Source organism: Pleurodeles waltl, chromosome 5 (genome assembly GCF_031143425.1).
Source record: "Pleurodeles waltl isolate 20211129_DDA chromosome 5, aPleWal1.hap1.20221129, whole genome shotgun sequence".
NCBI lineage: Eukaryota > Metazoa > Chordata > Amphibia > Caudata > Salamandridae > Pleurodeles > Pleurodeles waltl.
Window position 1 is genome coordinate 172120690 of NC_090444.1, and position 72089 is coordinate 172192778.

Sequence of the window (72089 nt, forward strand, 5' to 3'; positions counted from 1 at the left end):
ACACCCCCATCAGCCAGGCTAGCTTGAATCCAGTGGTGCAGCGAGCAAGGGACCCACGTCTGGGCATACCCTTGCCACTTAGGGGCAATTTTAGCAACACAAAAGGATGAAGGACACAGTGCTGCAACTTTTCAAACACTCACCCCCAGTCACAGATCTGGGTTACATCCATTGTTCTTTTGCTCACCATGCCACCCCAGGTGAACCCAGCCATATGCAAATCAGTCTTGACCATGCTCCCCATGGGAAGAACCCAGGCCGGACTTCCAGGCCAGGTCCTCCCTGGACTGGAACCAAGCATCCTGGGACCAGTTTCAGAGTATCAGCCAGACTAACTTGACGTCAGTGGCACAGTGAGGAAGGGACACACATCTGGGCATACCCCAGCCACTTAGGTTGACTTTAGCAACACAAAAGGATGATAGACGGAGTGCTGAAAAATTTCAAACACTCACCCTCAGCCACAGATCTGGGTTAAATACATCGTTCTTTTGCTCACCATGCCATCCTTGTTTGGACCCAGCCATTTGCAAATCAGTCTTGACCCTGTTCCCAATAGGAACAGTCCAGTCCGAACTGTCAGGCCAACTCCTAGCTGGACCGGAAACAAGCATCCTGGGACCGGTTTCGGCTTGTCAGTTTGGGCTGGACTGTTCCCATAGGGAGCAGGGTCAAGACTGATTTGCATATGGCTGGGTCCAAATGCATGCTTCCCTGTTAGCTAGTGGATAGTTAATGACTCAACAAAAGGGTGATGCATGCATGTTATAAGATAGGCAGAGGCATATAATGATCCAACCATGAATTGAGCAAGAAAGGGGCTGCATCTGGACCAAAATGAAGTATGGGCATTGGAAAGAAAACACTTCTTTTCAGAAAGGCAGACTATCCAAGACAGTTTTGACCATGTTGCTATTCATCTGGTTGAGTCCTGCAACAAGTCACGCCTACGTAAGCACAACAGCAAACAATGCACAGGGAAAGCAATAAGTCTTGTAGGCCTTGATTGTGCGCAGCTGTGAATGTACCTTATGAGGAAAAAAAACAAAAAAGAAAGAGGCATGTACACCAGATGGCTAGAAATTCAGGATATATTGTATGTATAAATTAATTTTTCATAGTGTCAGCAAACCCTATAGGAATATTAGCTCATTTGCATTAAAGAAAACATTGAAGTGAGGAAAAATATTTTATACACTGCACTGCCTGACTGGAATTATTTCTGAAATGTTTCATGGAATCTACGGAAAGACCAAGGCCAAGTGGTTGTTTTGACGTCCTGTCACTATTTTTAGTTTTGCATAACATATATATGTTAATCTGCACTACATACACACCTATATAAAGTACAATTTGCACGCTAAATTATCAATAGTTAATGTAGCTCTCAGTTTCAGTAACTTGTTAAATAAAATGTTCTGTATTTGCTCTGTATTTTTCCTTTCTTTTGCTCCAGGGGTTAATTTGTAGTAGTTAATTAGAATGTTACAAAATGTTTTGGTTGCTGTGAGAGTGGATTATCAGTGTGTGCTTCACAGACAGCTGAATATTGAATCTCTACACCTGTAACAAGAACAGGCTTACCACAGTGTGTCATCCTTCTACTAGCTATCTCTTGAAGGCCACACAGCAGAAAACTTCCAATGCACGATGTTTGGAAATAAGACTGAAAATGTTTTATTGTGAAAATTTTTGATCTGATGGGCTTCCTCATTTGAACCGTAGTAAGTTATTATTCACTGCTACAAATTGTATTATTTATTGTGCATTGCTGAGCTAGTTAGATTCAGATGCCCTGCCCACTCTCTAGAGACGAGACCTCACTACTCATGCTCAAAGAGATAAACGTGTGATCAAATCCATTCCAACTTACTGGACTAGGGGGTGTATTTAAGAGCCCCTAGCGCCACCAAAGCATCACTTTTTGTGATGCTCTGGTGGCGCAATGTCCTGTGTCATATTTACAAGGTGCCGTTAAGCCAATTTTGTAGCTTAACGCCACCTTGTAAATGCAACCCCTTCACATGCAGTACTTTGGGTGGAAGGGGCGTGCAATGGGTGTTGCGTTGGGCATGCCACAGCAACACCCATTGCATTTTGATGCTGTCTCAGATTTACAAGTTTTTGTAAACCTGAGGCAGCACCAAAATCTAATGCCACCCCAGGGGTGGCGTTAGCATGGCTCAACAAGCAGAAACGCTTTCATTTCTCTTTGTTTTTGCAGCACACATAGAAAGAGAAAATCACCATTTAAGATTGTTTTTGTGCAGGAAGATGTCTCCCCCTCCACGCAGCCATCCTTGCACTATGGTGCAAGGGTTGCTGCATGAGGCACACATCAGCAAATTTAGCGCCGGCGCAGGGTAAAATACAGGGGTGCACTGTATTCTAGTAAATACGGTGCATCTTTGCGTTTTGAAAGTGATGGTGCGTTATGCTGCCAAATTTGGCGCTGCGACGCACACTTTCATTTTCTGGTAAATCTGGCCCTAAATCTTTATTGGATTCTGCCTTTTAGGGGCTTCACTTGCTGACACCTTCTGCCTGACTTCTCTCAAGGATTTCACAATTTCCTTTGGTGTACAGGCCTCCACCTGCTCACAGATTTTATCAGTTCGAGCTAAATTTAGAACCTGCTCCAGCTGACAAAGAACAGGTGTTACGTGTTCTGCTCACTCTGAAAGTGAAGAAGCAATAAAATGCCTTTAAATCTTCTTTTTATCTTGTCACATTTTGTAACTAAACTGTCTGACCTGCTGTACAAAGAGTGTGAAATGAGAGGCTGCAAGGATCTTTCCTAACACACAACAATTAGATATCTAAGCCAACTGTACAAACATTTCCAAATATATTTCATTAGCTGAGAAAGCCCATTTTTTGTACTTCTATGGGATGAAAAAATATTTTAATCGGATGAAAAGAAATCAGAACACTTTACTTGGTGATGTGCAAAAGTTAAATGTTTTCTGAATGTTTTCACAGATTATTTTAATACACTATATAGTTTTATCAGTAAAGGTGCAAGTTTGTCGGAAGGTTTTTGGCTATTTCAATGGGAAATGTACTCTTTTTGAATGACAGTATGTTACCACATCATGCTTTAGTAATGTATTTATTAAAAGTGAGTGTTTAAACATGTATTGAGAAACACTCCTGTCCCTGCCCTGGTGGCAATGCTATTAGTAAACTAAGAGACAAGTCAGTGATCATGGGCACCCTATATGTGGGCTAAAGTCTTATACCTTGAGAAAACATTTAGGGCCCGATGTAGCAAAATCCGTTTTTGCGACTTGCAAATTGCGAGTCTGAGCGAAAACGGATGCAGAATGGTGTCTCAGACACCTTCTGCGACTCGCTATGGGGTCGCAAAGACCCACCTCATCAATATTCATGAGGTGGGTCGAATTTTGCGACCCCATAGCGAGTCCCTGCACTCACAGGGATGGTGGCCTGCTGTAGTCAGCAGACCTCCATGTCTGTGACTGCTTTGTAAATAAAGCAGTTTTCTTTTTCATTTCGCATCCCGTTTTCCTTAAAGGAAAACGAGTTGCAAAATGAAAAAAATACTGAAACCATTTGGTTCCGTTTTTTTCAGAGTAGGCAGTGGTCCATAGGACCACTGCCTCTTCTGAAAAAATATTTTTGTCTACATTCACAAAGGGGAAGGGGTCCCATGGGGACCCCTTCCCTTTTGCGAATGAGTTACCACCAGTGTGACACTGGTGGTAACTGCGAGTTGGTTTGCGACTGCATTCGCGGTCACAAAGCAACTCTGAATTGTGATGCGAGTCGCAAATAGGAAGGGAACACCCCTTCCTATTTGCGAGTCGCATTCACAAATTGCGAGTCGGTACCGACTCGCAATTTGTGAATGAGCATCGCAAAAGGCTTTTTGCATGGCGCAAACTGCGATTTTCGCAGTTTGCATCATGCAAAAAGCTTTCTACATCTGGCCCTTAGTCCATTTAATCAAGTGTTTTTTGTACAGCAGAAATGCTGAACTCACATATTTGAAGGTGCACTTCTATGTGAGAATGAAAAAAAAGGCACTCTGTAAAATAAAATATTTGCCTAACATTACACAATTAGAGACCAGTTTACGGGTCAAGTACATTTCAGTTAGGCAGAGCAGATTATTTAAGTTACTCGACCTGCAGATCTAGTAACAGTTGTATGATTTTTCGAGACCTGATGTAGCACATTAGAGAATCTTTCATTCAACAGAAACAGAATTTTGCTTGGTTTGCTGTATGACAGCTCTTAGCGTTTTGCTTTGTATTTGATAACGTTGGATTAGTTTGGGTTATATAACGAAGATGTGTGTAATTGATCACATATCTTCAAACATCTCTAATGATTTGAGTTTACTATGGTAAACTATGGTAATAAATCTTCATGGTTTGTAAGTCTACTACTCTTTGTCATTTTCTGGGGCCTAATGTGCTTCACTGTTATTAATATATTCTTGATTTGTTGATGTTATGCCTCAGCCCAGGACTAATGATCCATTCATTTGAGTGCACCTTGTCGTGAATTTGTACCAACGAACTGCACAGTGTAAATCCCATCCCGCTACAATAGTTGTATGTGGGCATTAAATTATGCTGAAGACGTGCAGGGGTCAATGAGAATTCCTCAAGTACCAGGGGAAAAATGCTATTTTCAGAAAAATCAACTGTGTTGTGCCTATTACAGAATGGGACACATCTTCCCTGATGTAGCCCCTTCTACCACCCAGCAATTCTAGCTATATTTTACAACAGCTATTTCCATGGTTTCTTGTAAAGCGTCCAATAGATACTTCACCTGTTGCCCATTTCTAATAGGCATTCCAGCTGTGTCATAAAACCTCGCTGAGACCATAATTGTCCATAGACATGGACAACACCAAACCCTCACTGGCTGTGTGTAAAAGTCATCAGTCTTTCTCCAATTGTTCGTCTGCAGGCTGTAGTGAGAGCAATCAATTCAGCAACTTGTGAAGATGTAATTCCCTGTAACCATGATGCTTCAACCACCTCTTGTATTGTACAGACGGCATGTGCTGCTCTCAAGCAACCCTCATTTGTTCTTAAACATGAACCGTCAACAAAGAGCACATAATCACGGTTAATCAAAGGCTCATTTTCTAGATTATTCTTTAAAATTTGATTAAAAAGTGATGGACTCTCTGTATACCCCTGTGGGACACGACACCATGTGATTACCTTCTCTTGGAACATGAAGGAAAATAGGAACTGGCTTTCCTCGTATAATGGTATGGAGAAAAAGGCTTTGCAAAGGTCAATCACAGTGAACCATTCAGCTGTGCATGGTATTTGGTAAAATATGGTGGCAGGATTCAGTACCACAGGACAACATGGGATTACAATTTCATTTATTTTTCTCAAATTTTGTACTACTATGTATTTGCCATTTGGTTTGCATAATCCCATGATTGGTTGGTTTCATGGACTCCCAATAAGTTATTTTAAGATTCTTTTCTCTAAAATCTCATTTATTAAAGGAGTAATCCCTGCTACTGTTTCTGGGGTAATTGGATATGATGGTGTTTTGGGGAATATTGCACCTGGTTTTACTTTTATTCGCACTGGATCAACTCCTTTTATTAACCCAATATCTGATCCTGCAGCTGTTTAGTATTAGAATAGAAAAAACCTCAGCATTTTCTCTCGAACCCGGATTTCTACATTTTCATCATCACAAATTTGAAAAATGACTCCATCTGGAGTACAACTAATGGTGCAATTCAATTTATACAGCAAGTCCCTTCCTAATAAATTAACAGGAGTTGAATCACACACGACAAACTTATGTTTGTCCATAAAAGTACCTATCCTTACAAGGTCTGCTTCAGAGATGGGGTTTGTGACCAATTTGTTTGCAACACCTACTACTTGTTTTATTTTTCCCGAGAGGGGTAGGTCTTGCTCTCACAGTGGAATGGTTAGCCCTAGTGTCAGCTAAAAATACTGACACTGGGGCTACACCACCTAAATATGGTCCATTCTGTTCTACAGAATGGACCATTCACAACACCATCTAAATATGGTCCATTCTGGTCTACAGCTAAGAATGCACCAAGCATGCAGTCTGCTTCCCCTCTCATGCACCGTCATTGTGATGTGCCAAAAATCGATACCTCATCTTCATCAAACATTGTGAACTGCGTTATTAGCTCAGGATTCTGGGTCATATTTCTGGTCACTCAGGGCATTTGATTCTGAATAAAGCAAGGTCAGTTCACATTAAGTTGTATCATAGGGGGCTGCAGCTTTGGAATTAACTGATTCTGATTTTGCCTTTGGGGTTCCATTTGTCTTGCAAGAACCATTGGTAATGGGGTCTGATTTGTTCCCTGCATTTGATTACCTTGATTCTCATCATTTTTATAATTCTTATCAGGTTTATTGCCCAATCTTGTTGCAAATATGACAGGCACTTGTTTTCTTTTAGGTCACCATTTCAGCACCAGCATTCATTTTATTTGGTTCTCCTCTTCCCCTCCTATCATTACTTGACGTCCTGTCTGCATCACACCTCTCATTCCTTGAATCGCTGTCATACTATCCACATTCTGAAACCCTCGCTGTGCCAATTTTTCTCTGTTTAATTTCTTGCTTATCTTTACAATACTGAGTGTATTTCAAAGTTTCATCTAGAGATTTAGTCTGCCAACAAATAACATTCTGCTGCATAACCTGACAAATCTCAGGTCACAAGCCAAGCACAAAAGATGTGATAAATAAACCCACATCTCTTGGATCCAAATACGTCTGTCCTGTATGTTGCTGAAATTCTTTCATTAGTCTCTCATAAAACTCATGCACAGTTTCCTTAATCGCTTGCTACATCCAGCTCAATTTCAAATAATTAAAATCTTTACTAGGTATTCTCTGCTTCTGACACTCAATCACCTCATTATACTTAGTCATTACTGAATGAGATGGTGAATTCGTACCAACTTCCGTCTGGGGTGCTATTGTTGCCCATTGAACAGCTCCTTTGCATTCAGCCCACAAGTTAGTCGGTACTACTGTATCAAAGTAAGTATCCAGATCAACCCACAAGACTTTTGACAGTTTCACAAACCTTTCAACCTGGGTATACCATTGCAGGGAACTGTCTCTCAGCTTTAGAAAATTGTTAGTAAATGCTAGAAGATCACCTATGCTCTACGCCACATGTATGTATGTTCCACTCAGGGTCTCTCTTAATAGATGAGCAGTAGTTGTTTCCTCCCCTTCCTGACTGCTCTTCATTTTTCTTTTTCTCCTCAGCTTCCTCAGGTAATTTCATTTTTCTTTTCCTGTTTTTGTGCCCACTTAGTCTTCCACTTTTCCATTGCACTCCTTTTGCGGGAACACTTAACTATTTCAGTAAGATGTGTTTGCAAACCTGGTGTCCGCATATTTTCAATGGTTTTATCATCCAACTGTACTCTTAAGCTTCTCTTGAAAGGCACACCTTTAGAGATATCAATATCATATCTGTTTGCCAATTCCATCAACTAGTCATGCAGTTGAGTTGCCCTTCTAGTAATTTCTTCACATAAATAGACCAGTTCTTGTTCTTGATAATGTTCAATACGTCCCAAATCTAAGCATCCTCGTAGAATTTCTTCAAATTCTACTTCTAACTTTAGAATATCCATTGGTCTCTCTTTTGGAGTTTCTGTAAATGATTCTGTACCATCCCATTTGTGCAGTTATAATTTGAACAGGAGTGCTGACAATAGCTTGTTATGTTAAATGATGCATCATAACAGCCTGTGCAATAGTCGGTTGAACTGTCAATGACTGTGATCAAACCTGCTGTTGCACCGGTAGTGGTACATTCACAGGCATCAATGCTTGCAATTGGCTTGTAAGGTGTGAAATTACAGGGTCTACAGGAGCAATGATTTTCGCCAAACTGTACCCAGCATTTTCTCTAAAAGCTTCAGCGTAAGGTGGAGGGTGTGTTGATAGCATTTCCTCCAACAAATCATCCCCTGAATCTGTGTCTATTTGTGTTCTTCCTGTTTCTTATTTTCCTCTTTAAACTTCTTTCTCAGTGGTATATCATCTTCCCCAGGTGTTCTCGGCTCTTCATTTCAATGCATAGAGAATAATTTTGCTCCTTATGCTGTACTTTATCTCAATCTTTTTGTCTGTTGGTCCAAAATTGCATCTTCATAATACTTCACTGCTCTTTTTATTGTTTTAATGTATTTTTCATTATCACATTTTAAGGTCATCCTTTCCCATTCACATAATGCTCCAAACTGGGTGGGTCTAACAGGAGGATCTAAGACATTCAGTGTTTCCCTTAAATGTCTTAGTATGGCCAATTTAAATAATCCCCATCTTGGAAAGCTCAAACCACCTTCTTTTTCTGTGATTCGGTTCGATTCTCCAAGCCTGACACATATGTAACCCTCTTTCTATCACCATATGGCAATCTGATGTTCCTACCGGAAGTTTCACTTCTCCCTTCCTAACTAGAATCACTGTATCTCCTCTTATTGCCCTTCTTATTGCTTTTAAAATCTTCATTTTTCATCTAGGTTTGGGTTAGTTTAGAATGACAAACAGAACGTCTCCTTCAGCGAACTTCCACCAGTGCCATTGCACACGTTCACCACCCAACCAATAACAGTTCACATTGTGTTATGTCACAACTCACTCCCAGCTACCCTCCTTTACAATTTTCTTTGTTATTCACAAAACTTTACCAATATAAATTAAAACATAATCTTGGTCTGCTTTTTTAAGGAAATCAATTGATCATTTCTCAGTCAGTTTTATCCCAAGTGATCTCTTGACCAGCGGAAAGTCACCTCATCAGTGACGAGTCACTTATGCATATGAAGTTACTCAATCGCCAATCACCAATAACTTTTAGTACATTCACACAGAGAGTAATTAGTTTCCTAAACCTGTGTAATCAACAATGTCTCCCGAATTACATTTCCGTAGCAGACAAAACGGCTCATCTATCCCAGGATCTTAGACTATCTCTTAGTCTGATAACCTCTTTTAACACAAAATGTATTCTTCGTTCATCTACATACAGCCCTATTCATACTTAAGTTTGCCGCTCAGCTGCTGCCACATGTGATCACCACCATCATCCCCACTTCAATTTTCTGCTGAAATTGAACCCTAAGCTTTGTTTTTGAATCTCTTTAATTTTTAGTATCTTTTAATTTGTTGCAGCCTAATTAATTAAGTTTTCCCTTTCTTAGCACTCAACCATCCCTCTGCTATCAGAATGTATTGCTGGGTGCATCGCTCTAAATCTCTCTCTACTCATTGACTTTATGTGGATGTTTTATGAGAGTGGCAAAAGGAAATCTCAATTGCTGCAACAATAATCAATCCATTAGTACATCTAGACTTTAGAATCAATAAAGAGAATATTAAATAGTTTAAAATATTAATTTTATAGATTTTCTTTTAGCTAGTTTATCAATTCCAAACATGAATATACAGTAGCACATGTAAAGAGTGTCCTGAATCTGTCCCTATTCAGTCAATCTTGTACTCCAAACTAGAGCATTTCTTGTCTAATAAAGTTCTTAGTTTGATAAAGTTTCAGAATGGAGTCTGTTACATTTCAAAATATTCTCACGGTTATCGGTCTCATGTCCTTCTAGCTATCAGGCATCCTCTGAAACAAATTATCAACTCTTCTAAGACTCAGTATAAACTAGCAGAAGAATAAATAACTCTGATGTGCCTAAAAACGAACGTCTTATAAAGCTCTAACAGTACTATTCTAGCACAGTCTTCTCTCTATTTCCTAATTCTCTTTCTATCTATATGTATATATTCACATATCGTTCTTAGCTTTAGCAGCGACCGAGGTCTGAATCGGTGGCTCTGGAGGCAGCACTCAGAGTCTCTCAGCTGTTGATCAGGATTCCCAGCATCACACCACACCAGCGTCTAGCAGCAACAATGAAGAAGATGACGACCCCTCACTTTTCCTCGGACACCTCATATAGCATTTTGACTGATACAATGTGAAACATTCAAAATAGTTTAACAGTGCATCTTCTGATTCGACCATGGGGATGCTAGTTTAATCTGGTTCCTTGACCAGCGCATTTTGCAAGTCATGCAGCATAGGTTAAGTAGAGTTCAAAGCATGTTTTAAGCGTTCCAGCAATGGCGGTTTTTCAGGCCCAGCAGTTAATTTCTAAGTTAATATTTCATGCTTATGAATCTTGTTCTATGGAGGCCTTATCAAAGGCCTGTAAAAAGGGGGGGGGGGAGGATTTGGTTACATGTGTACCAATGCTATTTATAGAAAACATTATTTCTCCCACCATTATGAGTAATAGGGAAAAGAGAACACTGATGTGGTGGAGCAGCACAGCAGGAGAGAAATACACAAATGAGAAAAAGCAATGCAGTGCGGGAGGGGAAAGAAACACACAAGAGAGACAGCTGGAAAACACATGCACTGATGGAGTGCTTAAGAAAAGAGAAATGCGAGAGAGCAGCACGGGGGGTAACAGCACACAAAAGACAGAGAACAATATGGGTTGGTGAGGGAGGAGAAACACACAAGAAAGACAGCTGAAAACACATGCCCTTTTGTGGCATTCTTAAGCAAAAAGTAAAAAGGATATGCTTCAGAGTAGGGACAAAAGTGAAGTGAAGAAGGAAAGCCATCAATTAGGAAGCAAGCAAATGAAAATGGCAGTTAGCCAACCAGTGGGAAGCAATGGATGGCATTTTAGCCCACTGGAAGTTTTTGGTAAGCTGGCAATAGTTTTTTTGCAACCAGACAGCTGGTAAGCAGTGAATGAACCTAAGGCCCACTGTATGTTCTCAGTAAGCTGACAATAGCTCTTTTGCAACCAGACAGCTGTGCTGTCTCGTAGGCTCAACCTAAAAAGGACTCCATTCATTGTAGCTATACCTAATGTGCCCAGCAGACGGTGGCAGGAATGTGTCTTCTTCGGAACCTTTATTGGAAATCCCTCTTTCTTAATTCCTACATTTAAAGATGGTGATTCACCATCTTGTGGGTCTCCCTTCACACCATTGTTTTTAATATTTTATCTAGCGTTGTGCACTACCAAAGGTCAATTTTTTGTGTAAACCATTAGGGCTACGTAATGGTTTCAATACATGAGTCAGCACCATGTTCGTTATTTGCACCTAAAAAGGAACAGACTAGTTTTTTTGCTGATGTTTATGATTAGATGACACCTACCTCGTTAAAACCATACGTGATTATGGCCCTCATTCGGACCCTGGCGCTGGGGATAAAGTGGTAGTAATACCGCCAACAGGCTTGCGGTAAGTACCGCCAAATTATGACCATGGTGGTGATATCTCCGATAGACAGCCAATGTACCACACCGACCGCCAGGGCGGAAACACGGTCTCCACGGCGGTAGCCGCCTACAGACAGACGGAAGACAAAGTACCGCCCACCATATTTTGACACACAAATCCGCCACATTTTCTGGGGCAGTATCAATGCCATCAAAAGCCTGGCAAAAACAGAGCACAAAAGTCAAAGGACTCACCATTGGAGACACAGGGAAGAACCACACCACCATGGAACCCAAACTGCAAGTCTTCCCGATGATTTACATTATACTCCACCTGGAACACCAACGCCAGTGAAGACGACGACGATGAGTACAGCCGCCTAGCACACAAGGGAGGTTGGGAGGAAAAAGAGAGTGACACACAGACGCACCACACACACCCGACATACACATGCCATACACATAACCAGATGCATTACAAAAACAATATGACCACGAAAATCAGCAGAATAATGCAAGAACAACAGGAATTTATGAAAGTGATTGTAATCAGTCCAATAATCAAATCAACAATCCAATTTGGCCATGAAACAGCTATGTACACTTGTATAAAAAAGGGACACTGCCAAGTTCATAGTTTAAAGGGCTCACATGGCCACAAGGCACAGTCCAAGGCCCCACTCAAATCCTGCACCAATCCGGATAGAATACTGCAGGGGCATCAGCTGTCAGATAGGCAGGCACTTCTGGGGGTGGGGGGCACCTCAGCCGGATGCGGGAACAAGCCCACTGGTTCTGAAGGGGGCAACATGCCCATTGCTCTTTGTCCTGGAGAGTGCAAGGCCACAGTCTCTCAGGTGGGTGTCTTTCCCACTAGTTCTGGAGGAGTCAACATGCCCTGTGCTTTGTCCTGGAGAGTGCAAGGCCACAGTCTCTTGAGTGGGTGTCTTTCCCACTGGTTCTGGAGAGGGCAACACAATGTGTCATATCACCAACATCTGCAGAATTAATATGCAGAGGTAAAAGTAAGTAAGGCAAAGAAGTGGGTAATGCCAGCATGACAATGCCACACAGAATACACCAATAGTCATAGAAATGTGAAGTTGCACTGTCTCACCTGCGTGTCATTGGAAGTACTGACGTATCACAGATGTTCTGTTGTCCACATTCTCATCCTCTGCCTCCTCAGCCTCACTGTCCTCAGGGTCCACTACTGCCACAGGGGCATCTCCAGTCTCTTCCTCCTGCAGAAAAGGTACATGGCGTCTGAGGGCCAAGTTGTGCAACATGCAGCATGCCACTACTATCTGGTAGACCTTCTTGGGTGAGTAGCACATTGATCCACCTGTCCGATGGAGGCACCTGAACCTTGCCTTCAAGAGGCCAAAGGTCCTTTCAATGATCCTTCTGGTTCACCCATGTGCCTCATTATATATATATATTTTTAATATATTTTTTATTGTTTTTGTATAGCAGATATATAGTACATGCGTTTGTCAGAAGTACTTACAGGATCACAATTATCTGTTTAATATTTTGTTTAAACAATTAAACCCCCCGTTAACACACTTAACTAGCCATTATTACATACAATGTTAATATTCATACTGCGTGGCTCATAGTGTTGTGCTTATGCTAGAAATCAGAGAGGCTCCCTTTTTAATTGCTGTAAGACGCCTACTATTTATGAACGCACCCCTATAGGGGAACATAGGGTGTGCTTTCTTGCCTTTATTGAAGGTAGGTAGTGGGTGTGCCTGATTTCCAGGTGTCTTTACTCATGCTCCTATGATTGTGTGCTCGCTCGGAGTGGTCACATTTGGGGGGAGTGAGGATGTGCACCCCTTCGGTCGTTTTCTCATCTTGGTCGTGTTCTGTGCTGTTGTGACTGGTTAGGCTTCTGGTGTATGCAGTTTAAGTGTTGTATAGTCCCCTTCATGGAGGTTTGTCATAATTTTTTGCTTCGAGTTTAGATACCATTGTTCCCCAGGTGTTGCACCCAGTGTGTGTCTGACCTTCTTGTGTCAGTTTTATAAGGACCTGATGTTCTGTGCGGGCCCACCGCAGTGTGAGGGAGTGCCAGGACTTCTGGTCCGGGGCGTTTGGTGCTTTCCAGTGCATTGCTATAAGCCTTTTATACATCACGAAGGCTAAGTCTATAAATTTGTGTAAGTGTCTGTGCTTTTTTGTTCTTGTCCTCACTCCCAATAAACAAGATCTAGGGTCCGCTTCCAGTTCTAGTCCCGTCCAGTCTGATAGCACCTTCACCATCCTATTCCATTCTATTTGCACCCGTGGGCATTCCCAGACCATATGATAAAAGTGGGCAGCTGCTTCCATGCATCTAGGGCATGTCGGCGCTGTGTCGGGGAACATGCGTTTCAGCCTGGCCGGTGACAGATAGGTCTGGTGTAAAAAGTTGAACTGGGTGTAGCGGAATCTGGGGTTCCTTGATACCCCCCGAGCATGTGACAATGCTTTCGACCAGTCTTCTTGGAGGATCGGGACGGGGAGGACCTTGTTCCACCTCTCCCTAGCTCTCTCTAAGTGAGGTTCTGAAGGCTTGGCAAGTATTTTGTATAGGTTAGAGATTGCTTTAGTTTGGGCGTCGTCCTGTAACATGTGATGTATTGTGAGGGACGTCTCTGGCTCTTGGGCCCCCGTTCCCCATGCTTTCTTAATTGCATGGCATATAGTGTGATACGATAGGAATTGACCCGGGCTCACGTCTGTGAGGGCCTGGATGGCCTCAAATGGCATTAGTTTACCATCTTCAAAACAGTCACCCACCAGAGGTATTCCCACCTCCGACCACACTAAAGCAGTATGCGGCGCGATCCTCTGTTGCTCAAGGAGACACTCCAGCAGAATGTGCGGGGTGTAAGGAAGTGTTCCATGTCCCTTCTGGACATACCTCCCCCAGCATGCATGTGCCACAGCTAGTAATGCATTGATGGGTTCACTTTTGGGGTGTTTGTTTGACAGCCATGTTAACAGGTGGTCTCCTTTTAACTGAGTCTGCATCCATACTGCCTCGGCTGAAAGCGGTCTGTGGAGCCATAGTTGCAGCCATTGCAATTGTGCCGCTGCGTAATAAAGCTAAAAGTTAGGTGCCCCTAGTCCACCTGAGTCCACCGGTCGCTGCAGAGTGGGTAATGCCACCCGTGCTCTGCTTCCCCCCATATGAGCTGTATCAGCATTGTGTTCAGATTATTAAAAAAGCTACGTGGGAGGACAATTGGCAGTGCCGTGAAGTAATATAGTAGTCTGGGCAAGATCAGCATGTTTGCGATCGCTCCCCTGCCCGGTGGGGAGAGCGGTAATTTATTCCAGAAGCGTAGGGAGCCCTTTATGGAAGTTAATGCTCTCCCCAGATTACCATCTCTGAGGTCGTCTGTGCTGTGGTAAATGTGGACCCCCAAGTATTTAAATGTTTCAAAGCACCATTTCAGGCGCCCGTGTGGTGCCACCTTCTGTCTTCCTGGTGGCCATCTGGTCAGTGGGAACACACACAATTTGTCCCAGTTTACTGCTAGGCCAGATATCCTACCGAACTCCGCTAGGAGTGTCATTATGGAGGGTATTGACTCCGCGCCTTTCCGAATGTATATAAGAGCGTCATCTGCATATAGCGAGATTACGTGGTGTGTTTCATTCCTAATTAATCCCCATTTGTCCGCCATGGAACGCACTTTAGTTGCCAGTGGCTCCATTGCAATCGCAAACAATAGTGGGGAGAGGGGGTATCCCTGTCTCGTACCCCTTGTTATAGGGAAACTGTCAGAGATCACTGCACCTGTCTTCACTCTGGCTTGTGGTTTTGAGTATAGTGTGCGGATCCAGCGCACATAGTTAGGACCTATTCCCATCTGTCTCATTGTAGTCAAGAGGTAATCCCATTCCAGGGTATCAAACGCCTTTTCTATATCTAGTGACAGCACCATTTCTTCATATGCGTCGGAGGGGGTATCCCCCATTACACTCAGAAGCCTGCAGATATTTAAAAAGGTGTTCCTCTTCGGGATGAAGCCGTTTTGGTCTTCGTGGATTAGAGTATGCATGATGGGAGCGAGTCTATTGGCCAATATTTTACCCAATATCTTACAGTCTAAATTCAGGAGTGAGAGTGGTCTGTAGGATTTTACGTCCGTGGGGTCACGACCCGGTTTGGGGAGTACTACTATCATGGCCTCTGTCTGGGACGGGGGTAACTGTGCGGTGGTCCAGGCTTCCTCAAACACCTTCAATAGTTGGGGTTTCAGGCGGGACGAGAATGTAGAGTAGTACTCTATTGGGAGGCCATCTATTCCCGGCGATTTATTCCTGGGCATCTGTGTTAAAGCTAGATCTATTTCTCCCGTTGTGAGAGGGGCTTCTAGTGTGTCCCTGTCTGCTTGAGATATTTGCGGCAAGGGGGTGCCCCCCAGGAAAGACTCAAATTGTGTAGCCGTGCACGAGGTGCACTTCGTATATAAGTTCTTGTAATAGTCTCTAAACTTTTCATTTATCTCTACCTGTGTGGTAACCGTAGTGTGAGCATCAACCCGGATGGCGCCTATGGGAGAGTGTTGTTTGTCCTCTCGCAGTAACCAGGCCAACATTCTACCCGACCTGTCGCCCTCTGTTTGCAAGCGCGTTAAGTAGTAGTTGTAGTCATGGCAACGGAGTCTACTGTCTACTTCGTTATATTTTATGCGGGCTGCTTGTAGTGTTGAGTAAGGGGATTCCCCCGTGCGGCTGCTATTTCTGCTGTTCTTAGTTCCTTTTCCAATTTGACAATTTCTGTATGTAATGTGCGCCTTACTCCCCAACTTGTAGTGATGCACTGCCCTCTAACCACCGCTTTATGGGCGTCCCATTCCACAGCGCGTGAGTTTGCAGTTAGGTCATTTATTTCCCAGAACTGTCGTATTGTGGTATTTAATGCGTCTACAAGTGCCTGGTCCTGCAGCGTGTCTACTTGTAAGCACCAAGTTGGGATCACCCGTCGGCTCCTGCCCCAGCCCAGTGACACCCTCAGCGGCGAGTGATCCGAAATTGTCTTCGCTAGGTATTCCGTTCCAACTACCAATGCGGCTATGTCCTGTGTGCCCCAGATTGTATCTATTCTAGTGTGTATTCTATGTGGGGGTGAGTAAAATGAGTATTCCCTCTGAAGGGGATTTTTTGTGCGCCATATATCATAAAGCCTCAAATCGCCCGCCCAGTGTTGCAGTGGGGTTATGATGTTCTTCCTCGCTACTGCGCTCGTTGGGGCGCTGGATCTATCCAAGGTGATGTCTGGTATGCTATTAAAATCCCCACCCCAAACAGCCGGGTCTGATGGGTTTGCTAGCAATGTCGGTGTGAGGGTACCCAAGAATCCAGCTGTGCCTCCATTTGGGGCGTATATACCGACTATAGAGAGTTGTCTGCCATCTAGCTGGCCTTCCATCACCACAAATCTACCACCTGGGTCTATTCTGTATGCTGTTTGGTTGAATGGGACTCCTCCTGCAATCCATATCAGTACCCCCGTGCGAACGCAGAGTATGTTGTGCCTATCAGTTGTCCGCCCCACTTTGCGCGTATTTCCTGCAGATCTGGTTCCAGTAAGTGTGTCTCTTAGAGGATAGCGATTTGTGTTCCCAGTCTCTTGAGGCGTGCGTGAATACGAGATCTTTTATTTCTTGTGCCCATTCCCCTCACATTCCATGTCATTATATCGTATTGATTACTGTTGCGATTAGCTTGTGGTGCCATGGGAAAGTGTGGGGTGGTTCCGTTCGTCTGCCTCAATCTTGCTCACTGGTCTTCCAATTTGCTGCCTCTCTGATAACGCTGTTAAATATATCTGCTTGTTCCAGCAGTGATTGCATGTTTGCGGCGGCTCTATAGTGTGTGTTTTTATTAATTTACTACTGCCCACCCCCCCAACTATGCCCCACTCACTCGTGTCTACTAATATAAAACTACTTAACTCGTGAATATAAAAAGAAACCTGTATCCTTTTGGATTTCCATGGTGGTGTTAACATAGCGGTCTCATGTGTCTCTTTTGCGGGGCTCACACCAGACCGCAGACTACGTCTGCAATTGTTAGTGGACGCCCCCAAGGTGTGTACACCCCCCCCCCAAGAAACGCCCCGCCAGCGCTCGCATCGCAGCCCCGCCATTTGAAAACAAGATTATGCAAAAGATACACATTTTGAAGGGTGCTCATTCTCCATGTGCCCACGGCGCACCAGGGGGTCTCTGGGACGTTCAGCCCACTCTCCCCCTAGTAACAGAACCTTGAGCAGCTCCGCTGGACGTGGTCAGAGATCGTCAGCTGTTCTGGGGGTGACCCTCGGGCCTTTTGCTTCGTCCATTATAGTAGAGACAGAGCTGATCGTATCCGAGTCCGAATTAATCTCAGGTAGCTCCCTGATTACTTCGAAAGTGTTTTGTGTTAGCAGAGGGGTTTCTTTCAGAACTTTTGCTCTCTCTTCCACTACCTGTTGGGCGGACGGTTGGACCCTGGTGCGTCTTTTTGAGCGTTTCCTTGACGTGGAGGTCGACCACTCTTCTTCTCTCTCCGATTCATCGGCCATGTGCGCGAGGCCTTTGGCGTGTAGCCATGTCCAGACGTCTTCCGGGGAGTTGAATATGTGGGTGCGATCATCTGAGATCACTCTCAGCTTGGCGGGAAAGAGTAATGCGTATTTAATGTTGAGTTCTCGCAGGCGTTGCTTAACCCTAACATATGAGGTGCGTTTTCTTTGCACCTCTTGAGTGAAGTCTGGGTATGCATTAATGATTGATTCCTCATAGTTAAATGGGCCTTTGTTGCGGAACTGTTGTAGGATTGCATCACGATCCCGGAAGTTTAAGAATCTGGCGATCAATGGTCTGGGTGGTTAACCAGGGAGCGGAGGCCTACACGGAATTCTGTGCGCCCTTTCCACAGTAAATAGCTTGGATGGGGCCCCGCCTAGCACCTCTTTGATTAGCCATTGTTCTAGAAATAATTCTGTGCTTTGTTGTTGCATATTTTCGGGAAACCCCAAAAATCGGATATTATTCCGGCGCGATCTGCACTCAGCCTCTTCCGCCCGTTTCCTTAGTGCCTTCAGTTCCGCGTCCATGCGTTGGATCTGTTTTTGGTTGTACTGAACCGTGGGAGATAACTCTGTCACCCCTCCCTCCACTGTTTTAACTCTTTCCGCTAGCTTGCGTTGATCTACACGGAGTAGGTTCAAGTCCTGCGATACTGCGTCGATTCTGCTCTCCAGGGAAGTTTTAGTATCCATTATTGCTTGTAGTACCCTCTCTAGTTGCGCAGATTGTGATGCGAGTGTACTCTCCAGTGATTGTAGTGATGGGCTTGTCGGTTGGTCGGTGGGTGGCGGGCCTTGCGTGGTTCGGTCTTGGTTCTTGGCTGATTTCAGCCTACCCGCGATTGTGTTCGTTCAGTGGGGAGTCTTGTGGGTTGCGATGAAGCACTACCGGGTGTAGTGATGTGGCGAGAACCCCCCCTTTTTTTTTTTTTATTATTTCCTTTATTTTTTATTTTATTTTTTTTGTTCTTTTGTCCCACTACTTTGACTCAGTTTGTGATCCCCTTTCATCCAGTTCCGCGTCCGGGGGCAGGTTTCAGCTGGTCCCAGTGCACAACCCTGGTATCCTTGGTCTTGCCTCTGCTTGCTTTCAGGGTGTTGAGGGGGCGTCGGAGCCCAGCGGTCCTCTTTACTGGAAAAGAGTATCTGGAACAGGTTGGCTGGGGACCAGTTGTGCCGGCCTTTGTTCCCTCTGACTCCCGGTCCGTACACTTGGACCCTCAGTTCAAGCCCCTGTCCATGACGAGTCCAGCGCCAGGGGGGGCGCTCCACCGGTCGGGCGCGGTTGCGAGGAGGTGGGGGGGTATAGGGGGAGCGCGGGTCCGGCCCCGCCGACCCTACCGTAGTTAGTGGGCCCCTGCTGATATTCCGGGCCTCCTCCCACCGCCGCACTACGTTACGCTGTGCTATCTTGCAGCATGTGGGGGAGCGAATCCCTAGGCAGCTGTCCCTGTTCCTGTCAGTCCGGTCTGCGTGTTCTGTAGCAGCGCCTCTCTAGTGCTGTGGGGGCCAGGAGGTGGTTGTCCCCACCTATATTTACCGTGCCCGGAGCTCCCAGACTCCAGCGCCGGCCGTGTCCCTTCAGGCAATCACGCGGCGAGGCCCCGGTCCCGGGGGATCTCCGCGCGGGGCGCTTCACGGGCTTAGGGTGCCCTGCGGCGTCCTCTTGGCTCACGGGCCGGTCCCGCGCGCCGCGCCCGCATACTGCTGCTTTGTTTCAGATTGGTGAGCGCCCCGCGCTCCAAACCTCGCTCCGAGAGGTGGGCTCGGGGTGGTGGCCCCCACCCAAACAGATGCGTGTGGCGGGGAGCACCTCACGGCCTCCCTCCGCTGCGTTCTTCGGGGCCTAACAGGCTCGGGATGCCCCGCCGGGGCCACAGGTCCACGGACCAAGCACCAGTGCCCCAGAGCCCTGGGCAACGCCTCCAGCCTCTCCGATCCCAAGATGGCGGGCGTCGCGCGCCCTGGTCTCCGGACCGGAGGAAAGGCACGGATCAAAGGCCCCCACCTCGTCGGTACCGGGCTCCTCTTGCGTCACCGATTAATCGGAGGTCGTTCCCACCTCCCCGTCACCACGGGGGCGTCCTTCAGGATGGTTGTAGCGGGGCCGGGATGGAGCGCTCGCACTAGCCGTCCATCCCGGTCGCCATCTTGGCTCCTCCTCTAGATACGTGTCCCATGTGCCTCATTATAACGTTCTTCTGCCCTTGTCCTGGCATTCGTCACAGGGGTCAGCAGCCATGATAGGTTTGGGTAACCAGAGTCACCGGCAAATATTGAGGGACAACATTTAGCCACACACTATCCTTTATGACCACCACCATATGTATATACCAACATCTACTGGGTCGCAACCAGGGCTCACCTATTAGCCACACCCTATGCCTCTGTAGTTGGGACATCACATTTGGGATGCTGCTATTCCTCAGGACAAAGGTATCATGCACGAACCAGAATACCTAGCATTGACGTGGGAGATGTACTGGTCCGCCAAGCACACCATCTGCACATTCATGGAGTGTAAACTCTTACGATTCCTGAACACCTGTTCATTATGGCGGCGGGGGGGTACAAATGCAATATGTGTTCTGTCAATCGCACCAATTATATTGAGGATATGTCCCATTGCATAGAATAGAGCCTTCACAGTGGCCAAATCCTCAACCTGGGGGAAAGCAATGTAGCTGCACATGTGTTTTATCAGGGCAGACAACACTCATGTTAGCATGTTTGAGAACATTGGCTGTGACATTCCTGCTGCCAAGCCCACTGTCACTTGGAAAGAACCTGTGGCCAGGAAATGAAGCACTGATAGCGCTAGCACAAGAGGGGGGATCCCAGTAGGGTGCCGGATAGCAGATATCAGGTCAGGCTCCAACTGGGTACACAGCTCTGTGATTGTGGCCCTGTCCAGTCTATAGGTGAGTATTATGTGCCTGTCCTCCAGTGTAGCCAAGTCCACCAGGGGTCTGTACATGGGGTACGTCTCCATCTCCTATTCATCCGCAGCAGGAGGTATCTAAGGGATACAAGAGTGAGTAGGCTGTCACAAACTGAACAATGGAGCCACAACAACAGTCCGCAATGTGCAAACATGTTATGGGACAGTGAAATTCTTGAAGTATGTGCCTATTTATCCTGTGACGCAGCAATAAACGATAGGCCTGTTCACCCCCCCTGAGATGGCGACCACCTATCCTGTGTGTAGGGACAGGTGGAAGTGAGGCAAAGCCGCTGACGTTGTGCGCCATGGTTGTAGGCGGTCGTGACCTGCCGTGCAATTCCTCACTGGTTAATGTTGGTCCCTATGGGGTACAGTGGCCAATGGTGATCAACTCCGGCAATGAAGGTATGCACTGCCACGGATGTGACCGCCATTTTCTATCTGATTCCTCACTTGTTTCCTGACCTTCCATAAGAGAGGACCTACACTGAATGTGCGGCTTTGACATGTGTCTGGAACCTACCATGGCCCGTGTGACCGGGGAAAGGGCCCCAGCCTTCACTTCTGAGGAGTTGGAGTGACTGGTGGATGGGGTCCTGCCCCAGTACGTACTGCTGTATGGGCCTCCAGATCAACAGGTGAGTACACCTTGTGCACAATGCATGTAGCATGAATGCATGGAGTTGTGTGTGAAGGCCTCATGTAAGGGGGTGGGTGGATTTCCTCTTGGCAGTGCACATGTTGTGGGCTGCGCTATGTGTGTGCCAATGGTGATGCAAAGGGGTATGGTGGGACATTTCTGTGACAGGCTGGACTGTTTGTCTAATGGTGTTCCCCTGTCTGTATTGCCTCTGCAGGTCAGCGCCCATCAAAAGAAGGGAATATGGCGTGCCATCGCCAAGGAGGTGCGGACCCTGGGGGTATATGGCAGGCGGAGCACCCACTGTCGGAAAGGGTGGGAGGACCTGAGATGCTGAGCACAGAAGACCGCAGAGGCCCAGCTGGGGATGGCCTCCCAACGGGGAAGGGGTGCCCGTCAGACCCTGTCCCCCCTGATGGCCCGCATACTGGTGGTGGCCTACCATGAGCTGGATGGGCGCTTGAGGGCATCACAGCAGCCACAAGGGGGTGAGTACAGTGGGTATCATTACAACTTACGGCCGGTGGGGTGGTATTCGGGTGTGGTTGTGTGTCCTTGGGTGCCCCTAGGCCAGGCCAGACATAACAGCGTAGGTCCTCTGGTGGCAAAGGGTTTGAATGTGAAATACAGCTTACCTAGCTTGTTAGTATTCACTCCTGGGAAGGGCTGCATGGGTCCCAGGTGTGCTGCAGTTGGTGGTGAGCCCATCCACCCCTGCCAGGAAGGGTAAGGCCCATCCACCCCTGCCAGGAAGGGTAAGGGATCCCCAACCCATGACCAGGAGTAGAGGAGGCAATCTACGCCAGCGGAAGCTGCCTTCCAAACACCGCCACCACCAGCGGCTGTCACAGGGCCCCCACTGCCAGCCGGGGTTGTGCAGCCATCAGAGAGTGCAGGGGCTGAGCAGGAGCCTCCCCCAACCACCACCACAGTGCAGCCATCAGAGAGTGCAGGAGCTGAGCAGGAGCCTCCCCCAACCACCACCACAGAGCAACCATCAGAGGGAGCAGGGGCTGAGCAGGAGCCTCCCCCAACCACCACTAAAGGACAGCCTTCAGATGGTGCAGGGGCTTAGCAGGAGCCTCCCCCAACCCCCACCTTAGTGCAGTTATCAGAGAGTGCTGGGGCTGAGCAGGAGCCTCCCACAACCACAGTGCAGCCATCAGAGAGTGCAGGGGCTGAGCAGGAGCCTCCCACAACCACCACAGTGCAGCCATCAACGCCAGCGGACGCCACATAGTCCAGCCTCCAAGGGCTGCTGTGCGGCCTGCCCCCACCAGAACCAGTGGGGTATTCACCCACTCGAGAGACTGTGGCCTTGAACTCCCCAGGACAGAGAACAATGGGCATGTTGCCACCTCCAGAACCAGTGGGCAGGACACTCACTCGAGAGACTGTGGCCTTGCACTCTCCAGGACAAAGAGCAATTGGCATGTTGCCCCCTCCAGAACCAGTGGGAAAGACAGTCACCCGAGAGACTGTGGCCTTGCACTCCCCAGGACAAACAGAGGGCATGTTGCCCTCTCCAGAACCAGTGGGAAAGACACCCACTCAAGAGACTATGGCCGTGCACTCTCCAGGACAAAGAGCAATGGGCATGTTGCCCCCTCCAGAACCAGTGCGCAAGACACCCACTTGAGAGATTGTGGCCTTGCACTGCCCAGGACAAAGAACAGAGCATGTTGCCCACTCCAGAACCAGTGGGAAAGTCACCCACTCGAGAGACTGTGGCCTTGCACTCCCCAGGACAAAGAGCAATGGGCATGTTGCCCCCTCCAGAACCAGTGGGCAAGAGACCCACTCGAGTGACTGTGGCATTGCACTCCCCAGGACAAAGAGCAATTGCCATGTTGCCCCCTCCAGAACCAATTGGAAAGACACCCACTGGAGAGACTGTGGCCTTGCACTCCCCAGGACAGAAAACAATGGGCATGTTGCCCTCTCCAGAACCAGTGGGAAAGACACCCACTCAAGAGACTATGGCAGTGCACTCTCCAGGACAAAGAGCAATGGGCATGTTGCCCCCTCCAGAACCAGTGCGCAAGACACCCACTTGAGAGATTGTGGCCTTGCCCTCCCCAGGACAAAGAACAGAGCATGTTGCCCCCTACAGAACCAGTGGGAAAGTCACCCACTCGAGAGACTGTGGCCTTGCACTCCCCAGGACAAAGAGCAATGGGTATGTTGCCCCCTCCAGAACCAGTGGGCAAGACACCCACTCGAGTGACTGTGGCATTGCACTCCCCAGGACAAAGAGCAATTGCCATGTTGCCCCCTCCAGAACAAATTGGAAAGACACCCACTGGAGAGACTGTGGCCTGGCACTCCGCAGGACAAAAAGCAATGGGCATGTTGCCCCCTCCAGAACCAGTGGACAAGACACCCACTCAAGAGACTGTGGCCTTGCACTCCCCAGGATAAAGAGCAATGGGCATGTTGCTCACTCCAGAACCAGTGGGAAAGATACCCACTCCAGAGTCTGTGGCCGTGCACTCCCCAGGACAAAGAGCAATGGGCATGTTGCCCCCTCCAGAACCAGAGGGCAAGACACCCACTTGAGAGACTGTGGCCTTGCACTCCCGAGGACAAAGAACAGGGCATGTTGCCGCCTCCAGAACCAGTGGGAAAGACACCAACTCGAGAGACTATGGCTTTGCACTCCCCAGAACAAAGAGCAATGAGCATGTTGCCCCCTCCAGAACCAGTGGGCAAGACACCCACTCGAGAGACTGTGGCCTTGCACTCCCCAGGACAAAGAGCAATTGGCATGTTGCCCCCTCCAGAACCAGTGGGAAAGACACTCACTCGAGAGACTGTGGCCTTGCACTCCTCAGGACAAAGCACAAGGCATGTTGCCCTCTCCAGAACGAGTGGGAAAGACACCCACTCAAGAGACTGTGGCCTTGCACTCTCCAGGAGAAAGAGCCATGGGTATGTTGTCCCCTCCAGAACCAGTGGGAAAGACACCCACTTGAGAGACTGTGGCCTTGCACTCCCCAGGACAAAGAACAGGGCATGTTGCCCCCTCCAGAACCAGTGGGAAAGTCACCCACTCGAGTGATCACAACATCCAGCTACAAGCCATTAATTCTATGCTCATTCTATGTACAGTTCATTTTCAATGGTTGTAGCTGTTTCAATCAATACAAATTTGCAGTACATGAAATACTAGTAGTCGAGTTTTATCCAAGGGTGTTTATTGTTGTGCCAAAATATAGAGGGGAAAGTGCAATGGAATGGGGTGATGATGGAGGAAAGTCCAAGGTATTGTTCCAGTCTGTTTGTAGCACAGGTGCAGTGTCCATGGGGACATAGAAAGGGAAGCAATGGCAGTACAAGGTGGACAAAGTGACTGAGTGGGATGCAAGGGGGACAATCAGGAGAGTCTCATTTTCTGGCAGTGGTCTTGGCAAGTGTCTCTGGCTTCTGTCAGGTTCGCAGGGAACGTTTGCGGGGTGGTTCAGGGGAAGGGGTGCTGATGGCCTTTTGGTCCTGTGGCGGGCCTCCTGCCCACTAGCGGCAGCGGAAGTGTAGGGCTGTTCAGATGACTGGCTAGTGGTAGGGTCCCGCTGGTGTGACACTGCCTCCCTCATGATATTGGCCATGTCTGCCAGCACCCCTACTATGGAGATAGGGTGTTGTTATTGGTCTGCAAGTCCTCCCTGATCCCTGATACTGTCCCTCCTGCCACCGCCTGTTCTCCTGCACATTGTCTAGGATCTGGCCCATCGTGTCCTGGGAATGTTGATAGGCTCCCATGATCTCGGAGAGTGCCTCCTGGAGAGTCAGTTCCCTGGTCCTGTCCTCCCCATGGCGCACAGCAGTCCTCGCAGTGTCCCTGTTGGCCTGTGCCTCTGTCCCCTCAATGGTGTGCCCACTGACCCCAGATCCCTGATTTTCCTGTGGGCGAGGTGTAGCCTGGTGTCCCTGTACAGGTGGACACACTGCTGATTTACATGTCCTAGGGACAGAGGTGTGGGTACGCTGGGTGTTTGCTGTGGTGTTGGGCCCTGATGAGGGAGGCTCTGTGATGGTCTGTGGCTGGGCTTGGGTGACCTGCTGTCCAGTGGTCCCTGATGGGCCAGTTAGATCATCCAGATCCTGAAGTCCAGAGTTACTGTCATCACTGTGGGCCTCTTCTGTTGGGGGACTGGACAGTGGTAGCACTCCTCTCCAGTGACATTGGCTGGGGTACCTGTGGGGATGTAAATCATGAATAATGGTTCAGGTGTCTGACATTTGAACTTCTGTAGCTTCCCCTCTATGGTTAGTGTTACCCTGCCAGCTTTTGCTTGTGTATGTTGGTGTATAGTGGTTATGATAGTTTCCCTATGCTGTGCATGCGTTGGTGATGAGTGTCCATGCAGGGCTGGGATGGGTGTCCATGTATTGGTTCAGCATGCAGCGCTTGGCATTGGGATTAGTGTGATGTGATGGTGGAGTGTGTGGGATGGAATAGAGTGATGGAAGTGAGGGTGAGGGTGTGTGATGGCATGCAGAAGTTGACTTACCAATGTCCAGTCCTCCTCCAACTCCGACCAGTGCCTCAGGATGCAGTATTGCCAGTACCTGCTCCTCCCATGCTGTGAGCTGTAGGGGAGGAGGTGGGGGTCCACCGCCAGTCCTCTGTATAGCGAGCTGGTGCCTTGCTGCTATGGAACGTGCCTTCCCCTTAGGTTGTTCCACCTCTTCCTGATGTCGTCCCTTGTTCTTGGATGCTGTCGCACGGCGTTCACCCTGTCTACGATTCTCCGCCATAGCTCCATCTTACTTGCTATTGATATTTGCTGCACCTGTCCTCCAAAGAGCTGTGGCTCTACCCTGACAATTTCCTCCACAATGACCCTTAACTCCTCCTCAGTGAAACGGCGGTGCCTTTGTGGTGCCATGGGTTTTATGTGATGTGTGTTGGTGAGGGTGTGTTGGGTAATGTGTTGGGGTGTGTGATGTGGAGTGGTTGAGGGGTGTATGGGTGTGAGTGGTGTGTGTTTCTTGTTGTCGCAGTGGTCTTGGTGTCAGTCTGTGGTGTATGTATGGGTGTCAGGTGTGTGTTGTTTGAATTGGCCAATGTGCTGGTGTTTTGTCTGTGGGTGTCCATTGTGAGCACAGCAGTATGTACCGCCAATGGCTTACTGCTGTTAAATGTCTGCCTTGGTGATTCGTGGGTCATAATGTGATGGGCGTTTTTCTGTTGGTGTAACGGTGTGGGTTTTGGGACCGCCAGTTTATCACTGACCTTTGGTCCGGCGGATCTGTGTATGTGGCTGTATTCTGTCGAACTGGTGTGTGTGTGTCATAATATGGTGAATGAATATTCGCCAGCACGGCGGTAAGTTGGCAGCCGTCAGCACGGCGGTAATCGGCATATACCGCCAATGTCATAATGAGAGCCTATAAGTTTTGTGAAAGGATGTCTCCTCCTTGTGTTCTGGCTACACTTCACGGTTTATCTGGGATATATTCGTTCAATGTTGGGAGCACTGTTCACAAACAACTGAAGGGGCATGTCATTAATTTTCTGGTCTGCAGTTCTCTACCTGCTTAAGCCGCTGTTGGTGTTTTTTCAAGGATAGTTTGTAGACGGATAAACACTGCCATGCTTCGCAGGCCATGCTCTGCAGGTTGGATCACCCTCTCCAGTACTTGGTGGTATGTGACAGGTCTATCTTTAAGAGAGAAAACTCCTAGCATGTAATGCATATGCGGGAGCATCCCTTTAAATACTGGGTGAGTGTGCAGGGGAGACAAAGCACCTCAGGAGAAGAGAAGCACACAGACGAGCAACACAGAGCAAGAAGGGGGAGAGAAGCACACAAGGGAGAAAGCTGAAAAACGTGCACTTGTGAAGTGCTTTAGTAAATAAAACATAAGAGAGCAGCATGGGGGAAGAAAAGCATACAGAAGAGACAGAGCAAGATTGATCTGGAAGGAGGGGGGAAGAATACCATGAAAACAGCTGGAAAACACATTCATTCTTGTGGAGCGCTATCTCAAAAAGTAAAAAGCAGTTTCCTAAGAGTGAGCAGTGAAGGGACATTAGTGAAGGAACTATGCTCCAGGGAAGGGACAAACCAGTGGCATGACAAAACTTGAGAGGCCCCTCTGCAAAATACATGGAAGGGGCCCCTCTTTGAATTCCCACAAGAGCTCTGAGGCCATAGTGCTGTGCTGAGGGGCCCCCGGAACTCCCCCTCCCCCATACGGGGGGTCTGCTTGGGCCTTTGTTACACCACTGGAACAAACACATGATGGACAAGGTACGCCATTAAATAAGATGCAAGTAAATCAAAGTGACAATAAAGCTGACCACTGGTAAGTAGTGAGTGAGCTTTAAGCTCACTGTAAATGCTTGGTAAGCCAGCAATAGTCTTGGCCCAATAAATTCAAGTCTGGGCCAGTTGGCCTACAGGCTAACATCTCATCTCTAATTATCGGGGCAGTGAAGCTAAGAAATAATTGTCAGTTTTGTGTTTTCCTTTTGGAATTATTATTTTTTCACTCCAGGTTCATTTTTCCCTTTATTGAACATGTCTAAATATTTGAAACTCTTTTCATAGGACACAGTAGTGTGGCTTCAACCACTGCCCATTTGAAAACATTCCTCCATAGCAGATTGTTACACCACTTTCAAGTAAGGGTCCCATTCTTACCAGAATCTCTGCAACACCCTGTGTTAGCACCCAGAATAGAAAGCTCAGGATCCACTCTGTGATTCACAATGTTTGACATGCCAGACTATCACTGCCATCATTGACCATCAAACTTTCTGTAGCACACAGATCATGACAATAATGTCAGTCCTTGCTGCCCATCATGCTCCTCTCTGCCCCTTCACTACTCTCCTTCCCCCAGTTGTTCACAGTGCCAGACTGGGTGTTGTCAGGGATCTGCAGGTGATACAGCTTAAGAGTCCATCTACAGGAAAGAGAGAGGGTATACAGACCCATCGGTCTTTACTCCACAAGACGCTGCCATGAATGCATTACCATGCAGGTAAGTACCACAGAGACCATTTGTTTGGTACTTTACAACACAGGTCTTTACAACACAGGTATGTATGTTTTTTAACTGACATGTATGATTATCTTCTTTAGAGAGGGGGGATTTAAGGGTTATGGGATGGGTAATGCATCAAGGTGATAAGACTTTCAAAGGAGTTTTTAGGGGTTCAGGTTGGGTAATGGTACCGGGTAATAAGGGTTTTAAAGCTGTTTTAGGGTTCAGTTATCGAGTAGTAAGGGTTTTTAGTGTCTTCTTAGCATTCAGGAATTGGTAAGGATTCGGGGCAGTGACAGGTTTTTAGGGTTCATGGATTGATTAGGGTATAGGGTAAGGGTTTTACATGCTTTTAGGGGGTTCAAGGATGGATAAGGGTACAGGTTAATAAAGAGTTTTAGGTTTCAGGGATGGGTAAAGGTTATGGGTAGTAAGGGTTTTATGGGTTTTTTAGGATTGATGGATGGTAAGGCTACCGGGTGGTAAGGGTTTTTAGAGTTTTTTTGGGGGTTCAAGGATGGTTAAGAGTACCGATCAGTAAAGGGTTTTTGGGGTTCAAGGATGGGTAAGTGCAAGAGTAGTAATGGATTTATAGCGGGTATTAGGGTTCATGGTTGGGTAGGTGTAAGTGGTAGTAAGATGTTTTTAGGGCTCAGGAATGTGTCAGGGGTTTGAAGGATATTAAAGTTTAGGGATGGGTACACATAAGCGGCAGTAAGGGGTAAATGATGTAAAACAGTAGTATAGGGATTAAAAATATATACATATTTCAAATATGTTATATATCTTTTTTTAAGAGGGTCTGGGGCTTTCCCAAAAATAATATCAGAAGAACATTATGGCCCTCATTGCAACCCTGGCGGTCGGTGATAAAGCGGCGGTAACACCGCCAACAGGCCGGCGGTATAAAAAATGGAATCATGACCACTGCGGAAACCGCCAACACAAACAGCCACTTTAACACACCGACTTCCACGGCGGTAGCAACAAACACCGCGGCGGTAACCGCCAACAGCCAGGCAGAAGACAAAGTACTGCCCACTGCATTACGACACGCCTATCCGCCAGCTTTTCCGTGGCGGTACCAACGCCATCAAAAGCACGGCAGAAACAGTACTCTGAAGGGAAACTACTCACCTCCCGACACTCAAGGAAGAACCACGACTCGATGGAGCCTGAACTGCAGGTGATCCCCATGCTGGTGTACCTTCTCATACACCAGGAACAAGAACGCCGGCGAAGACGACCACGGTGAGTACTGCACCTAGCACACAAGGGAGGGAGGAGGAAAAAGAGTGACACACACACACAACACGCAACACCCCCACCCCCACCCCCAACACCATACACACAAACAGATGCAATAACATTACTTATCCACCCGCACCCCTCAGGAATAATGCAAAGACAAAAGGAATGGAGTAAAATTAGTGTAATATTATACATTTTGAGAAATACGTTCTTAAATCAATAAACAGTATGTACAATATATACAATATATACAAAAGGAGGGACAATGCCCACTCCAAAATGTCCGTGGCCCACTGGGCCAAACCACATAGGCCAAGGCCACAATTGACGCCTGCCTCGATACGGAGAGAACACTGCAGGGGCATCAGGTCGAAAACACACAGGCACCTCAGGGGGACGGGAAATGGGGGGGTGCCTCAGCCGGAAGATGGTACAACGCCATTGGCCTGGAGGGGGCTCCATGCCCACTGCTTGGTCAAGGGGAGTGCAAAGCCACAGTCTCTCAAGTGGGTGGTTTGCCCACTGCTTGGTCCTGGGGAGTGCAAGGCCACAGTCTCTCAAGTGGGTGGTTTGCCCACTGCTTGGTCCAGGGGAGTGCAAGGCCACAGTCTCTCAAGTGGATGATTTGCCCACTGCTTGGCCCTGGGGAGTACAAAGCCACAGTCTCTTAAGTGGCTTGGTTTGCCCACTGCTTGGTTCTTGGGAGTTCAAGGCCACAGTCTCTCAAGTGGGTGGTTTGCCCACTGCTTGGTCTTGGGAAGTGCAAGGCCACAGTCTCTCAAGTGGATGTTTTCTTCCACTGGTTCTGGAGGAGGCCTTGTGCCCAGTGTGCTTCATCCTGGCAAGGATGCAGTGAGTGAATTGCTTCTTCCACTGGTTCTGGAGGGGGCCTTGTGGCCAGTGTGCTTCATCCTGGATGGGGCAAGGTCACAGTCTCTCACCTGTGTGTCACACCGACAGGTGTTGCAGAGGCCAGGACGCACTGCAGCCCATGTAGTCCCCACTACACACTGCACGCTGGTGGTGACGGCTGCTCAGTGGATGTCAGTTGCGCTGCAGGTGGCGGTGCTGGCAGTGGTGGTGGTAGCCTCCTGGTCTTCACCTACAGCCTTGGATGGCTGCCCACTGGGGCTGCTGCTGCTGGCAGTGGTGCTGCTGGCGGCAGGGCATGTGGTGGTGCTGGCCGAGGTGCAGGTGGCGGTGCTGGCCGCGGTGCAGGTGGTGGTGCTGGCAGTGGTGGTGGTAGCCTCCAGGCCTTCACCTGCAGACTCGGACGGCTGCCCACTGGGGCTACTGTTGCTGGCAGTGGTCCTGCTGGCGGCGGGGCATGTGGCGGTGCTGGCCGTGGTGCAGGTTGCGGTGCTGGCAGTGGTAGCCTCCAGGCCTACACCTGCAGCCTCGGACGGCTGCCCACTGGGGCTGCTGCTGCTGGCAGTGGCAGTGCTGGCCACGGTGTAAGTGTTGGTGCTGGCCGCGGTGCAGGTGGCGGTGCTGGCAGTGGTGGTGGTAGCCTCCAGGCCTTCACCTGCAGCCTCGGACAGCTGAAGTGCCATGGCTGATGTTGTGTGCCCCTTCCTGCCCTTGGCAGATGGTGGTGTCTCCTTGCTTTTGCCAGCTGGTGTTTTTTTCTTGCCCTTGCTGGCTGGTTGTGCCTCCTTCCCCTTGCTGGTTGGTGTCCCCTTCTTGCCCTTGCTAGGTGGCGGACCCTTCTTGGCTTTGGCAGGTGGTGCTGGCACACTGGCTGGGCTGACGGGTGCCTCCTTGGGGCCTCTCACACCTGCAGTAGCTGCAGAAACCACAGTGCCCTTGGACTGGGTGGCTGAGGTGCTGGGCTTTGTTCTGGCCACCCTGGCCGGGGGTGGAGGACAGGGGGGAAGGTAGGGGTAGAGAATAGGTCAATGTTGGCGAGGAAAAGCTTCTCATGGACAATGGGGTGGGAAGAGGGTGAAGGCTTGGGAGTGAAGGAAGAGGGAGTGGTTGTAGAAGGTGTCAGTCTGCTGTGTTTGGGTGCAGGTGCATGGGCTGGATGCTGTTGTGATGTGGATGGCTGTTGGGTGTCTGTGTGCTTGCGTTTGTGTACTTTGGGAGGAGGGGGCACAGACACAGTGGGTGAGGACACAGGGGATGTGTGCATGGATGTGGGGATGGTGACTGCCAGTGAGGGGCGTGTAGTGATAGGCGTGATGGTGATGGAGGTAGTGGATGAGGATGCAGTGCATGCAGGTGGGAGTGGAGAGGCTACTGGGAGGGAGGTGGACGAGGAGGAGGACACAGTTGAGGCAGTGGATGTCGGTGTGTCGGCATGTGGATGGTGCTTGTCTGAGTGCCTGTGAAATGAAGTGTGCTGCTTGTGTTTGCCTGGGCCACTTCTGTGTGTTGATTTGGGTGATTGCTGGTCTGAAGGTGTGCTTGGGATAGGCTGGGGTTGAGGGGATTGGGAATTGGTTGAGGAAGTTGGAGAGGGAGGCTGGAGACAGGGACAATGGCTGCCATCAGTGCGTTGCCGGAGCCTGGAATGCTCTCTGTTGGGCCGCCATGCCAGAGTGAATGCCCTCCAGGTATGCATTTGTTTGTTGCAAATGCCCTGCTACAACCTGGATGGCATTCATTATGGTTGACTGCCCAAGAGAGAGGGATCTCAGGTCAATAGCCTCCTCACTGAGGGCAGCAGGGCTGACTGGGGCAGGGCCTGAGGTGCCTGGGGCGAAGGAGATCCCCACCCTGCTGGGTGAGTGGGCATGGGAAACACGCTGAGGGGCTGCTGGGAGGGCGGTGCTGGTAGGGGGGTGGCGGCTGTACCTGTAGTTGGGGTGGGCACAGAGGTGGCCGCCACAGCAAGGGAGCTTCCGTCGGAGGAGGAGCCGCTGTCGGTAGTGTTCCCTCCTGCCTCCGTCATGGTTCTCCCCTCGCCCTCTGTCCCACTGGTGCCCTCACAGTCGGTGGATTCGGCCTCCGGTCCCATGTGGGATGCATCTCCCTCTGTCCCGGGTGCCTCTGCTCCTCCGCCAGATGATGCTAATGCACAGGAGGACAGGGTGACAAAACAAAAAGAGGGAGGGAGACAGAGGATACACTTGGTCAATGCCAGCAACAACACTACTGTTGGCGAACACAGCTCACAGGGAATAGCCCTATGCACTAGGCCATGCACTACCAGTTACACTGCTAGTCACCAGCCCATGGGGTACAATACCTAACGCCATTAGCTGCACACCTGAAACCCACAGGACCCTGCCCAGTAGTAGATGCCCACTATCAATATTGGGGTTGGAGTGCATCTGAGCTTGCCCATCATTGAACATACCCTGCCATGTTTGCCCTGGCCTAGGGGCACCCACAGCCCCCATCCCCCACCCAGGTAATACCTTAACGCGTGCAAAGTCATGATTCTGAATCTGTACTCACCCTCTTGTGGCTTCTGTGATGCCTTCAAGTGCCCATCCAGCTCCGGATAGGCCACTGCCAGGATGTGTAACATCAGGGCGGTCAGGGTACGACGGACACCCCTTCTTCGTTGGGAGGCTAGCCCCAGCTGGGCCTCCGCCGCCTTCCTTGCCCAGCGGCGCAGTTCCTCCCACCGTTTGTGACAGTGGGTGCTCCGCCTGTCAAAGACCCCCAGGGTACGCACCTCCTTGGCGATGGCACACCAAATACCCTTTTTCTGATGGGCGCTGACCTGCAGGAAAAAGCAACAGAAAAGGTATTAGTCATACCGTTCGGACTGTTATACTCATGGCCAACCATATCTTCCCCATCCACTTACGCACATACATTGCCCACCATATATGCAGCACTTTGCCCAGGACCCCCCAAACACCCCCACACGGGGCTTACACACACAGCAATCCATACATTCATGGCCCACGCATCATGCTCAGAGTGTACTCATCTGTTTGTCTGTAAGACCATAGAGTAAAGTGTACTGGGGTAGGACCCCATCCACCAGTCTCTCACTCCTCTGAAGTGAAGGCAGGGGCCCTTTCCCCAGACACTCGAGCCATTGCCGCTTCCAGACATAGGTCACAGCAGCACTTGCAGTGTAGGTCCTCTCCTGTTGAAGGTCAGGTAGCAAGTGAGTGCACAGATAGAAAATGGTGGTCACGTCCGCTGTGGTGCGTACCGTCACCGCCGGCATACATCGCCATTGGCTGCTGGAACCCATAGGGCACAATGATAACCGATGCAATGGTGTGCGGCGGTCGTTGACCGCCGACCACAACGGCGCACAACGCAAGCGGAATTACCTCATATCCACTTGTCTCTCCTCACAGGTCAGGCAGCCGCCATTTCAGGGGGGCACAGGCCATGGCACCTAACTGCGTCACAGCAGACATTGGCACATCAACTGACTTACGAGTTCACATACTGTTTCTGTAAAGGAAAAATTGCATATTCATTTTGACATATGTGTGAATATGATCTTCTGCTCACCGTTTTTCACCCTAGAGTTCAACCGCTGAGGATGAATAAGAGATGGAGACATCCCCCCATGTACAGACCCCTGGTGGACCTGGCAACAATGGAGGACAGGCACATTATCCTGATCTACAGACTTGATAGGGCCACAATCCAAGAATTGTGTGCCCAATTGGATCCAGACCTGATTTCAGCTATCCGCCACCCCACAGGTATCCCCCCTCTAGTGCAGGTCCTGTCAGTGCTCCATTTCCTGGCAAGTGGTTCTTTCCAAGCCACAGTGGCCATGGCATCACGGATGTCACAGCCAATGTTCTCAAACGTGCTGACCAGAGTGTTGTCTGTCCTGCTGAAACACATGCGCAGCTACATCGTATTCCCCCAGGTGGAGCATATGGCCACAGTGAAGGCTGACTTCTATGCACTGGGACATATCCCCAACATCATTGGTGCCATTGATGGTACACATATTGCATTTGTCCCCACCCCACCCCCCAGAGAAATGAACAAGTGTTTAGAAATAGGAAAAGCTTTCACTCTCTGAATGTGCAGATGGTGTGTTTGGTGGACCGGTACATCTCCCATGTCAATGCCAAGTATCCTACCTCTGTGCATGATGCTGTTGTCTTGAGGAATAGCAGCATCCCATATGTGATGTCTTAACTCCAAAGGCACCGGGTGTGGCTAATAGGTGAGCCCATGGTCCCCACCCAGTTGATGTAGGTATATGGGTGTGGGTTTGGCCCTAAGGGTGAATGTCTGGCTAACAGGTATCCCTTGAATATTTGCCAGTGACTTTGGTTACGCCAACCTCTCATGGCTACTGACCCCAGTGAGGAATGCCAGGACAAGGGCAGAGGAACGTTACAATGAGGCACATGGGCGAACAAGGAGGATCATTGAGAGAACCTTTGGCCTCCTGAAGGCCAGATTCCGGTGTCTCCATCTGACAGGTGCATCCCTGTACTACTCACCCAAGAAGGTGTGCCAGATCATCATTGCATGTTGCACAACCTGGCCTTGAGATGCCAGGTGCCTTTTCTGCAGGAGGATGAGCCTGGGGATGGTCATGTGGCAGCGGTGGAGCCTGTGGACAGTGATGAAGAGGAGGCAGAGGAAGAAGATGTGGACAACAGACCTACACTAGTTCAACAGTACTTCCAGTGACACACAGGTAAGACACTGTAACTTTACCTTCCATTGCAGTTTTGTGTTTGACATCGAACATCGCAGCCTGATTGCCCTGTTTCTATGGCCACTTACTGTACCCTTTGGCATCTCTATTTTCAGATCTCTGTGCCCCACTCTGGCTCCTGGTGTGTTTACTGCTGCCCACTACAGGTCATACCTATGTAAATATTACAGTACATTTGAATTGCAATGTTTACAGTTTGTGAAACTAATATATTTGTTGAACAATTGACAGACTCCATTTTTTATTTTGTTCCAAGGGTGTTTCTTTCTGGGATAATAAGTGTAATGGGTATTGCAATGGGCTGGGTTGCTGATGGAGGAAAGTCCAGGATAGAGTCAATTCTCTTTGTATCACATATGCATTGTCCAAGGGGGCATGGGAAGTGGAGCAATGTGGAGCGACAGGGTGACAGAGTGGGACAGAAGGATGACAATCAGGAGAGTCTTATTTCCTGGCAGGGGTCTTGGCAATGATCTCTGGCTTCTGCCTGGATGGCAGGGACCATTTACGGGGTGGTTCCCCTTCTGCAGGGGGTGGGGTGCTGGTGGCCTGTTGGTCCTGTGGCATGGCCTTCTGTCCACTAGCGTTGGCAGAGGTGGAGGGCTGTTCTTCGTTTGTGTAGTGTCAGGGGTCCGTTGGTGGGCCACTGCCTCCCTCATGGTGTTGGCCATGTCTGCCAGCATCCCTGCAATGGTGACCAGGGTGGTATGGATGTCCTTCAGGTCCTCCCTGTTCCCCAGGTACTGTCCCTCCTGCAGCCGCTGGGGCTCCTGCAGCTTGGCCAGTATCTGGCCCATGGTCTCCTGGGAATGGTGGTATGCTCCCAGGATGTTGGTGAGTGCCTCGTGGAGAGTCGGTTCCCTGGGCCTGTCCTCCCCCTGTCGCACAGAATCCTCCCAGCTTCCCTGTTGTCCTGTGCCTCTGTCCCCTTAGCCCAGGTCCCTGATCGTCCTGTGTTTGTGGGGTTGCCTGGGATCCCTGTAGTGGTGGACACATTGCTGATTGACGTGTACTGGAGACAGAAGGATGGGCCCGCTGGGTGGGTGCTGTGGTGGTGTTTCCTGAGCGGGGAGGCTCTGTGTTGGGTTGGGACTGTGGTTGGATCACCGACTGTCCAGAGGTCCCTGATAGGCCAGGTTGGTCATCGTGATCCAGGCGTGCAAAGCTGCTGTCATCACTGTGTGCCTCTTCAGGGTGGGACTGGGTGTGGCTGGCACCTCCTCTCCGGTGACATTGAGTGGGGGTCCTGTGGGGATGTAAATGCAGTGTTATTGTAGCTGCGTGTGCCATCTTGTGCATGGATATGTTTCCCTCTATGGTTGTTATTAGCAAGGCAGCTTTGGCTTGTGGGAGTTGTGCTTGGTTTGGCTAAGTGATTGTCACTAGTGTGCTTGCTATGGGGATGGGTGTCCATGCAGGTCTGTGAGTTGTGTCCATGCATTGGTATTGCATGCAGGGCTTGGTATTGGGATGGGTGGGTTGTGATGGTGGGGTATAAGTGAGGTGGTGAGGTGATGGGGGTGAGGGTAGGGGTTGTTGGCATGCAGGTAGGGTGGGGGATAAAGTAGTAAAGATTTGACTTACCAGAGTCAAGTCCTCCTGCTACTCCTGCTAGGCCCTCAAGATGCATGATTGCCAAGCCTTGCTCCTCCCATGTTGTTAGTTGTGGGGGAGGAGGTGGGGGTCCACCGTCAGTCTTCTGTACTGCTATCTGGTGTCTTGCTACCACGGAACATACCTTGTAGGTCGTTCCACCTCTTCCTGATGTCATCCCTTGTTCTTGGGTGCTGTCCCACAGCGTTAACCCTGTCCCCGACTCTCCGCCATAGCTCTATCTTCCTTGCAATAGATGTCTGCTGCACCTGTGATCCAAATAGCTGTGGATCTACCTGGATGATTTCCTCCACCATGACCCTTAGCTCCTCCTCTGAGAACCTGGGGTGTCTTTGTGGTGCCATGGGTGTAGTGTGAGTGGTATGTGTGAGGGTGTGTGGATTGATGTGTTGGGTGTGTGCTGTGAGGTGCCTGGATGGTGTATGGGTGATGGTGTTTTGTGGCTCAGATTCAGTGGGTGCTCCTGGCTTGTCTCTCTCTCACTTGCCAAAATCTTTGGGTCGTAAAGGGTTGTGGGTATTGTGGGTGTGTGTTTTATAGTGTTGTGGGTGTGGTGTGTGTTTGTGTGTCAGGTGTGTGTAGTTTGAATTGTCCAATGTGGTGTTGTTTTGTTAGTGTGAGTGTATTTTGAGCGCGGTGGTCTGTACTGCCAATGGTTTTCCGCGTTTTACTGACCGCTGCGATGATTCGTGGGTCATGATGCTGTGGGCGTATTTCTGTTGGCGTAACAGTGTGGGTTTTGGTACCGCCATTTTATCACTGACATTTGGGCTGGCGGACTTGTGTGAGTGTCTGTATAGTGGCGGATTTCTATGTGTGGGTCATAATACGGGTAGCGGTATACCGCCGCGGTCATGGTATGTTGGCAGCAGTCAGCATGGCTGTAAGCGGCACTTACCGCCAATGTTGTAATGAGGTCCTATATATAGATATATTTATATACAGTATATATATATATATATATATATCAATCACTCAAATCCAGGAAATCTGCCTCCACTGCCTGTATTTGATCCAAAAAAACACCTGACTGATCACGAACGCCATCTACGGAAAGTGAGCGGTGCTCACCCAACACAATGACTATTGCAGCAAGTAGTTTGAGCTGATTCAGAGAAATGTGTCTGCCCATTCAGTGAGACACAATCCTTCTGTATCTCAGCATGGGGTTACTTCAAGACTCAAGTCACTAGAAGGGAACTGCTGCCCTTATACTTTTGAATTCAGCCTTCGATAAGTTTCAGCAGAACATTCTCCTCAGAGGTCTAGATGACACTGGGATCCAAGGAAAGGCATCTAACTGTACCTCTTTGGAACCACAGACAAATCATCTCATTATCCAATCAACTGTGGCACATCAAAGTGCTTCATGAGTCCTCTCATCTAGTTCAACATCCACCTCAAATCAATCGCCTTTTTTATTGTTTTTATGTTAATCATATTCAGACCTTACTGAAATTAGCTTCATTCCACTGAAAACTACTCTACTCAGATCACGCCTTCAAGGCAAGAATCAAGAGAAACCTGAAACTAAATCCTGGAAAGGCAGACTTCCTCACTTGTGGACACTGACCCATATGTGTGCCAAATATCTTTGCACCAGTAACTACAGTGAAAAATCTTGCCTTGAAGTGACTTTATATTGATCCCTCATCCTGGCAACCCGTATCAACATAGTTATCAAGACTTACTTCCATCAACTGAGAACCCCCCAGAGAACTTTCCATTCCTGAGGTGTCTTACGCTGCTCCAGGTGCCCATCGCCCTTGTGCTCTCACATCTAGACATGATTGACGCTCTTTACATTGGTGCATCGGAATATTGTGGTATGCAGGCTTCAAAAGATAAACCACCGCAACAAGACTCCTCCTGCGTCTGCAGCCACAAGACCCTATCTGCCATTCCCTATGTGTGATACATTAGTTCCCACTTGTAAGAAGAGACTCCTTGAGGGACACTGCATCATCCACCATGCTGTCCCCAAAAATGACCTTCCTTTCTGGAAAGAAATGTTTGCTCATGCGATCCTGGACAAATTCTCTAAGCCAAGATGCAAATTAAAACTAACAAGAAACAATTAATTGGATGATTTATGCTCAATGCCAATGTAGCAAAACTCTGAAGTATACTTTGTGCTCAAATAAGAAGCCTGCACAATACTTTAGCCTTTCATTATTCACTGAAGGCCACCTCATGTACTGCCAAAGGCTGGGGGGTTTCAGAGTGCACAGTGCAAGGTCAACATGTTCACAAAATCTTCTGTATAGGGTTTAAAAAAACAGTACAAATGTGCAACAGGAGATGAAAGGCCTCCCAAAATGACCCACCCAGCTATGCAATCCAGACTGCTTGTTACATTTTCCAGTGTTGTCCTGAAACCACTGGACTGCCGGTCCCATAAAACATGTTACTGCTGATGACATAAAGTACAATTACAGCTGTCTAAGCAGTAGGCTTGTGATTCCCCATGTAAAGTATCACACTGCTGTCATTAAACCCTGATTATTTGACCCTTTTTCAACAGATAACATGATGGTGCACCAAATGATAAAGCACGCAGACTGAATCCAGCGCTTAGAAAACGTATACTTTTTAACACAGAGCAGGTTGTTAGTTGCCGCTTTATGCATCTAAAGAGTTTCTTTTGGGATGTGTGGTGCAAGGGCAGTTTCCATGGCAGGGGATCAGCTGGTTGGCAGTGAAGAGAGATATATTTCTGCAGGTGCCTCCAGTGTGATTGAATTACTGTCAGGCGCATTTCTCATCATCCCTTGAATCTCTCATGAGTCACCTAAGCGATGCTGCTTCCTCGGTCAGCAGACCCTCTTCAGAATCACATCAAAATATCACACGGGAGCCATTCAGCATTTTCAATTATTTTATCCATGCTTTTTGCATTTCTCTCTGGTGTCCTTTAACATTATGATGTGGGCGTCGCCCACCTGGGGACAGGTAACTGTGGTTGCGTGACATTTGCATTTGTGACATTTTGCATTGATGTTTGCCCCCAAATGTCTAATCAACAAACAATATTGACTGTTCCTCCAGTTGTTGCAAACGTCGGTTTTACATTTGTCATTTAGTGGAAATGTCTCTGCAAGAGTTTCCTGCGCTATTTAATTTTTTATTTTTTGCAGTCCGACTCAAATTGGCCTTTATATTACTTATAATTTCAGCTTTCTGTTTTACCGAATGCTCATGAGGCGGTAAACAGATTACCCTTTAGACAAAAGTGGTATATTTTGCCCTGGAGCTTGGACCCCCCACCTCAGAACACATCATCGAGGCATTGGTGTCATAGGGTTTTATTTCAGAAGCATTCACAAGAAGGCAGGAAATAATATTGTTTTGGTTGCTCCAAAAGCTTAAAATATTGTTCGAGGGGATTAAATGAGACATTTCAAATTGTGCAGCTCAGAGCGTATGTTCCTAAACAGATGGCAGGAAAATCAATGCATCTGTGAACATCTTCTGCACTCACAGGAGCTGGCGCGGGCGGGCTGTGTAATGCCCGACTTAATGCCCTGCTGGGCAAAAGGGAGGTTATCCCTAGTGAGAGCTGCAGAACAGACGGAGGTGTAGCAATGTATTGTAATCTCTGTCGTCCAGTTTCTCCCTGTTTAATTGAGAACATTGGACCCTCAAAGAGGGAAATGCATTCCTTCAGCCTCAGGTTTTACTCATCATTAAAGACCATCTCCATCTTTGTAGGCCCGCTCTTTGGCTCAGCGCCATAACTGAGAAAGATGTCTTTTAACGGCCTGTGTAGCCCTCAAACAGATGCTGTAACACCATATCCACATCCACTATTAAATGAGCTTCTACTCAGAAGGTCTTTAATGCAGCACTGACTACTCTTGGTCGCCTGCATCCTAAGCTCAGTGAACGAGGGGAGCACAAACAGGAGGAAGGGAAAGCTGAAATGGCTGCTTGTTCGTGATTGTGAAACTGGTGGGACGTCCAATAGGCTGGCAGGCATTAACACATATTAGAACATTGGAATGTTGGCATGTCCATTGAAGACAATGGAGTGCTGCGGGCTTTTACTGGCCGGTAAAAGCCCGCAGCGCCAACATTCCAATGTTCGCTTTGTTCACAGCAACAGCTGTGAACAAAGCCCCATGGAGCCCGAGGGGATTTAAATCCCCTCGGGCTCCGTGAACATTTTTTTTTTTTAATTGAACATTCTGCCCTGTGTGGCAGAATGTTCTAATAGCCTTAGAACCCGCCGTAGCAGGCTCTACCGGCTATTAAAGTCCCTCTCCCTTGTTAAATGCCCTCGCCTTCGGCTCGGGCATTTAACGCGGGGAGCGGGCCTTTAATAGCCGGTAGAGCCCGCTACGGCGGGTTCTAAGGCTTTATTAGAACATTGGAAGTTGGCAGCTCCATTGAAAACAATGGAGTGCTGCGGGCTTTTACTGGCCGGTAAAAGCCCGCAGCGCCAACATTCCAATGGGCTTTGTTCACAGCAGCAGCTGTGAACAAAGCCTCACGGAGCCCGAGGGGATTCTAATCCCCTCGGGCTCCGTGAGCAATTTGTTTTTTTTAAGAGAACATTCTGCCCTGAGTGGCAGAATGTTCTAATAGCCTTAGAACCCGCCGTAGCGGGCTCTACCGGCTATTAAAGGCCCTTTCCCTTGTTAAATGCCCTCGCCTTCGGCTCGGGCATTTAACTCGGGAGCGGGCCTTTAATAGCCGGTAGAGCCCGCTACGGCGGTTCTAAGGCTATATTAATTGACTTTTCTGTGTATTATGTACTTTCAACTTCAGGCCAGGCCCATAATTGTGATTTACAGAAGCTACCACTATGAGGCAAGAGTAATAATGGCTAAATATGAATGTATGTATGTATGTATATGGCATTTCTATAGTACAGACCTAGCCAAAAGTGCTGTACATGGTCAGGGACAATCATAAATATTGTGGGTCTGCAATTGACAGTAGCTAAAACCGTAAAATGAGGACACCCATGCCTACATTTAGTCCAGACTGAATATAAAATAAACAATCCAAAATATGTTTTTGGTTACGCAAGCACAATCCAGATTGATGGACTTTTTATGTTTTCTGAGCTCTTGTTCAAGGGAAGTTATTGTCTTTTTTTGACACAGTTTAGACATGGATCAACTGTGTCCTCCTGACAGTCCCCATTCACACCTATGCTCTAATTCAGAAGCGTCTACGGTGTGTGTGGCAAGGAAAGAGGATGATAGTGCTTAATTTATGCCAGAGCATGCCGGGGCTTAGCACTGGCAATTATGTTTGAACGCGAGCACTTATTTAGGGAAGTCCACCAAATGGTGGAGATTTCAGGCTATAACTGAGCAGAGGGTATCACCAAATTGTGCAATGTACTTCACAAAATAACACAATCCACAGGTCAAGGCCACCTTTGCAGCGTTAGTTACCTTGTGTGTTCTACAAAGTCAGACTTGTGCTGTGTGATGGTTAGTATTTGAAATGATTGAGGGACAGTGGTTAGTGCCAACCACAGTGGCCTCATGAGAAATACCTCTGGCCCTGGCGTTTATATTTTAACAAATGTGATCCGGGCCTGGCACAGCTGGACCTCTTCAAAACTCACAATGTGATCAGTGAGACAAGCTCAGATGCTATGACTTCCAAATGCTTTACTCAGAGCAAATAGTTTAATATTACTTATACCCTATTTAGGAACAGTCTAGTACCAAGCACCCTGTTTGTCAATTGACCAGACCCACAAATTAAATATTCCCGAGGTTAGTCAGTCCTGTAAGATACAGAGGAAACTTTGAAAAATAGACACAAGTATTCCAAAAATCTCTTAAATGGGTAGAAACAAAGTCACCTTGCTGCCCATCTAATGGTTCTTCTCTAGAGATACATCAGTGTTCAAGCGAATTTCCTGGATCTTGAAGAAATTCTATCTAACTCCTCAATTCTCTTACAGGGGAAATAACAGTGAGGCCCATGTGTTGTATGTGTCCTCTAACAGTATGGAGCTCCGGTTTTACCATGTGTGTTGCCCCTCTTATTAAGGACAGCCATGATTATTAATGTGTGAAGCCTGGTAATCTCATTTTATTTGTTCTGTGGTGCCAGTGATTAATAAAAACAAAAATGTGTCCTGAAAGGCTGTAATGCAGTATATAACTAAAAGTTAAATTGGTCCAGCACTTTTCACAGCCCATCAGGGCATATTACTTTCATCGGGAAAAATGAGGTGTCCACATCATACTATCTTTTATGTCCTCAATATCATTGCCACCTAACAGTTTGTTGAAGAAATCAAAGGATGCATTGCTAGAAGCTATTCACTCGTAAAGGCATAGCCTCACCTGTACTCATCTCGACTGTTCTAGGTCGTTCAGATAATGTGTATGGAGTGATGGGGAGGGAAGCTGTTAGGAGTTCAAAATTCAAACAAATATCCAAAAGGCCCATGCTGGATAATCCATTGTGACCTTAGTAAACAAGAGAAGAAAGGGGTGGCAGAGAAGCTTACCCGGTGGAGAAAGGAAAATGGAAGCATATGTAACCACATGGATCCCAAGAGAGAGAGTTTGGGAAGAGCACAAATACCAGATTTCAACATGCCATGTGGGTCACTTTACATAAAATGCTCACCAATCACTTTGTTGACTGGTTCAAAGGTCGACTGTCTGACTTTCCCTGAAAAACGTATCTGAACATGTAAGCTGACTTTCCAATTAGACGATAAACATCTACACAAATTAGAGAGAGAGAGAGAGAAAGAGAGAGAGATTGGAACAGAGACAGAGAAATACCATGAAAGCCAGAGAGAGTGGAAACGGATCTCCAAGAAAGAGTGAGAAAGCACTGAGGAAAAGAGAGCAATAGAGACAGAATAAAAATGAAGTCACAACAACCTGCGAGCAGACTGGCACGATCCAACCCCACGCTAACCTCCACATGCTTGGTGGGCATGGAGAAACATCCCTCCTAACGTCTTAGCTTCTGAAGTCTTCTGTTGCAGATGAAATTAGCAGTGTGAGCAGTGTGAGTGTGCCAGTTAGCGTGTCTTGGCAGCTTTCTTGCATGTACTTCACGAAACATGCAAGTCAAGGCACAACAGATAACATGTCCGATAGCATCACAGGATTTGAAATGATGGCGGTTACCTTATATGCATAGAGAATAAGTTCTGCATTTTCAGCCATTCCTTGCTAAGCAATTAAGATACCTAGTTGGTGCAACCAGAACCTTGTTGTCAGGAGATTGGAACACATCACACTTTCAGCTGGACTTACTGGTGTCACGGTCTGCACGTCGCTTACCACCATTGGCTGAAGAACTTGAAGGAGCACCCGGTCTTCTATTGCTTCTGGGTTGCCCAAGATAGGGGCGACCCTTTCTAGTAGCCACGATGCTGCTTGACTGCGAACGCCAAAGCAGAACGTACCCTTCAGAAGGAGTCCCTGAGAAAAAAAACAAAAATGTGGGAAAAAACCTCTACACAGGAACTCCAGAAAAAGAGGAAAAAGAAACAATGAAAAAAAGGAACAAATTGAATAATCTCTTGCAAAGAGCAACAGGATCTGGAGAAAACACGGAGAAACAGGAGCGAGGATCACCTCCAAGCGGAAGTGTTTGCAAAGCAAGGAAGACAAGAACTGAAGGGCTTACATACCAAGAAACAGGAAATGACAAACAGGAAGAAAGAGCAACACCATCTTGGATTGGGAAAGGCTGAATAGAACAGAATAGGAAAACGTACCAGGAGAAAAGGAAAAAGAAAAATTCATGCTGGGAAAAAGAACACCAAAAAGAAAGACAACATGAACACCAGAACAAGGAAAGAAATGAAGTTGGAAGAAAAGAAGAAGAAAAAAGGAGGAAAGAAGAGGATATTCCCCAGAAGTAAGTAAGGGTAAATATCAGGGAGGCAGGCTGGGGCAGCGGCGCGACCTAGAGCAAGAAATGTGCTTTCTGGGCTGCGCCGCAAAAATAGGAACACAAAAAAGTGGGCGGCGGCGATGCCGACGCTCCGATACTCGGAGCGGCGGCCCGACCGCAGCCTGAAAAAGGGACACCATGGTAGAGCGCGGCATCACAACTGGATATAGAGAAGAATTCTAGGATAACCTTACAGACTAAGGATTTAGATTTGGATTTGCCCTCTAGTACAGAAGTCAACTCTTTCCAAGGATTACAAACTCTATTGCAAGAGAGGCAAGAGGAATAAGTATAGTATTAAGGTTTTTGCCATTGGCGGGGAAGTGAATGTACATTGCCAGGAGTGCAAGCACAGCCATAATGTGTACTCATTATGTTCTGCTGATCAACTTGTCACTCTGAGAATCATTCATACCATATACTGGATTTACAATTCACTGTAGGTAGTTAGCTATAAAGTAACTCTTATCAAAATTAGGGTTATTTCATACATTTACTATAGAGGTTTCATTTATCTTTCAGCAACACGAATCCATAGGATTTTCACCATCCATAGAGAGATGGTTATGCAGAAATGTCAGAAGGTACACAAATATGTCACATTACAAATAGTGACTTGTAGTGCACATGACAAAATGCTAAAAGAGTTATTATTTGTTCTAGGTATCAATGCTTCTGCAATACAGGTTAAGCCCAGCAGTGAGAACTGGCTGAGTGAAAATATCTAGTGTCTCAGTTTCCATCTTTCTTGTACATTCCACTTTCCCCACGTTTACTGCTGACCAGCATAAATCCTTTGCATGGTGTAAATGCAGGAAAATGTGGATATTAACATCACTCCTGTTGGATCCGAATTACCAGGTTACGGCAAACCTGGCAACTAAGTGGAAGGGCAAAATAGTGATTAAATTAAATAGAAAGACTGTGGGCCTGATTTAAAGTTTGGCAGCTGGGGTTAATCCATCACAAACGTGACGGATATTCTATCCGTTCATAATATCCTATGAAAATCGTAATACAGCGGAAGGGATAGCTGTCACGTATGGGATGGAGTAAACTCTCTGCCAAACTCTAAATCAGGCCCTACAACACAAACAGGACACAGTGTAATGAGAGAAATGAGGGAGCAATGATTGTTCAATGTTTCCAGGAGAGAGGAGTGGAGTTCTTCTGAAAGAGCCGTAACTTCACAAAGCTGATGGTTGAGCAGAAAAGAATTGGAGACATCCGAAACTTTATGTCTGTCCATTTGTAACATCATCAGAGGCCCAAAGACTAAAGTGCAGTACCGCTGAACATACACATTTTTGCCTATATTTCTAAACTAGTACGTCATGCCAATAAAGCACTATTTTCTCATCCACTTCCCCACTCACACACACCACACTTGAGTAGGGACTGGGACGATTGAATATGGAGTCAGAGTAACGTGGTTACCAGAAAGTAATTTACTCATTATTGGATTCAATTGAATTGAGAATGATGAAAAGAATAAAAGCAATAGGATGTTAAAAAGAGAGCAAGAATTAGAAAAGATAGTGGTAGAAAGTCAAAGACGGAAAAATACACTGATTTCAGTGATGTCATATAGAGAGGGAACAGGGCATTCCTGCTTCGTACATGTGTTGTTCCTTCTGTACGCAAACAATGCAGGCGAGAGGTGCACAGAACACACTGATGTAACAACTTTGCTTCCTTCCATGCCAATTCTGTGGAAGTCAAGATGGTCTTGTTGCTACAAGCACCGCAGGCAGCTCGTAGAGATGGAAAACTTCCTTAACTTTCAAGTATACACGAGCACTGGAGTTTCAAAAATAAAAACATGGTGTTCATGCACACGTTTGTTAGCATTACCATTCAAACAGAAGACAATTCACAACTGTATCCTAGGCCATAAACTTACTACACATATTTTTTATTACGTGTTAGTGTGTCCATGTTGCCATACAATGAGGCCTGATCTGTATGTAACGTATGTATAACCAGGAAAGCCCTGCCACATAAAACACCGCTGCAGCAGAAGGTTCGAGCCTCTATGGGTGACACCACATTAAAACATTAATAATACCGCCTGCAAAACTGTGGCCTCGTTGAATAATACAAGAGCACTCTGAAACAGATGCTCTGAAGCAGCAGGTCGATAACAAAGATGGAAACAGATTTCTGCCCTTTGTGCCATCACCTTCAGAAGCAATTCGCAATCATTTATCATCTTCAGCATTTGAATACACTTTCGGTCAACAAGGCAGGAGTAGTTTAGCAAGGCAGGAATAGTCTAGGCACTGTTCAAGATGAGTGGGAGCTGGAGAATGAAAACACCACCCCCTTGTGGATTATGCTCTTGGCCTATGCGACCAAGAGCAAGTCATGAGAGAAGGTGCGGCCACCAGCTTTGGTGATGAGAAGAACATCAATACAACCAGAGCACACAAATGAGACAACTAAAGCCTGGGAACAAACCCTTGGTATTATCCCGCTTCAAAACTTAAATACAACGTGATAAACACGATAATGCAGTAAAGAAAATATTGGTATGCAATGAACTGGTTGTTGGGCACTTGCCTTATCATGGGCAAATTATTTAAGATGTTGTGTTTTGTGTTACCAAAAAGGCAGTTTGTAGTGCTTAGGAGTTTTTGAAGTTGTAGCTCTACAGAACCTCAGGTGCGCTACCAAGAAAAATCACCAAAGATTTAAACCTCAATTTAACATATCCCATTTTGAATGATCTAAAATCGTAAACAAGAATATTAAATCTACAACCCATTAACTTGTACAAAAGATGAAGAGCACACTAACACTAAAAACACTTCCATTATGCACTAAAACAAGTTCTTGCCTCAATAAAGCGGATGTTACAGTGAAGCATGTACTGGCTGCTGTTGTGACGTTTTATCACTGTCAATATGAAATGTGAACTGACTGATATGGAGAGTGCATGCTTATGGACTCACAACATGATTTGGTTATCAGTGTGAAAAATGAACTTTATGAATAAAAAAGGGGATCAAAACTCATGGTTATAGGCCAGTTGTGTGTGACCCCCCATTGCTTCTTCTTTCACCCCACACCGAAAGTTTGGTTGGACAAACGTTCTCTTCAAATCAAAACCGGAAAGCCTTCTCTACGGCACTTCCTGTTTAGAAGAAACTTGACTCTGTGGGATGAAAGGCCTTTGCCTTTGCTAACTGCCTCCTAGGCTGATGAATGTATACCTTGTGGGAACTGGCGAAACTCGGTGAGCAGTCTGCCAGACCACAGGAAAATGGCATTTACAGACCTGGTCCATGACGGACCAGATGCATTTTAACACACTTTGAAGTCCAGCTTGGACTTTGCAGACAGCACTGATCAATTCATGAGTGTCACAGTGCACTGGCACACTTGGATGCATCCCACTGGCTTGTCAGAGATGCACAAGCCCCGCTCCCTGACAAGCCCTTTGATGGTGAGCAGCTATCCTGAGAGAAAGATAACTGTTCCGTGGAAGACACTACAAAAACAGAAGCTGTATTTCCTGCACACTGAACCTAGCCTCCCGAGGGTAGTAATTTCATCAATAGAAAGCTTTATGGCTATCTCAGGCCAGTGCAGTTGTGGCCGAGACACGTTCTCAGCAGGGGCGGCTCTTCTGCAATGGTGGAGGAGCGTCACCCCTTTGGCTAAGAGTCAGCAGCAGAAAACAAGCATTTACAATGCAACGGGTCTCGCGTTTGCTCGTGTTAGAGCCGATCGCGTTGTAAACTCCTAACCCGACTTTTCACCTATCGGGCAAAAGTGCATTTATGCACGTAACCCGAAAAAGTGAAATCAAGTAAGTAAAGCGCTCGACTTCTGCCAAGCGAGATCGGGCTCGTAAATTAGTTTAAAAAAAAGTCCACGAGCCCGATGGAAAACAGCGAGCCTCGCATGTTTTCTGTACTTGGTCGCTGCGCTCGAGGAGGGCTATACACCGGAAAAGGCATGACATATGCCTGCTTTCCACTAATGAAAGCAAGCCGATTTAATTAGGGAAGCCCACGAACCAATAAAAAGCACTGACGTGAAGTTGACAGGGCTCGGAGCCCTTTTCAAATACTAAAGAGTCTCCCTGCTGTACGCATGCGCGAGCGCATGCACAACAGGCTCGACCCTAAAAAACGATACTTCATTATTGTTTTCTTTGTCTGCTGCTCGCTCAGCCAGCATGTGAAGGGAGGAGGGGGCTGGGCCATGGGAAAGGGGACAGGTGGAATGGAGTGCACTAAGTGTGCATGTGTGTTTGGCTGTCTGTCTTAGGCCGGCCAAACACACATGCTCACTTAGGTTTCTCCAAACCAACTGTGTTGTACAGCCGGCCTGGATAAACTGCTCAGACCTCAAGGCAGTGTCTGAGTGGCAGTCCAATCCACTCAGACCAATCCAGATGCTGCTCTCATGCTAGGTTTAGCATGACAGCGGTGCCAGGATTGCTGGGGAGCCTGTGCTGGTATCCCAGTGAATGCAGAGACACCAGAACAGCAGAGGAGCGAGGCAGCAGGAGACAGTGGCTGCGGAAAGGGTGTTTTTAAAATTGTATTATTATTTGTTCCCCCCTTCCCCGTTGTGCCCCCGTTCCGCCCCCACCCCGCCAACCCCCCTGCTTGACATTTGTGGTGGTCGCTGCTGGTTCTCAGCATGTCCACCTCAACAGCCATACCACTGATTTGGGGTAGGGCGGATGTAGAGGACCAAAACCAACCAGAGAACCTGCAGATGCAGTTTTCACCATCCTCTGCTGCTACTTCTGCCTCAAAACCCCTGTGCATTTCCCACATTGGGCGATCATCTCCTACAGGGGAAGAGGATCTTGCCACAACCCAAGTACTTATGGGGTTAAAGGTGTAGAGGCCAAACCCTCCTACCTCTTCTATGGGTAGGCTTACCTCCTTTAGTAAACTCAAGAATAGTTAGTGGTACCCATATTTTTTTATAGAAACACTTTAGTGCGTTTACCTGCCAAGCAGCAACAAGATACATTGTATTCCATTCAAATACAGAGAAGGGTAGCTTTAAACATATAATACAATACTGGCTCCACAGGTTGTTCACAATACGAAATGTCACACAACAATAGCAGTGAGGGATAATTAGCACATTGATCCACGGTAGTCCCACCACTTTCCCCAAACATTGCGGGATTTCTTAGGACATCCTCTTGCCTTGTAAATAAGTTCTTCAGGTTTTCCACACCAGTCCATGCCCCTCCTCCATGTGTCTGGGGGGCACTGTGTCAGCTGTCCCGTTTGGCAACCAGGGTTCCCATCCCCACCAGCACCCTATCTCCATGGGGTTCACCCTTGTCTTCCATAACAGCCCAGAGAGCAAGTCAATGGGAGTCCCTACTACTGCAGAGAGAGCCCCCATGAGAGTTGCCCAGTAGGTTTGCATGTTAGGGTAACACCAAACCATGTAGAAGAAATCACCAAGTGATATTCGGCACCTCTGGCATTCAGGGGAGTCACAAAGGCTAGCACGCTACAGGCGCACAGGTGTAAGATAGGCCTGGTGAAGGAATTTAAACTGTACCAGGCAAAGCCTGGCAGACATTGTCAGGGTGCAGAAGGGTACCCATATTTAAGATGAAAAGCGGTGGGTCCAGTGGTGCTGGGACAATTTTCAGAGTGGGGGGTGCTGCCATTAATATAATTTCACTAAAGCCAATTGGATTGTGAAAAATCCAAGCATCACACAAAGAAAAGTGTATTGAATCTGCCAAGCGCATTCAGCAGGAGAGTGTTAAAGGCGTGGGATGTAGCCAGTGGTGCATTTTGGAGAATTGGTGTAGTAGCACATACGCATTTACAGACAGCTCCTTTTTTTGGTTGAAATGGCCACTAACTTTGCATTACCAAGTAATTTTACTGACAAAACTATATAGCACACAAAATATGATGTCTGGAAATCGGGTTTCAGAGATTATTTATCATTTGCGCATCACCCAGTAAAGTGTCTTGACTTGTTTGAGCCTCTTAAAATCTTTGTCTCCATCACTCTTGAGAATTACAAAAAGTATTCTATGGTGCTTTGCTAATTGCTGGTATATCCTGCAATATGCATATAGTTCATTTACACGTTGTGGTGTTAGAAGAAAATTGACACCATATAGCCTTTCCTTTCACTCTCTGTCCCCCAATAGGGCAGTCAACAATGTGCGACTCACAAGGTTGTTCTTTTTCAGTTGCCTCGTTAGCTTGACGCTTATCAACATAGATGCGTACAGCTCCTTCACGGTCCTTTTTGGGTGCCACCACTATTGGAGAAACCCAAGGAGATGGACCAGTACAAAATCCTCTCACTATGGAGTCAGAAAAAGAAAAGTAAACATCAATTTCTTTGTTAAAAGAATAAGCAACAATTTTTTAGAAGGTATAGCCTGAAATTTGACCTTTATCTTTGAACACACAACAAATGTGACTAGATAAACATTAAAATTAAAGGCATCTTTAATGCTCATTCACCTTCTGAACTCCAGTATGGTTATTTTGAGGGTGCTACAGCACCTTCTGTACCAACTGCTTCCAGTGCCTGTCTGTGGGTCACTCTGACAGGCTTTGGAATGGAAGGCCTGGACTGGACGACTGTGGTACAAAGTCTTGGAGAGGACTCAAGATACAATGGCTTCCTCACCATACAGAAACAGCCCACAATAGGTAGGGAAGATTAATCAGCAAAATATGTATTGTTTCTCATGAGCATGTAAGTTTTCAGGCTTACCTAGTCCGATGTGCAATAGTCTTAGACTAGCCTGCAGATATACCTAGATTCCTGCCTGAGTACCGAAGAAAGAGAGGAGGACACTGTGGCAATGGCATGGGTGATGTTTGAAAGAAAGAAGACAAGAACTACAAACACAAGGGGCCTCGTTACAACCCGCCGCCCGCCAAGGTTGAACCGCTGTGCGGCCGCCAATGCAGCCGCACTCCTGTCGTGCCCATTTCGACATCCCCGCTGGGCCGGCGGGTGGAAACATCCAGCGGGGATGTGGGCTGCAACATGGGGGCTTCCGCCGCGGTCATGATCCGCAAGTTTGTACCGCCAGCCTGTTGGTGGTACAACCTCCAGGGTTGTAATGAGGACCAAGGTAACTGCAAGCCATAAAGGGTTTTGGACAGAGGAACCGAGGGAAACAGGGAAAGTGAAAAAAATAATGGTTACGGGTCTGGAAAGCTGGGTGTGAACTGTAGCTTAAGCAAAGGAGTCATGTCAGATTTTACAGGAATACAAGATGATGGGAGCCAAAGCATTGGCGGTATGGACCTTCCACAAAGGGTTTCAATGCATTCCTAAAAGTCAGCAGAGGTCGGGAACAGACATGATGGAAGAAGTTTTTGGTGGTAAATACAGTACAAAGAATCAGACTTAGAAGGAATCACTTCTGGTTCACGGACAAAGCTTTCAGGGCAGAGTTGGTAGTGGCAGTATAATATCTCCTCCTGCACTAGCTCAGGTGCCTGGCAGCATTCTTTGCAGTTCCAGCTACTTTGCTACTGGTTAGCTCATCACCAACTGTGCCCGTGCACTGTGTTGCGTTACGCATTTTTTGATTGCATCTTCCTTTTTTTGATCACACCTTGAACTTCTCTCTTTGTAGACTTTTGCTGAACTTTGAATTTCACTTTTTGTGACTTCAGTTGAAGTTGGTTACTCTGTCTCAGAGCCCTGGGGCTTTGGTCCTGGTACCTGGAAGGGCATGAAGCTCAACTGTACTCATCCTCACTGAGAAAGGGGGCAGTTTATTATTGAATCCTAAACATATTTTATGATATTTGTATTGGGAGAATACTGATTTGACTGTGCTGTATTACTTTTCAAAGCGTACAGGGTGATGGTTCCATGAGTGTCCTGACCCGATATCCAGGCCTTCTCCTTATCCAGTGTCTAACCATTCCTCCACTTTTTTTCTGGTTCCTAATCGAGATATTTTCTCATATTGATCTTCAGATGGAACAGATGGACATATGGGACTCTCAGCAGGCCCTATTTTGTCAAACTAAATAATTTCTCCAAATCCTGACAAGTTGTAACAACCTCTTTAGCCAGAAGCCAGCTTATGCACTTGATGGGCCTTGGTAAGTCTTTATATCACTCTGTCTCTATCAACCCATAGGTTCTCAAGGCTATGGGTGGCTCATGGTGAGTCTCTTCATATTCTCCATTGCCCCGCTTCCTACCTTCTCCATGTTTGGTGTTGTTGGGATCTTCTCTGATATCCTGAATTGGGTGACCTGACAGGTTTCATTTCTGCACCAATTGATTATAGAACTCCCTCCTGCCCCCAGGTTGTGCTTTCCCTGACACCATTCATCTAGGATGCAGATGTCTTTGTCCTATTAAGCAAGGGTGCCAGAGAGGTGGTGCCTCTAAAAGAAAGGAGTACTGGATTTTATTCCCTCTGATTCCTGGTCTCCAAGAACAGCAAACATTTGAGATACATCCTGTACCTTGGCCTTCCAAACTTGCTTATTCGTACAAAAAGATGGAGATCCTGAGCCATGTACCACTGCCAATGAATACAGGGAAATGAAGAGTTGTACCTTTACATCACATTCCCTTACATCATGAGTATTTTGAAATGATCGCATTTTTTATTAACAGATAAGTGTGTGTGTGTGTGTGTATATACTTCTTCCTATACACATATTATTCATCCCTGACTCCTAAAATCCTTACTACCTCTGCACACTAGTTGTCCCTGAACCCTAAAGCCTTTTTACTTTCCTTATCCATACCCACCCCTAAACCCTAAAAAACCCTTACTACCCCTTTACAGTGCACATCCCTGAATGATAAAAACCCTTGCTACCCCATGCACTACCCTAAGAAATCTACACTACTCCTGTACACTACCCATTCATGAACCCTAAAAAATCCTTACTACCCCCCAACCATCCCTGAAGCCTATAAATTTCTTCATACCTCCATACAGTGCCCATCCCTGTACCTTAAGATCTGTTACTACCCTATACACTACCCATCCCTGAGCACAAAAACACCTTACATCTTTTCCAAAAACTTTTAAACTTGAAAAATTTAAACTTTGCAGGCATATATTAAATTACATTTTGAAATATTCAAATAATTACTATTGAAACATTTTAAATCATCTTATGTTAATAATATTATATTTACTTGTTCAATGTATAATTTTAAACCAAAATTAAAATAAAATGCATGTATTTATTTGCATTTAGTATTATTGTTTTAACTATATATATCTATATATATATATATATATACAGATATATATATATATATATATATATATATATGCATATATATATATATATATATATATAACCTTATGCACACACGCACACACAGGCACACAGACATATGTACAAAACAAAAGTTAAAGGGACGTTAATGGTAGATGAAAATGTCAGTTAAACATACTGTTTTGAACTAACAAAACCACTGAAATCTAACAGTTATAGTTATCTCAAGTAACTATAACTAACTCCTGCCATGAAGTAACTATAACTCTCACCCCCACCATCGGTGTTTTGATGAATTATGTAAGTTCACATTTTGCAGTGATGTTATCAATGATGTCACAGAACATGTTATGAGTGATGCAATCTGCGAGGTAATTAGCAGTGCATGGCAAGGACGCAAGTTATGGTTACTATAGGGAACTTTGCCTTACGTTATCGCCTCACATCTCAGATGCACAGTGGTGGAGTGGCGGGATTCCTCCATTAACCAGCATTACACTAATCTACTCGTAGGAGATATTGTTTTGGGAACTCATTCATCAGATGAAGAATCTGCAGGAAGATGTATCCGTTAAAGAAATAGTTTATTGCCTGCCTTTGGTAATAATATTTCTAGTGGATACATAGGGCCTGCTTCTGACAATGAAGGATGGTGTATGTACTGTCGCCATGGCAGAATACTTTACTCCCACCATGGTGAGGGTACTCCTCTGCCAAATTTAGAGACGTCCAGCCCAGAGAACATCTCTTGCATATTTCCAGGAACCACCGCAACAGCAGATCAATGTGATGGTGCCATATGTCAAACATTTTTTAGCTTCAAAAACAAAATCCCAAAGATGGACTTTGTTTTTGAAAATAAAAAAAACAATGACAGCCTCACCATGAGTGTTCTCCCATGGAGTAGTTTCTGCCTTCTACATACTGAAGTTCCAACCAAATTTAAACAGAACTTCCCTTTGGCAGAGAGCATACTCCCTCACCTTTGCAATGGATTAGCCTCTATGCCAAAATCTAAACCAGGCCCGTAATCTTCCAGCACATTCATCTCCCTCATCCCTAATGTGTTAATGCCGTGAATCATAAGATGCTAAGGTATGTAAACGTTATGTGCTGTTTTTTGCTGTAGTTTCTCTCTTACTTCTTCTGTGCTTGTTCAAGAACTGATGCAAGAGCCCTGGTTAGCACCTGATATATCTTGGTGTCCTCATGTCTGGGGGTGGTTTGACAACTGGAGCCACATCGCACAATCTAGCGGTGATGTAAAGCTATTTCTGGGAAATATTTTTCCAGGCCTTCTGAAGCCTGAAGAGATCATTAATAAGGTGAGGAAACTGCAGAAATATTATGGATCCAGAAGAAATATAATTTGTAATGAAAAGTAACTTGAACACTACCTAATAAAACCCCTTATGGGGGAAGCATTTCAAGATCGCTGAGCGGGTTTGTCGTTCGAGCAAGTTTTACACTGTTTTACAGTATCCAGATTTCAGGGTTCCATTTGTCCTTCAAACAGGTACACACGATTCTACTTTAACTGGAAACTCCTTCCCTTCTTCACTTTTGAAGATGTGTGTTTACCGCTAAGTTGGCTGTAGAATACTTGCTTGCCTTCATTAGCTGTCATGTCAAAAGGGTACTGTAGCGTCCTCCCCAGCGAGGTTACTTGTAAGTGCACATCACACACCAAGTTTGGTCTTACACATCTTTAGTCTTCTGCGTGCAAGAGCAAACTCAACAGTCTGAACTTGAAATCTATTCACCACACCCCACCATTTGCATCACAGTTCGTAAAGTCCAACAGGAACCAAAAAGGTCCCGTCATCTCTAACTCCCAAGACACTACATCTATATATATATATATATATATATATATATATATATATATATATCACAAAACACAGTTACCGGAATCCCGAGGCTCAATATAGTGGCGGTCCAAGCGTGGACCCAGCAATCCACAAATATACTGCACCAACTTTTCCAAATCAAAAAGGACGTGCTCAGACACTTAACGTAGTTGCATATGTTTAATAAAACGCCTCCTCACAATGCGTTTCAGCCGTAGCCTTGATCACGTGTGGGACGGCTATTTGATTTGCATATTAAATACCCTCAAAATATAAACATAAATGACGGACTAATATACACATATCATACAGTACAAAGAAAGGTAGCTGCCATCTTAGAATGTCAAATCATACATGATATGTCCTTCAGTATAAATGATTCTGTACCATCTGTATCCCAAGCTGTGAAAACTATATATATATAAGAACAGTTTTGTATGGCAAACCTACTTATTATAAATAAACAGATTTACATGCTCATTCCTACAATAGAACCGAATAATTCAAAATTATAAATACGTGTTCTAGTGAACATTCTCTAATTTTCTTATGTTTCCACAGCCACGTTCACCCACCATGATTATATCAATAATATCTGATTTTCACAGTCCAAATTACCTTTCTCTACCCTACAAATTAAAACAAATCAAAACAAAACTAAACTCCACAACATATAAAAGAGTAAACCTGCCTAATGTGCACTAACAATCTAAAAAATTACCCCTTGGAGGTCAAAAAATGTTGTTCTTCTACCTTTGTTTATTTAACCCAAATGAACATTCATCTCTTCACTGGAGTTCAATCCCAAGGGACTTAAAGTATTTAACCTAATAATCAATTTGGATTCCAAAATCCACACTTTTTTCTCTCTGTTTCCCCCACGTATATTTGACTTAATCTGGTCAATGACTTCAAAACTAAACAACCTTACCACAGTCATTATATTCCTTTCCGAGCTCTTGTTGTTACACCCACTGGCCTGAGATCTTCTTTTCCTTTCTCGTATCTTCGCTGTATGATTTATCTTCCTCTGCCTCTCATTCCTCGACCCTTGCCTCTGTGGGGAAGTGATTCTTTCCTTTGATCTGTCCTTCCTTGATTCAGTTGGCGAAATTGTTTTACAAAATTTGACCTATTGAGATTTTTATCAACCCCAGACCCTTTTGCCGAAATAGAATCCGACACATCAGACTGATTATTATCGAAAACATCACTCTCTTCCAATTATCTTGTATATTCACTGGTAGTAATCTCAGCCATTGCAGCTATTGGTTCTTTCTCACTCTCTGTGTACATATAATCATATTTCTGTTAAAATCCTTCCTGACTGATAGTCATTAAAGTCAGTTTCTTCTATAAATTTCTTCTAAATTCCTCCAAAATATCTCCCGACACCAGTGTCAGTATCTCTGCAGTTAACTTGTCTATTTCTTCCAATATTTTTATTCTGTCTTTACATGCATACTTAATTAATATCCTCATCATACTGAGTGAACTTTCCTTTGAATGTTCTGCCCATTCCTCCACCATATCAGGATCAGGCTCTTCATAAGTCGGAATAGTATAGATCTGTAAACCTCTGGGCACCCTTTCCAAATCAATCTACTGCTGTAAATATTCAATCTCCCATCATTTAGAGAGTTCCTTCTTCAATAATATCTCCAGTTGCTCATATAGCAATTGTAACTTAAGTGCGGCACCCGCACTTGATGTTCCTTGGTTTTCCCCCCTAGTGTCTACTGACTGGACAAAGAAAGGTTTACTGGATTTCTCCTTACGTCGAACTTCTAATGAGGAAGACATTGTGAGAAACTGTACTTGTATTCACACCGCAATACCACGGATGTGGGCACTTACACTGTCTGGCCCACTCCACCACCACAAGTTGTCCTCATGAAAGAAAGAACTAATAGATTTCCCAAAAAAGAAATCAGTCAATATTGTCATCAAGCAAATCATACACTAAGTGATGCCTCAGGGTCCAAACCCTATAATTTTCTTGGAAATATATAGAGCTGCAATCCTCACCAGGAGAGAATTTATATATATATATATATATATATATATATATATATGTATATATATATATATATATATATATATATATATATATATATATATATATAAAATATATATATTACAATTCCTGGATAAGTCATCTTGGAACTAGGACTAAATCTGCAGTCTTAATCAAACCAGTCTCATCTCTGACATTAGGAACTGGCAAATGATGAGGCACATGTCTGAAGTGCGAGGAATCTTGCGTTCTGGGCTTTCCAGGACGTTGACCAGTCACCATGTGTCCTTTGCGAGTCACAGCTTCAAAGGTACTTCAGATTGTGCTTCTCCAACTTAGCAAGCTGAACAATCTTTTTCAGTGTGCTCATCAAGTGTTCAACAACACAATTTGCTTGTGGCCAATGAGGTGTGATTTTCCGATGTTTCACAATGAGATGAGTAAGAACATCTCAGAATTCTCGATTGTTGAAAGGCAGACCATTGCTAGACTTTAGAATTGTAGAAACATCCCAAATTGCAAAAATGCGATGTAATCTCTCAATGACTTTTTCTTGAGTAACATACAAGAGATCTCCTACTAGTGGAAAACAGGAGTATTCATCCATATTCACCATCACGTGAATGCCACTGTCAAGGGGACCAAAGCAATTCTCTCCCATACATGTTTTGGTAAATCTGACATGTTTGAGGTATGTTGAATGATTCTGGGAGATAAGTAATTGCACAAATGACAGGCCTTCAGTTCTTTTTCAGCTGTCAGAGTGCTTGTTTAGTGGCAACAATTCCACGATGTCCTTCATGAACTACCTCAATTAGTTGTTTTCACAGACTCTCTGGTATGACAACTCTTGAGCCTCATAAGACAATACCTTCTTGAGTAACAGAAAGTTACAAAGTTTTACATTCTCTGAACTTCGGATATTTGCTATCACATATGAAAGGTTGAGTGTGTTATGTCCTTCAGTATCAGCATGTCACTGTCTTTGCTTGTCACAGTAATAATTGAAACAGCAGCAGGGGTGTTTGACTTTACGATGAAATTAATGTAGGCTTCAACCGCTTTGGAATGGGTAGTCAGCAGGGTTTTGATCCTTCGCTGGTTGGTGCACGATGGTGTAGTTATAGTCTTGGACTCATAAACCTCAACATTCTATTCTGGGAGGCGTCTTGGCTTTTGGATTGCCGAAGACGGTAAGTAATGCTTGATAATAATTTACAAGAGTGAAAGGATTTCCTTATAAGAATATGTGGAGGTGTTCACAAGCCCACACAACTGCTAAACGTTCTTCTTCAGCTTGAAATAGACACATTCAATTTGTGACGAACTTCTGCTTGCATATCCAACAATAAGCCCTCAAGCATGTGGGGCCAAAGATTGCGCCCAAACCGACCCAGCTTGCATAAACAACAATCTCTTTATGTAACTTCGGGTGAAAGTAGGCCATTTCAGTGCTGTTTTCAATTGCATGTTTGATTTTCTTAAAACTGTTCACATTCATGTAACCAGTAAAATGGAACATTTATTTTTGTTAAGTCTTTTAATGGAACACTTATAGTGGCAAAGTCACATAAGTATCTAGAATCGTAACTGTCTATGCCAAGGAATGTATGTAACATGGTAACATCTTGTGGTGGATTGTGGTTGACACAGCTTGTACTTTAGCTGGATACCCTCATCACAAATTATATGACCAATGAATATGAGTGTTGTTTTGTGGAACTCACACATCTCAGTATTCCAGATCAGTAAATTGTCGATAAACTTGTGTAAAGGGTTTATCATGTTCTTTTTGTGTGGCCCAAAAATACTAATCTGTCATCGCTGTAATTGAAAGCATTCGTGGAAGGCTGTATTGTACATCAAATGACATCCTAAAAAAGTTCTGCAACCGATGACACACCAAAATTGAGTCTTTTGTATCTGAATAAACCAATGAGAGTAGAAATGTATCTGCAATTTTCTTCAAGTTCCAATTGATGATACCCTTTGCTCAGATCATGGCGTGAGAAGAGTTTGGCACCATTTCACTGTGTGATCATGTCAACAATGTGTGAATCGGAATGTTGTTCTCTTTCAGTTGCCTTGTTAGCTTGGCGCTTATCAACACAGATGCGTACAGCTCCTTCACAGTCCTTTTTGGGTGCCACCACTTTGGCGAAACCCAAAGAGATGTACCAGTGAACCGCTCAATGACATTGTGCTTTAGCAATGTTTCAAGCTCTTTCACAACAGCTTCTTGTAAATGAAATACAATTTGTCTATGCCTTTGAGCAACAGGACTAACATCCTCATTGAAATGCAGTTTCACTGTCATGATCTTAAGCTTTCCCAATCCATGAATAATAAAGGGAATTGACTTATTTTTTGTAGTGAGCATTCATGTTGTAGTTCACAGATATCAGTCCCTTTTCAGCAGCAGTATTGAAAACTGAGTAAACAGGCACTTGACTCAGTACCTTGAAGTACGTGAATGAGTGCTTGTACTTTTGTCTTTTTGTGTTTCATGGTGGCTATGAAGGAACCTTGACTCTTTAATGGCGTTGTTACAGCCCATGTATACACTTTAGTCTTCGTCGGTGTGAGATGGGGCAATGAAGATAGTTCATTGTAATTCTCCTCAGGCAAAATGTTTGTTGACACACCACTGTCCATAATAAAAGGTATGGTGCAACCGTTTATCTTCAGTGTAATATTCTGACAATATTTGAATGACTTTTGTTATTTTTCTCATTGACACTTTTCTTCGACTCATATTTTTCCTTGCATGCAGCCAGTCTGATATGCACATGTTTTTCTGAAGTAAATATCAACATCTCACATCCATCTTCCTCACTGTCACTCAGCACTGAAATTAAAGAACTCTTGAACAAAGATTTAGATGATGAACTTCGTTTAGTGTCGATTTGCCTCAGCTGATGTTGCCACATGGCCTTGTGGGTGTATGTAGAATACCGCGTCTGGAACGTTTGGGCATCCATTTTGTATTTTCAGCGTGACGTACTTACTTTTTCCTTCACCTTGCAAACCACTACAAAACACTTATTTTTCACACAGACCTTGCATATTTGTCCAATGGCAGGATATTTGCCTTCATGTGGAAATGAAAATCCACACCTGAAGCACAGTTTCTTTTTTACTGGAGACGTGACCTTGTGTCCTTTAGCCCTGTGTTTTTCTTACTTTTCATGTTCATGACTGACACAGGGGGTCATTATGACCCTGGCAGTCTTGAGACCGCCAGTGTCGCAGTGGAAGTCTGACCGCTGCCAAAGTGGTGATCCAACCATTTTGGCAACAGTCTGAATAGTAATGTGGTGGTTGCGCCATGGTCGGACCACCAGAACCACCTGCACCCGCAGTTTCCCTTTACAGGAGTGACTGGCGGTGCTGGGGGTCTGAATCCTCCAGGGCAGCACTGCAAGCAGCCCTACACTGGGGATTATGATCCTCCTCTCCGCCAACTTCTACATGCCAGTAGCACCACCATGTAAAAGCTTTCAGAGACGGGGTGCAGGGGGCCCCATGGAGGCTCCTGCTCTGCCCATGCACTTGGCATGGACAGTTCAGGGGCCCACTTGGCCAACCCAGTTGAGCTTTTCACTGTCCTGCTGGTGCACCCTACTCACCGCAGCATTGCCGCCGGCTCAATTATGAGCCGCCGTCAATGTTGTGGACCGTTTCCCACTGGGCCAGTGGGCAGAAACCATGTTTCTGCCTGCTGACCCAGTGGGAAACTCCTAATGGGGCCTGCAGGAAGGCGGCCACACTGGCAGCAACCTGACCATGGGAGTTCAGCAGACGGTGAAAACCATCCGCAGAAGTCAAAATGACCTCCGCAGTGTGGGCACCTCTGGCCTCAATTTCAGCAGCCTATCGATCTCTATGTTCTTCAGCTCTGGCAGCCATGAGTACTTGCTCCAGAGTTAGGGCCTGATTTAGATATCGGCAGATGGGTTACTTCATGACAACGGTGACACATATCCTGTCGGACGGGATATCCGTCACCATCATGATGGAGTAACCCATCCACCAATATCTAAATCAGGCCCTAAGTCTTTCTTTCAGCATTTATCATCTACATGAATTGGACAAACAACACCTATAACTGACGTATGGCTTCTTCATCATTGAATTCATTGAACTTACAATGCTTGCTGGGCGTATCAAGTCTGAACTTGAGTTTTAGTGCTTCTTTGATTTGCCGGTATGATACTTCATCAGCATGTGGTATTTTCTTTATTACTTCTTTCACTTCTTTACCAGCACGAATCTTAAGGTATTTAACAACCCTTTTGTTATCTGTTTCTTCCAGTGCATCGATTAAATTATCACATGTTTCTATCCAGGCAGTCTACCGGACACCAATGTTTTGCTTCTCGGTGGTATCGAATGGAAGTGGTGGTTTTAAGAAAGAGGCAGCAACATAACCACTTGTGGAACTTACTGACTTTGAAAGCGGGGTTCTCTCCAGCACTGTCTGCTGTCTGCTTGTACTGGTACCTTCATTATGCACCAGCTGTGTGCCCCCACCTGGGTCGTCGCTCCTGCTCTCTGGCTGTGGAGCGCTGTTTTCTTCTTTAGCAGTGAGTAGCGGCTTTGTTTCTTGTGTGGGTTCTTCATCCTTCCTGCTACTTTGCAGTGTATGTAATGTGCCTGGTTTTCACTGTCTTTTAGCGTTTATTTGTATCAGGCTATCACTACTTTTAGTGCTTCTTTGCACTCAGCTCTAGCACTTCTCTGTACCTTGTGATCACTGCCTTTAACGTTATTGTTCTGTATATCTAATAGCTCTGCGTTGCATTGAGGCGGACTACCTCTTTTACAGCCTCATCAGCAGGTTCCTGGTTAACGATACACAAATTTGGCTTTAGGGCCGTCATCTTCTTCGAAAGCTTGTCACTGGGTGAAGTGGTGCTTTGACTCTACCTATGCCAACTGTCGATCTTCACTTCGACTGAGATACATGAGGTACACACCACGCAGTTTGCTGGGCTACAGCAAACTCTCTGGGAGAGCACTGTCAGTTATTCAGCTTACTTATCCCCTTTGTAGCCTCCTCCAAACAGGGCACTCGTAAGTGAATACGCCACACACGGAGCTTGGTCTTACACATCTTTATTCTTCTGCATGCCAGCGCAAGTTCAACATTCTAAACATGAAATCTATTCACCACACTTTCCCACTTACAACACAGTTCTACAGAGTCCATCAGGAACCAAAAGGTCCTGTCATTGCTAACTCACAAGACACTACAGGTACGGGCCTCAGGGTGCTATGCTGGTTTTTGTCATTGCAACAATATGCATTTCAGGTTGCCCAAAGACTGGCTTCGCTACAGGGTAGCATCAACTATCTTTTGTTATTGGCCTGGCCAAACCTTATGTTTCGGTGGGCCTTATGTAACATGATGGTCTTTTTTTCTTTCTTTCTTTCTTTCTTCTTTTCTTCATTTTTTTACTTCCTTTCATTTTCCTTGTTTCTTTCGTTCTCATTTCCTTTCTTTCTTTCCTTCTTTCTTTCTTTCTTTCTTTTTCAGTTTCTCTCTCGTGTTCTTCCTTTCTCTCTTTATTCTGCTTGTTTTTCTTCCTTCCCTCCTTTCTTTTGTTCTTTCTTTATTTTTGCTTCCTTTCCTCTTCGTTCCTCCCTTACTTTCTTATTTCCTATCTTTCTTTCTTGCTTTCTTTCTTTTCCCTTTTAATTTCCCTGTTTCTCGTCTATTTTTCTCTCTTCTTGTTCTGGTCTTCATTAGTGAGTATGGATTGTGCTACTAATCCCTTTCTTTCTTCCCTTATTTCTTTCTTTCTCTCTTCTGTCTTTCTTTCTTTTTTCTTTCTCAGTTTCTCACTTTTGTTGTTTCGTTCTGTCTTTATTCTGCTTGTTCTTTCTTCCTCCTCTTCTTTCTGTATTTCTCTCATTCTTTCTAACTTTCGCTTTCTTTCTATCTTCTTTCCTTACTTTCTTCCTTCCTAGCTTTCTTTCTTACTTTCTTGTTTTTCCCTTTTACTTTCTCTGTCTCTCTTTCATTGTTCTCTCTTATTGGTCTGGTCTTCATCAGTGAGTATGAATTGTGCTACTAATCCCATTGGCATTTCATGTACAGTTAACAATGAAAATGCCAGTTCTTCGTTTTCTTCATCTCTTAAACATGTGGCATTCGATACCTGAGGGGCTGCAAAAACCTAGCAGAGTCTCTTCATGCAAAGATATGCCACTGCCATATGAGGTTACATAAAACAATTGTACTTCTTATTTGGGTGCCGTAATTGACATTTGTACCAAAGGCTTGCCTGTCACTCTACAGTATTTGGTGGCGCCATGTAGGTATTGCAACATGTGTTGCGATCACCATAAGTGAGATCTGGGGTGTAGCTAGCATTGATGCAGTGGGTGCAGTGGCACCGGGGCCCAGATCCCCGATGGCCCATTGATTTCTCATAATTGCTGTATTTCGCTACCACGACAGCTGTCAAAGAGGGCATTTCTCTTGCTGGCACTAGGGCTTCTGAAATTCTTGCTGCTGACTGAGATAAGACCCTCTGAACACAATTTATGGTCAAGCTAGAACTGTGGCAAGCTCTATGGACTTCCTCTGTAAGTAAGTATGTGTGAGGCCAAACATCTGAAATGACCGAGGACTCTAGGCTCATTTCTAAATGATAAGTGCGAGGGCAACAGGCATAGCTTGAAAGAGACATTTGCTTTCTGCACATCGCAAAGGGAACATTCAAAGCACCTCGGAGTATTGCTGATGACCAGTTTTGCTGACGATGACTCATTCTTATTAACATTTTATAGTGAATGAGTTTTCTCTCTGAAATTAAATCATTTTGTTAATTCAATTCACACGCTCAGTAACATTGATCTCCAGTAAACTCCCACTCAAGAATGTCTTCCCATCTGTCTCCGCCTTTCAAGCTCTTGCTTGTTCTGTCTTTGCGTGGAATGGAGCTGCTTGCAGAGGAGAGCGCCCACATCCTGGCGCATTTGTGAGAGAGTCACTGGAAGAGATTTGTGAAAGCAGGGCTGCCCAACACAGGGCCCCGCGGACCAGAACCACGCCAGGTGTTTATAATATTCACCGGAAATAAAAACACATACCGTCAGTCTTAACAAAATCATGTGCATACCTGGTGATTGTTCTGAAAACCTGCCCAGACAAAGGTGGACAGGCTTTACACCTGCGGTGTAGACAAAAGTGGACAGGCTTCACACTGAGGGTGTAAACAATAGGTAGAAAAGCTTCACATCCCGGTTGTGAACAAAAGTGGACAGCCTTTAGACCCGGGTGTGAACAAAGGTGGGCAGGCTTTACACCTGGATTGTAAACAAAGGTGGACAGGCTTCACACCCAGATTGTAAACAAAGATGGACAGGTTTTACACCCGGGAGTGTAAACAAAGATGGACAGGTTTTACACCCGGGAGTGTAAGCAAAGGTGGACAGGTTTTACACTTGGGTTGTAAACAAAGGTGGACATGTTTAACACCCGGGAGTGTAAACAAGGGTGGACACGTTTTTACACCCAGGGTGTAAACAAAGGTGTAAACAAGGCAGACAGAATGCACACTGACAGTGTGTAAAGCCCTTGCATCCATGTTTACAAGTATAGATAAGGAAGAGAGACACTGTCCCACTCCCAATAACGTTCACTGCTTCCTTAACAATGCTAAATGTGTTGCTCCATTGTTGGACCATAGTGCTTAGGGGAGACCTTTGATTTCCCAGTCTGGAAGGTGCCTGTCTACCAAATAAAAGTCTCTGGGAATCCTTTAAGAGTGCACCACCCGTATTATATTTATTTGTAACCAAGCCATTTGTTCATATGTTGTGGGTCTGAATATGGGATCTCTTCATAAGTAAGCGTGATATAGTTGACTTCCAATCATGCCAACCAACTGTGTTTTGCAAATCTGATACCTGATATCCACTCCTGCCATGATGGAATGCTTTAATAAATATGGAAGCTTGCAAGTGTCATTGCTGAAAAGAAAAAAGGCAAGTGCTTCTAAATCTGTGATTCACAGTAGGGGCGGCTGAGCTCCTGTGGAAACAGCATGGGTACATCCACTCCCACCTCCTCTTGGGCCCTTAATTCTTATACCCACAATTCTCCTGCAGGTCTGCAACAAACCGGTAGTCCCACGGTCCTACAGCTGACCAACCAGAGCATGAGGGTTAGCATAGGGGCTTTTACGGAAGACAACACACAAAGAAATGGTGGTTAGCAATATGTAAGACTTTGCTGGGTGAGTCCTTTCAAGTTCTCCCACTCACTGCTCCAACTCATACCTTGTCACGGTTCTCTTGAGGGAATACTTTTCTCCTATGGTCACTGCCCTAGAAAGCTGCTGTCGCAGTTCGAATATGGTAGCTGTCTAGAATGCCACAGGAAAAAGAAACAAATGAATGACCATTGGCCCCATGCAGTGACAATCCTGATCCCCTCACCTACCACCCAACGTCCCGTGCAAGGGGCCTTCAAGTAGTCCTGGCGTACCTCTTCCTTCCATGGGGTCTGCCAAGGTTTGCACAAGTCACTGCATACAGATCAAGGGTCCAGAAAGTGACGCGTTATTGAAGAGTCCCATGGAAGGTACCGGAGACCTCCGATGACAAGAGCACTCTTTGACCTTGTGGAGCAACAATAGCCAAGAGGCAGAGCTTTTTATAGTGAGACCTGTGCATTCATGGAGGTCGTGATGGTGGGCAAACGGTTCCAACGCATCACTGGTGCGTCAGAGATCTGGAGTTTGCTACATACCACAATGTCACTTAATGTCACTGTGGTATCCTTGTCCTGGCCCAGTGTTTAAACTCTCCCAAGAGTGTCATCAGGTTAGTACACTGGTAGAAATTTGCGACCATCCCTACTGGCTGGGTTTGGTGTTGAATGCTACTCCTAACAGTTATAAATTGATTTAAGAGCAGTAAACGTCTACTCCTTTCTCACCGTGCGTGATCAACCTTCAGTCCAGCAATGCTCTTATTTACTCTGTGACCAGTGCCTTTCCCTTTGCATCAGCAATGATATGGTCCAATGGGCAGAATAACAGAAGCAGGGCTCTATCTCTGATGATGTCCAAATTTTAAGTGGCCCTTATATTTTGTAGTCCACGATACCCACATTAAAGAGAATCTTCAAGCTCTTTCCATTTTGACTACAAAGGTTATTTATGCTTCACCGTTTGCTAGAACATATACGGAAATAAAACTATAGATTATATAACACAATCAAAATGTAAATCATAAACAAGCATTGATTTAAAAAGTAGATACATTTATTTAAAGAATAACTAAAAAGAAGTGTAGTATCTCATTAGAAAAATAATACTCACTTTAATAAGCTATTGCTTTTTAGAAACGTATTTAATACATAATATTATCTATAGAATTAAACTAAGCAATTAGCTTTGTTTCACAAGTATCTCATTAAAAAGACCGTTTCAATTTCAGTTTCAAAGATAAGCAAATTTCATTATTGTCTCCAGCCAGGAATGAATTAATTGATTTATGAGTGTTCCAAACAGAAATATGTTACGATTTTCAGCGACATTAAATAATTTCACCCATACTTTAAAGGGAATTATATCATCATATACAACTGGATAAAGAGTCACGTGCCTTAAGGAAGGTTGTGATGCTAAACGGCACTTGCTAGATCACGTACAGGCAATTTGGTCTGGTATTAGCCACTTGTCTTTCTAGAAATGTATTGACATTTTACCTATGGGATATCCAAGCATCGCTGCATTTAGAGTTGTGGGAACCTCAACTGGCTCTGCCATCAGTAACCGTTGACAAGAGGCCTACCCACCACTGGAGCACCAGGTCACTGTGGCCATTTTAGGATGAAATGACAATCACTTGAATTGGTCCACCATGTGAGTCATTGTGGTACCGAGCAGGGAAAAACAACAATGGCCTGAAGTTGAGGGAAAAAATCACCCTGCATGTCAGGAGCACAGACATTTTTGCTTTCTCAAGCAAACTCCCACTTTGTTTTTCTGGGACAAAGTTTCAAAGTGGGAGTTTAAATCAGAAAAACAACAAATCAGTGGTCCTGACCTCAGCCGTGGCCTAACAAACATGGTGCCTACTCGGCATCCTCCTCTTCCTTCAGTGTGTCTGCCACATTGGTGGATAGACTTAAAGCATAGAGATCTCTGCTAGGCAGGTGGGGATATCCAACAATGGTATGAGGGCATCTCCCAGGGAAGTGGAGGCCAGGGCAGCCCTTTAAAATTGAAATTACATCCCAATTTGCTAAAGTGAGTGCTCTAACTTTGCAACCCTACACAATAAGTGGGTAGGGTAGTTTGTCACAAGATGCCAGTTCATGTGGTTTCTGACTGTTCCATCTAAGTTTGTCAAGACAATGAAGAACATGATAGCTTTATCAGACATTTATAGCACAATGGAGAAAACCTTCTTGGTGTGGTCGCAGTCCGGATGGGTGGCTGTTAGACTTGGCATCCTTGGCGTGGTGTCCCCTAATTTTCTGCCTCTGCTTCCCAGGTTGTTGATGCGTGCTGAACTCTGTTTTTGCTGTTTTTGATACTTTGGGCACTTTACCACTGCTAGCCAGTGCTAAAGTGCAAGTGCTCCTATGTAAAATGTATGTGTACTTGGCTTTCCACAATTGCCATATTTGATTTACTAGTAAGCCCCTAGTACAGTGCACTAGAGGTGCCCAGGGCCTGTAAATCAAATGCTAATAGCGGGCCTGCAGCACTGGCCGTGCCACCCACTTGAGAAGCCATGTAAACATGGCTCAGACCAGCCACTGCAGTGTCTGTGTATGCAGTTTTTAAACTGCCAATTCAACTTGGCAAGTGTACCCGCTTGCCAGGCCTAAATCTTCCCTTTTCTTACATGTAAGGCACCCCTAAGTATGGCCCTAGGTAGCCCCATGGGCAGGGTGCAGTAAATGTTTAACTCCTTCCCCGCCAAGGACGTAATGGTTACATCAGTGGCTGTGGTGCCGAGGCACCACGGATGTAACCATTATGTCCTGGGACCGGCCCTCGGGGGAAGCGCTAGCACTCCCCCCCAGGATCACCCCCCTACCCCGCAGGTCAGGTTTGGAAAGGAAATCCCTTCCTCTTCCACCCCCGAACCCCCCCACCCAATGACGTCAGCACGCAATCCCACGCTGACATCATCAGAGGGTGCCAGACGCACTGGAAGCTATTTGCTTCCAGCGCGTCCAGGAAGCTATTTGCTTCCAGCGCGTCCAGGAAGAAGGAGGTGAGTTTTTCCTCCTGGCCGGGGAGTTTGCTAAAAAAGGGGCATCACGGGAAAGAAAAGGGTTTTCCTTTCCCTCAATGTCTCTTTCAGCATCCCTGTTGGCCGATCGCGAAGCGATCGGGCAGCAGGAATGTCCCCTAGACAACAGGGATTTGTGTATGTGTGTGTGTTTACAGTGTGGGGTAGCGAACCCTTGGGCAAGGGTTGCTCCCCTTGGGGGTGCCAATGTATTTATCACCGTCTCTTGCCCCCTTGGGGGCAGATCAGCCTTTTATTTTTAGGCCGATCTGCCCCCAAAGGGGGCAGAAGCCACTAGAAACCAGGGATTGTTTTGTGTGTTTTTTAGTTTTGTGGGGCGGGCCCTTTGGCAAGGGTTGCCCCCCCCAAAGCGGACAAAGCACTGTTGGGTAGTTCTGCCCCCCCCTTGGGGGCAGATCGGCCTATTTTTCTTATGCCCATCCACTTGGTGCCAGGGATCATGTGTGTGCGTGCTTTGTGTGGGGGTGGCCCATTGGGCAAGGGTCGCCCCCCAAGGGGGGCAATATATTCTATGCCATTTCTGCCTGCCCTGGGAGCAGATTGGCCTATTTCTTTTAGGCCCATCTGCCCCCGGGGGGGGAGGGCAGAGAACACTAGACAAAAGGGAAAATTGATAAATGTTTGGTGGTGGGATATTTGTCAACTGGCGAAGTATTTGCATTTGTGATTATAACAGTTTATTTCCCCTTTTTGTTCTAGTTCAAAGCTTTTGCTTCCTTTGCTGTGGCTTGTTGCGGTTTTGGCAGTGGTTTTCCTGCGGTTTGCGTAGTTGCATGTTTTAGGTAAGTAAATAAATTTACTCTAAAGGAGTATTGTTGCCCTGCATGAATGACATGTTTGTAGGTGGTGTACCAAATGCAGGATTGTGTGTGAAATTGTCTTTAGATTTATGCACAGTTATATTTGTGTTGTCTTATGTCTAATTTGCTTTTCTTTTTTCTTTTTAGTGGGATGTCATTGGTGATTGCTGTGGCTGTGCAGAGTAATTGCGGGTGAGTCTAGCTTTTTCAGGCAAGTGAGCGGTATAGTTTTTGATTTTATAACTCTTAGTGATAAAGCCACCCTTTGTTTATTACTTACCTTACACAGAGCTGGTTGTTGGTGATGCATTTGTCCAGTTACTTTTTGTAGGAAGGATCATAGCTAGCCGTAGGATGACCGCTCAGCAGGTTGTTGGTGTGCTTTTTGAGTCGTCTTCTGACCATGATTATGAGACTGAATCTGCATCTGAGGCAGAGGAGGAAGTGTAAGATTCTGGAAGTGAATTTTCTGTCAGAGAGGAACCATCTGATGATGAAGCCACTCTCAGTGCTGATGAAGTGCCAGTTTTAGAGGACACTGATGTACCAATGGTGCAGCAGCCAGCAGCTGAAAGGCTTCCCATTGGAAGACCTGACACCTGGGTTGCACCAAACGTGGAGCAGCCATAGTTGCCTGCCTCTACTTGTTTCCCAGGGTGTAGAGTAAATACCGAAAACGTTTTGCTTGTCAACTTCTTTGAGTTGTTTATGGACGATGTATTTTTGGAAGAAATTGTTGAGCAGACTAATTTGTATGCAGAGCATTATTTGAGGGACAACGCTGCCAGACTTAGGCCACACTCTAGAGCTAGCCGGTGGATTCCCACAAATCTGGAAGAGTTGAAAAAGTTCTTGGGTTTAACTTTTTTGATGGGGCTGATAAGGAAGCCATCACTGTCTTCATACTGGTCTACTAGTCCCTCGATGGCAACTGCTATATTTCCTGCAATCATGAGTCGTAACCGGTATGAGCTTCTTCTTCGGATGTTGCATTTTGTTGATAATGCTTTAGCCTTGCCACGAGATCACCCTGATTCTGACCGTCTTTTTAATATTAGACCTGTTGTAGATCGGTTTTCAGAGATCTATGTTCCAGGCAAAGAAATAACTGTAGATGAGTCTTTGGTCCTGTTCAGGGGTTGTTTGGTTTTTAGCCAGTACATTCCCAGCAAGAGGGCAGGGCATGTAATTAAATTGTATATGCTGTCTGAAAGTAGTACAGGATATGTTTATAATTTCTGGGTCTAAACTGGTAGGGATTCCAGTATTGACCCCCCTGGTTGTCTACCCACTTTTGGAGTTAGTGAGAAAATTGTTTGGGAACTTGGTAGACAATTGTTTAACAAAGGTCACCATTTATATGTAGATAACTTCTACACTGGAGTTCAGATGTTCAAGGAATTGTTCAGAGTGGACACTGTTGCTTGTGGCACAATCCGCTCCAATCAGAAAGGCTATCCAAGATAGCTTGTCTGTAACAAATTTGAGAAGGGACAGTGCAGTGCCTTGCGGAATGATGAGCTGCTAGCTCTGAAATGTGTAGACAGGAGGGATGTGTACATGCTAACTATCATCCATGATGAGAGTATTTCACCTGTGGCTGTTTGGGGTCAAGTTGCTGAAGTGCGCAAACCTGTGTGCATTGTAGACTACAATAAGCACATGGGTGGTGTTGATAGAGTAGATCAGAGGTTGGAACCTTCGCTGCTGCTCGTAAGTCTTATGTTTGGTATAAGAAATTTGCGGTTGACCTGTTCCACTTGGCAACTTTTAATCCTTTTGTTGTGTTCAAGAATAGTTCTCCAGAGTCAAGGATGACATTTTTAAAATATCAGGAGTCTGTCATTCCAAGCCTTGTTGTGCTGGAACAGGCAACAGTTCCTAGAGAAGCAGTGGTGGAGGATGTGGCTAGATTGAAAGCGGGGGTTTTCACTGGTATTATTGAGGGGCTTACATACCTGCTCTCACTTATAGCAGGATATGTTTCCAGCTCTATCCTTCGTCGAACGATGTCATTTGACAAGCTCTGACATGCTGATTATGTGTATGCACGGGGATACTCTCTATAGCTCATTTTGTGCCCATTTCTACTA